The 64,838-nt window shown below is 46.1% G+C and overlaps 1 protein-coding gene across 1 annotated transcript; it reads right to left on the minus strand.

Annotated features, from left to right (window-relative positions):
* Nucleotides 1-28,605: 28,605 nt before the first annotated feature.
* On the minus strand, nt 28,606-38,938 carry LOC143925690 (uncharacterized). The gene is made up of 3 exons (XM_077450152.1): nt 37,365-38,938; nt 34,968-36,290; nt 28,606-28,644 (listed from the first exon to the last, which is right to left on the minus strand). The coding sequence occupies exons 1-3, from the start codon at nt 38,829-38,831 to the stop codon at nt 28,606-28,608; spliced, it is 2,829 nt and encodes a 942-aa protein (XP_077306278.1). The 5' UTR covers nt 38,832-38,938.
* Nucleotides 38,939-64,838: the final 25,900 nt, after the last annotated feature.

The raw sequence follows: 64,838 nt of genomic DNA on the forward strand, positions 1-64,838 counted from the left end.
TGGGGTCATTTGGGGGGGTTTTGTACTGCCCTGCCATTTTAGCACCTCAAGAAATGAGATAGGCAGTCATAAACTAAAAGCTGCGTAAATTCCAGAAAACTTACCTTAAGCCGCCTACACACGGGCGGACTGTCTGGCCAACTTAGTCCGTCGAAACACATTTCAGCGGACAGTCCGCTCGTGTGTGGGCTTCAGCGGACTTTTTCAGCGTGCAGTCTGGCGGACTAAGTATTTCGGAATTTCCGTAATATTGTCCGTCAGACTTTGGTTTCAGCGGACAATCCGCTCGTGAGTAGGCTAGTTTTACGGACTAAGTATGGCGCATGCTCAGAAAGGATTTACACGGCGAAAGGTTGCATTGCTGTGTATTGGACTTCCTATTTCTAGTCCCGTCGTACGTGCTGTACACGTCATCGCGCAAACTTTCGACGGACTGTTTTGCATCCGTGTGTGGTCAAGTCCGTTCGTTCGAAAGTAGGACGGACTGTCCGTCGGATTGTCTGACGGACTAAGTTGGCCATACAGTCCGCCCGGGTGTACGCGGCTTTAGTTTGTAGATGTGACAACTTTTGCACAAACCAATAAATATACAGTTATTGACTTTTTTTTTACCAAAGACATGTGGCTGAATACATTTTGGCCTAAATGTATGACTAAAATTGAGTTTATTGGATTTTTCTAATAACAAAAAGTAGAAAATATCATTTTTTTTTCAAAATTTGCGGTCTTTTTACGTTTATATCGCAAAAATAAAAATCGCAGAGTCAGTCAAATACCTTTAGGCTGCATTCACACCTGAGCGTAGCGTGTTTGAACGTTTTTACCGGCATTTTGTCGCGCGACAACGAGCGTTTTGTCACACTACAACGCGCGACAACGAGCGTTTTGTCACACTACAACGCGCGACAACGAGCGTTTTGTCACACTACAACGCGCGACAACGAGCGGTTTTTTAACTTCGGCGTTTTTTTCAGCCAATAGGAAAAATATTTTTCATCTGCTTATTTTTTCTTGAGCAGATACAGCGTCAAAACGCCCGTAGAAACGCTCGTTGTCGTGCTAAACGCTCGAATCGAGCGTTTCCATTAGTTTCTATGGGAATGAAAACGCCCAAATCAGCCCAATTCGCGCGACAAAAAAGGGTCCGGAACTTGTTTGAGCTTCAGGCGTAGGGCTTCAGGCGACATGGAGTGGAGATGTGAACCATCTCCATTGAGAATAATGGATTTTTTCCCCTCCAGCGTTTTGTAGCTTCAGGCGTAGGGCTACAAAACGTTAAGGTGTGAACGGGCTGTTAAAAGAAAGCTCTATTTGTGGAAAAAAAAGGACGCAAATTTTGTTTGGGTACAACATTGCATGACCGCGCAATTACCAGTTAAAGCAGCGCAGTGCCAAATTGTAAAAAGACCTCTGGTCATTGACCAGCAAAATGGTCCGGTCTGAAAGTGGTTAATCGGTATAGTTTGGATTATGTATAACAGTCTAGGCATCACATTCATCTTAATAATATTGGTTCTCCCAAACCATGTAAAAATCTCTTTATCCCATTTTTGAAGATCATGTTTGATCTGTCTTACCAGTGGGATATAGTTAAGTTCAAACAGCTCATTTAGATTTTTTGAGATTTTTGTTCCTAAGTAACTTATTTTTTTTTTTTTTAAATCATCTTTATTATTTTCTTATATAAATTCAGCAGACAATTACAATTACATTCAGTCCTGAGGCATTGAGGTTTACACAAGTCCCCCAATGTCTTCACATTTACATATGTACTTTCCACTACATATCTATAACAATATTAGGTGGTGGCCCGAGAGGAGGGGATATTTGGAGTGGAGTCAACCCGTGTATAGGAGAGGGAAAAAAAAAAAAAATAATAATAAGAAGTGGGGGGGAAATTTAAATTTCTCCCCAGTGTTATTTCCCTTCTTTATGTGTTTTTTTGTGCCTTTGTGGTTCCTTTTATTTATATATATAAAAAAAAAAAAATAAGAAGAAGTGGGGGGGAAATTTAAATTTCTCCCCAGTGTTATTTCCCTTCTTTATGTGTGTTTTTGTGCCCTTGTGGTTCCTTTTATTTATATATAAAAAAAAAAAAAAATTATTTTATTTTTTTTCTTTCTTTCCTTTATGTTTCCTAAAAATTTGTGTTGTTTATTTTGGTGTCTCCCCTCCTATCCCCCTCCCTCAGGCCCCCCCTCCAATTACATTTCCATCATTTATTCACTTCCCATATACCTTCAACCATACTACAACAACAAAATTTATAAGTTGTGGTTTGGGTTCGTATTACCCCTTTACCCTTTGTACGATGTACCTTTGGAGTGCACGAGTTTGCACAGCAGCTTCTTAATTTTTTATCTTTCCCTTCCTTTCTCCCTCTCCCTGTCAGGGATCTCTGGGAGACTCCGGAGGGATTTTTTAATCTGGTATAACTTACGCTTTCTCTATTTCTCGGGAATAGTGCTTCCAGCCTGCCCATATATTTTTATATTTTTCTTGTTGTTCTTTTATATCGTATATCCATTTTTCAGCTTCCATTATTTTATCTACCTCCCCCTTCCATTCCAATAGAGTGGGACATGTTATCTGCTTCCAATATCTAGGTATTAATATTTTGGCTGCATTCAGCAGATGTGGTATGACTCCTTTTTTATAAGATTTAATGGATCCTTCTGTCCCATGAAACAGAAATTGTAGGGGTGTCATTTCTATTGGTTTTGCTGTTATCCTCCCTATCCATTTAGCCACTCCCTCCCAAAAAATCCTAATTTTTGGGCAGTCCCACCATAGATGAAGGTATGTCCCCTTATCCTTACATCCTCTCCAGCAATGCCCATCCGCTGTTGGATATATCTCTACTATTCTGGCTGGGGTTCGATACCATCTAGCTATAAACTTATATGACATTTCTTGTATTGCTGCGCTTATTGATGTCTCATGCGTCATTTCCATAATTTTTTTTTATTTGTGTTGGTCTAAATGTGCATTTTAGTTCTTTCTCCCACTCTCTTATAAAGTAAGGAATTGTGCTACTTTGTTCACTAAGAACTAATTTATACATCTGGGATAGTAAGTTATTTGGTTTTTCTATTTTCATACACATCTTCTCATATGTCGTAAGGGAGCTCAGAGGTCTCACTTGGGGTTCTAATTTATTAAAAAAATCTCTCATTTGGTAATATCTCCATCTCGACATGTGTATTTCTCCTTGTGATGTTATTAATTCTGTTAAAGGGAGTAAACTTCCCAATGGAGCGTATCTTAGGCACCTTGTATTACCCCCTGAGCCCCAAGAACCTAATGCTCCCTTTTCTTCCCCTGGTGGAAACCATGGATATCCCCCTAATGGGGCCATTGGTGATGTGCGTGGGGCATATTTTCCATTCTTGTTCATTCTATCCCATACTGCTAACGTATTCCGTGTTAGTGGTGATGTCCACTTTGCTAAAGCTCTATTCGTGGCCTGTATCCATGGAGCCCCTGCTAGATTTCTGCCCGCCATACTTTCTTCTACCGAAACCCATGCCTTATTTGAGGAGTCATGACACCAGTTTAGTATTCGTACCATAGACATTGCTTTATAATACATGAAGACATCTGGAAGCCCTATTCCACCTTCCTTCTTATTTCTACGCAGAATATCATATGCTATTCTAGGGTTTTTATCGTTCCATATAAAGGATATAAACATTTTACGTATTCTCTTAAAAAAGACCTGAGGCACTGCTATAGGTACGGTATTTAAGATATATATTATTCTAGGTAATATATTCATTTTCAAAGTGTTTATCCTTCCAAACCATGTCAGTGAATGACCCTTCCACCTATTTAGATCTTTAGTTATTTCTATTATTAGAGTTCCATAATTAAGTTCATATAAAGATTTAATTTCCGCCGTAATATGTACTCCTAAATAATATAATGATTTTTTTTTCCCATTTAAATGGGAGGTTATCCTTCATTACCATTGACATCAATGGGGGTACATGACATGGTAGTATTATAGATTTTTCCATGTTTATTTTAAAATTGGACATTTTTCCGTATCTCTGGACCTCCTCCATTAGTGCCATTATTGATCCCTGTGGTTCTGAAAGATAGAATAATAGGTCATCAGCATATGCTGATACCTTATGCTCCTCAGATCCTATTCTTATCCCTTTTATTCCCTTATTTTCTCTCACCCTGCACAGAAATGGTTCCAGAGTCAAGGCAAACAGTATTGGGGACAGGGGGCACCCCTGTCTTGTGCCATTTCGTATATCAAAGCATCCTGATAGAGTACCATTTACCTTCACTCTTGCCCTGGGTTTTGCGTATAGGGCTTCTATCCATCCCATCATTCGCTCTCCCATACCTATTGCTCTCAGCACTTCTTTCATGAAGTCCCAGTCCACTCTATCAAATGCCTTTTCGGCATCCATTGATAGCATTGTCCTGGGTAATTTATCTGGGCCATTTTGCATCCAATAAAGTATATGTAAGGCTCGAATGGTGTTATCTTTGGTTTCTCTGCCTTTCATGAAACCCGTTTGGTCGCGATGGACCAATTGTGTTACCTCTTCTTGTATTCTAGTAGCTATGATTTTTGCCATTAATTTAGTATCTGAATTAAGCAATGATATGGGTCTGTAATTAGCACATTCCTGTGGGTCCTTCCCTGGTTTCGGTAAAACTGTTATGTATGCTAGCAGTGCTTCTGAGGACATTGGGTTAGAGGCAGTAATATTATTGAAATATCTGCACAGAGGTATTTCTAAAATTTGGGCAAACTTTTTATAGTATGCATTGGTTAACCCATCGGGTCCTGGGCTTTTCCCCCTCGGCAGGTTCTCAATTGCTTTTCTTATTTCATCTTTGGTTATTGGTTCTTCTAATTTTTCTATTATCCTGGAGGGGAACTTTGATATTGTAGAGCTACTAATATAATCTCTCATTTCTTCTATCCTCCCCCTATCTTCTGCCTGCTCCAGAATGGGTTGGATATTATATAGCTTCTTATAATATTGTTGAAATTCCTTTGCTATTAATTTTGTGTCTTTTACTTGTTTATTTTCCACTCTAATTTCATGTACATGGGATAATTCCCTCTTTTTTTTTTAGTTGTCTAGCCAGTAATCGGCCACATTTATTCCCATGCTCATAAAATCTGTGTGTTATAAATCTATATTTATCCCTGACCCTTCTATCCAGACACCTGGAGAGCTCCTCCCTCATAATTCCCAGCTGCCTGGCATCTCCTGGTTCGCAAGTACTCTTGTGTTTGTTCTCTAATTCCTTTATTCTTTCCAACTGATCTTCTATCTCTTTTCTTTTTTCCCTCTTTACTCGCGTTCCATGTGCTATTAATTCTCCTCTAATTACCGCTTTGTGGGCTTCCCACACAGTTTGCTCCGATACTTCTTCTGACGTATTTAAATCAAAATACTCCTCTAATTTATGTTGGAGGTCCTCTAGTATTATTTTATTATCCAGTAATGACTCGTTTAATCTCCACGTTCGTTCCTTGTGACCCGCGTATATAGGGAAGATCACCGCCACCACCGGGGCATGATCCGAGATCGTTATTGGCTTTATACTTACTGCTTTTACATATTCTAAATAATATTGATCTACCAAGATCCAGTCCAACCTGGAATAGGTGTTATGGCTCTTTGAGTAGTAACTGTAGTTTTTTTTTTCTCCGTTTAATGCCCTCCAACTATCTACCAGGTGTGAGGATTGAAATAATTTTTTAACATGTTTAAGTGCTCTAAATGATAGTGGTGTTTTCCCTGTAGTTGTGTCTAGTTTAGTGTCAACAATAACATTAAAATCCCCTCCAAGAATCAGAAACCCTTCCCTAAATTTTTCTAACGCTTTTAGTGTTTTTCCCAGGAAATCAACTGTGTGTGTGTTGGGGGCATATATTGAAGCGAATGTGTACACTTGTCCCTGCAGTGTTCCTTTAATAAAAAGGAACCTCCCTTCTAGGTCTGTGTTCACCACTATGGATGTCAAAGGACACGTGTTCCCAAAGGTTATCGATACTCCTCTAGCTCTCGCAATGGGCGATACTGCATGAAACCACTGGTTGTATGGGAATAACGGTAGCCTTGGTACAGATCCTGACGTGAAATGTGTTTCCTGTAGAAATACTATATCTACAGCTTGATGATTTAATTCTTGCCAAAGGCGGCCCCTTTTTTGAGGTGAGCACAGTCCCCTTACATTATAAGTCATTATTTTTAACGCTTTAGCCATTCTTTTAATCTGAGTAAATATGTACCATTCTTAATCTGTTGCTGCACATCTCGTGTTCCCCGCCTCCATGTACACCTGCGGTAAAAACTTCAAAAAAAATTCCATTCTGACCCCATCCACAACTTAACACTTTACTTTGTAAAATGTACCAGCTAACGGTAGGGTGGGCCCGTTTGGTTGCTCCTTGTTCCTCCCGAGCCCTCCCTCCTTCCTGCATATTGCAGGTTTATCGATCCCTTTCCATGGGACCTGCCTAATTGGAAAAAAGAAAATACAAAAAAAAGAAAAGCAAAAATACAAAAATACAAAGAAAAAAAAAAATAAATAAATAAAATAAAATAAAAAATAAATAAAAAAAAAAAAAAACACCAAAAATTACAGTAAAATTAAGTGACAAGTTTAAGCACCAACCCATACTTCCCCCCCTCCCCCTTTGCTTTACTCATTTCTATTTCTTCCTAAGTCTCTCTTCTCTTCCCTGCTTTCGGTCTTTTATACTAAAGAGTACTATAGTCTTTCCTTAGCCTTTTCCTCCCACTTGGGACCATGGCTCAGGTCGTTGAATTAGTGTCTTAATATTAGCTATTCTCCAATCCTGAAAGTCTACAAATGGGAGTTCTAGTATTTCTAAGAACTCTTTTAAATCATCCCTGGTGCGGAGTACTGCTGTTTTCCCATTCCTTGATGCTATTAAGCGAAAAGGGTACCCCCATCGATACTTAATGTCTGCTGCCTGTAGAGCTTCCAATAACGGTCGGACCATTCTGCGCTGCATTAATGTACGACGGGATATGTCAGGGAACAAAAGGATATGAGCTCCTTCGTATTCAATTGTGGAGGTATCTCGTGCAATCCTGATTATTGTTTCTTTTATTGTATACTTATGCAATTTGCATATCACATCCCTAGGCTTGTCTTTATTTTGAATACGAAAGAGGTGACACGATGGACTCTATCCATTTCAATGAATTCCGGCGCAGCTGTTCCCCTAATTTGGCAGAATAGCTTTTGGACTACCATTGGCAGGTCGCTGCTATGGTATTTTTCCGGTAGTCCTCGTATGCGTATATTCTGTCGCCGATCCCTGTTCTCAAATTCATCCATTTGATCTCTATAATTATTCATTACTTCCTCATGGTATTTAATAGTGTCTTGGTTCTCTGCTACTGCCTGTGCCATATCTTCTTGGGTATTCTCAATTCCTTCCAATCTATTACCTATTGCCACCACTTCCTCCCTTAGTTCTTCTACTGCTAGCTTACATGATTTCTCTACTGTTGCTATTAGCTGTTGAATGTCCGCCTTCATGGGGAGGGCCTTTATATGCTCTCTTAGATCCCATTCTAAATTTATGCTTTCCGTCTCTGTCCCTTCAGAACCTCTTTTATTTTGCTCTGTCATACTAGGGTTTTCCGGTCTCTCTTTTGTCCTTTCTTTCCTTAGTGTGTCAGCATGAGGTCCCTTATGGTCTTTACTCTTCACCCTTTTTTCTGTTTGCTCTTCCTCATGTGTATTACCTCCATTATCAGTTGTATATTGGGTTACCTTATCTTCGCTGATTATTGTTCTTTCCTTGGCAAGGGATCTTTGTAAATCCGCTCCCTGGTCTGTTGGAGTACCTTCCATTATTGAGAGTCTTTTTTTTTTTCCTCCCTTATGCCACCATCCCTCCAATCCTCTTTCAAACCTCCTGGGGTTTGTATTCCTTCTCTTTGCCTTCCCTCCAAGTAATTTCCGCTTACTCTCCGCTCCTCTTTGCCTGCGGTTTGTAACCCCCGGCCATACCCTATTGGCTCATTGTGGTTCAATGTTGATGCTCCTCGTCCCGCCTTTGTATGTCCGCTTGCCATCTCCAGGCTCCCCCGTCTCCCCTCTTGGTTCCGGGTTGCTAGTCGTTCTCCCTTTTGCGGCGTCAGGTAGGCTCGCAATACACTTGCCGAGTTCCTACTTCCGCCTGCTGCTGGTTGTAATGCCGCACGTCTGCGTGTTGTCATTCCTGCTGCTTACTCTTCTCCACTTCCTTTATTCTTTGTTATCTCTTTAATTCTCTTTATATTAAAGTCCGATCTCTTTGCTACCCCATACTATGCATCCGTGCTTCTATCGGGTCTTAAGAAGCCCGGGTGTATGGGGCTCTCCAACTGCTCACCAGCCTCTTTTATAGCCAAGCTATGTCTGCAACCGAAAACGATTTCCAGCATATAAATGTATATAATGATATGTGCTAGGGTTCTCTGCTACCCGGTTCCTATAAATCATATCACAAAAGTCCATGCACCTTTATACACATATTTATATATTTATACAGCCTTATATATGTATTCAGGGTGGGACAGACCTGTATTCAGAGTTACTTCATTCAGAGTTCAAAGTTACTTTCCCATAGAGAATATAATAATAAGTTCTCTCACCCTCTCTTCTGATGTTCTCCGGGCTGTTCTCCAGGCTATTCTCTTGTATATCAGCAATCCAGGCTGGCATGGGGTTCACAGACCTGCTCCACAAGATCCGTTCAAGCATCCAGCCTAACCCCCGCTAGCCGCGCCAGCAACACGATCTGTCAGTCCTTCGTAACTCCACACTGGTGTGTAGGAGGTCCCGGAATCTCGCGAGGTCTTCAGCTCCTCCCGCTGGACTCTCCGCTCTGGTGCTCCGTCACCTGCCCTGTGCCGCTCGACCCCGCCGGTCCACCAGTCCCAGCAGCCGGGCACCGCGTTCTCGGATGTAGGGGATGAAAGGAGCCGCGAGAGGGGAGGAGAGGATAGGAGGATGGAGGCAGCAAGAAAGTAAGGCCTTTCCAGCCTTATGGGGGGTATCCTCGGATTTGCCGCTAGTTGGCCATTCCGTCGCCCCCTTCTGAGGGGTAGGGAAGTCGGTCGTTCATCCCGCTGAGACTTCTTCCTAGCAAGGGAGGGGGGAGCGGCGTCAGTCACTCACTCGCACGCTCCTCTCCACCGGAAGTCCGGCATCTTGTGTCACCCCCTACCATTTTCTCCTAAGTAACTTATATATGAATTCGTCCATCTAAAATCAAATTGCGTGGATATTGCTTGTAGCTGAGGCGAATCTATTTCTACCCCCATTGCTTCTGATTTTCCATAATTTATTCTAAAGTTAGATATTTTCCCATATTCTCGTAGCTCCATTAGTAAAGACGGGAGAGATGTAATTGGGGACGTTACAAAAAAGATCAAATCATCTGCATAAGCTGCCAACTTCTGATCTTCTTCATTTTTTACCTTTACCCCCCTGATATCCACATTGGCACGTATTTTCCTTAAAAAAGGTTATATTGTCAAAATGAATATCAGGGGTGAGAGGGGACATCCCTGGCATGTTCCATTTAAAATGGAGAATGGCTCTGATAATCTGTCATTCACTTTCACCCTAGCACTTGGTTTTGAATATAAGTTAAGGATCCATCTCAGCATCCCCTCCCCCAGGCCTATATGTTGTAATACTGCTTTTAAGAATATCCAATCTACCCGATCAAACGCTTTTTCTGCATCTGCAGATACAATCACCGTTGATTTATGCAGTTTTTGTACCAGGTAAATTGTGTTCACCACTCGTTGCGTGTTTTCTCTTCCTTCTCTCCCTGGGACAAATCCCACTTGATCTGGGTGTATTAATTCCGGTATCAAATTTATCAATCTCATGGCTAATATTTTTGTGAACAATTTAAGGTCCACATTCAACAACAAAATAGGTCGGTAGCTGGGACACTGAGAGGGATCCTTTCCTTCTTTTGGTATTACTGTTATATGTGCCAGTAACGTTTCTGTTGGAATTTGCTTCCCTTCCCGTATAGAGTTATAGGCTTCCACGAATCTTGGAGCCAATTTCTCCACGAACATTCTATAATATGACAAAGTAAATCCATCTGGACCTGGTGACTTACCTAGTTTCAATATTTTTAATGCTTTTGCAACTTCCTCTAGAGTGATTGGTACATCTATTTCTCTGGCCATTTCCTCTGTTATTTTTGGCATTTCTGTCCTTTCAATATATTCTCTGGCGATCTCTCCTTTTTTTTAACTCCTCTGCCAAAGTAAATTTCTTTTCCAGCTGATATAGCTTCTCATAGTATTCTTTGAATACCTGAGCGATTTTCTGCGATGTATTAACCATTTCATCTCTCTGTGTCTTAATTTGTGTAATTGAGTTCCTGGTTGTGCTTTCTCTTAGAGCATTTGCCAGCAGTCTCCCTGGTTTATTCCCAAATTCATAGAATCTCCGTTTCCCTCGAGTTAGCTTTGCTTTCACTTTTTCTATTAATTGGAGATTTAATTTTTCACGCAAACCATCTAATTTCTGTTCTACTGCTTGTGCTTGTGATTTTTTATGTACTGTTTCTAGTTCCCTAATCTCTTTAAGCAAATTATCGATCGTTTCATTCAGTCTGCGTTTTCTATGTGCTCCCAGGGATATAAATATTCCTCTCATAACACATTTATGTGCTTCCCATATACAAAAAGGTGTTGTTTCTCCTACTTTATTTGTTGCGAAAAAACATCCAGTTCTTGTTCTAATTTTACCTTATATTCGTTATCCTTCAGTAATGTTTCATTTAAAGTGGTTGTATGCTCAATTTTTTAACTTTTACCTACAGGAAAGCCTATAATAAGGCTTACCTGTAGGTAAAAAAATATCTCCTAAACCTGTACGGTTTAGGAGATATTCCCCTCGGTATGCGCCGCTGACTGCAGCGGCGTATGCGCACAAGGGGGTTCTCGCCGTGAAAATCCGGCAGCGGCCGACCGGCCGGACTGATATCGCGGCTCCGGCCACTCACAGCGCCGGAGCCGCGATACCCGGAAGAAACGCCGAGGGAGCATGTCAGCTCCCTCGGCGTGGATCGGGCCAGATGTCGGGGCCTCGTTCTAAGGTAAGTATTTCATAATGAGCTAGTATGCGGTTCAGCTTCCCCTAATTCTATCACACAACTCGTCGGGGCGTGATCTGATAGTGTAAATGGGCCAATTGAGGCTTCCACTAGGGATGTAATCACATTCTGGGAGATTAAAATGTAGTCAATTCTAGAGTAAGATTTATATTTTGCCGAGAAGAATGTATAATCTCTGCTCTGTGTGTGAACAGCCCTCCAGCTATCAATCAGCTGCAATTCTTGCATCATTCTCTTTACTTTCCTTAATTTGACATATGATAGATGAGACGAGCCTTTTGATGTGTCTTTTATTGGATCCAAAACCATATTTAGGTTGCCTCCTAACACTAGTATTCCCTCTTCATGTTGTTGAATAGTCTGTAGATAGATTTCTAAAGAGGTTACTTGATCTTCATTTGGCAAATATATATTTACCAATGTCACTTTTTGGCAACCCAATGTACCCTTTACTATCAGGAGGCGACCTTCCTCATCCATGTGTACCCCTTGTTCCTTTCATGGTGTCTGTCTTGCTATTAAAATAGACACCCCACAGGATTTCGAGTTCTGTGAGGTGCTATGGTATACCCAGGGGAAATAGTGACCTTTACTCCAAGGGATCCTATCCTTTTTAAAATGAGTTTCCTGCAAGAAAACTATTTGAGATTTAAATCTTTTCAACTCCATTATTAATTGTGTACGTTTCTCTGGGGTGTTTATTCCCTTAACATTGTATGATGTAAAATTTATTTTAGTCATTTTTATTGCCGGTCGGGGGGGAGGGGAAAAAGAGAGGGGACGAAAAAGAGAAAAATAAATAAATAAATAAATAAATAAAAATAAAACCCAACCCACACCCCAAAACAACCCCTTCTTTCAAATAAATGAGAGACAGATACTATATCCGGAGCTGTCCCCCACAAAAAAAAAAAAATGAAACCCCAACGCCTCCGACTTTTCCTCCACCTGGAGGAGAGGCGTTTAATATGGGGGTGTTAGTGAGCAAAAGAGGAGTAAGTGAACCGTGCCCACAACCAGCGTTCTCCACACTTACAGTAATTATTTTTCTACCACATTCATCTTATTCTTGTTATCATAGACATATTATCATTATCTTTACTTAATCCTTTACTTTTCACATATTATCTCTATTCTTCACCTTTATTTCTTCTTTTCCCTTTCTCTTTCCCATCTTCTCTCCCTTCTCTCCCTCCTCCCCCTCATCATTTCTACTGCTACCCCTTTCTTCCTTTCCTTAAATAAATTACTCTCCCCTCTTCCCCCCCCCCCCCCCCCCCCGCTATCAACGGGAAAGGGAAGACAGGAGGGGAAGATGTGCGAGGGACAAAAAAAAAAACCCCACACTCTCCCCCTCCCCTCTCCCATCCCCTCCCCTTCACCCTCCAAAACCATATATACCTTCACCCCCTCTCTATTCACTCTTTTTTTTTTTTTTTGGCGCTATAAACAAAAAAATGCCTGACAATTTTGAAAAAAACAACAATATTTTTTTACTATATTATGCAATAGAAAAATCGAATTTCTTCATAAATTTAGGCCAATATGTATTTTGCTACATATTTTTGGTAAAAAAAAAACATTAAGCGTATATTGATTGGTTTGTGCAAAAGTTATAGTGTCTACAAACTATGGAATATTTTAACTTTTTTTTTACTAGTAATGTCGGCGATCGGCGACTTATAGTGGGACTGCGATATTGCAGCAGACATTCTACACTAGCTGACACTTTTTGGAGACCAGTGACAATATAATGATTATTGCTACACTGGCTGGGAAGGGGTTAACATCAAGGGCGATCAAAGGGTTAACTGTGTGCCTAGCCTGTGTTTTTGTGTACTGCAGCAGGTGCTTTTACTAGGGGAAGGAATGGATCCATGTCCCTGCGTTTCATGAACACAGGATCCATGCCTTCCCTACTGACAGAACGGCGATCTGCCTTGTTTACATACTGTAGGCAGACTGACGTTCTGCCTGTGTACCGGATGATCGGCAGGGGGGCGGTGGACATCAAGTCTGTGGTACCCACCACTGAGCTCCGGCTGTGTGATTACATTGGGAGCAAGCCACCTATGGCACACATACGTGCCCCCTAGCCGGAAGAGCCGGATCACGTATGTATACAGTGAAAACAAAATATTCCCCATTGGGAACAGGACTTTAAGGGTGACACGTATATATACTAAAACTGCTATGGGGCGGACCTGAACTGGTTAAAGTGAAGCTAAACTGGTACAAAAACAGGGACTCCTCAGCAGAAGTATAGTCCTGAGTGTGCAGAGGAAAAGTTCTCTGAAAGGGGACCAAAAAAAGTCTCTAGGTCTAGATGGCTGTTCCTCACTGTATCCTGAATACTGTGCAGCCAGTTTCTATACTTGGATTGCCTGTGTCCTGGAAACTTAGAAGAGCTCTCTGCAATGTTCAGGGGGCTAGGTCAGAGGTCCCCCAGCCAAATCAGAATCTGCGACCCCAAGAAGATTATTTTAGCTGCATGTGAACTCCCAGATATTCCACACTCCCCCAAGAACAAGAGAACTCTGTTCTGGGTTCTAGCTTATTTATACCCCTTTCAGCCCCGTTGGTCACTTACTCCACTGACCAGCGATAGGCATTCATATTCAGGCAAGGGTCTGTGTTCTTCCACCTACTAAATCCCATAACTCAGTGGGACGCAAGGGAAAGTAACAGAGCCTGCACCATCAGAAACCAGAACAGACACCATTAAACAATTTCTGACCTCCCTGACTACAGGGAGGCCAAAAACTAAATGTAAACACTAATGGCCTACTGGGGCACTACATGTAGTGCAAATGTGTGCATTTCCAACCTTGATTGATTACATTTCACCTGTAGTTCTGTCAGGATGGGGTTATAACCTGCTGACAGAACATCAAAGGGGAAACCGCAACATATGTTTTTTCAAAGGTAACATTCTTCTTGGAATTCCTGGAGGGAGGGACCCCTCCCCGGGCAAACAGGTTCCTTAAAGAGGAAGTAAACCCTGATGAGTTTACTTCCTCTTTCATTCCCCACAAAGTCAAAGAATATTGGACTACTATGCATTGCATAGTAGTCCATTATGTGTCACTTATGTGTCACCGCTGTCCCCTGTAGTCCGGCGCATCCATCTTCTCGGTGGGGTCTCGCTGCTCTGCCGCTGTCATTCGGCAAAGCCGCAATGACGTCACTCCCGCACATGTCGGCTCCTGTGCGCATCTTCGTCGTTGACGGTGCCGCGCTCAGTGCGCCTGCGCGCCGCTAACGCGCATGCGCCGTAGACAGCGGTGCCTGTCTTCGGGCAAATATCTCCTAAACCGTATAGGTTTAGGAGATATTTCTTATACCTACAGGTAAGCCTTAATCTAGGCTTACCTGTAGGTCAAAGTGTGTTGTATGGGTTTACAACCACTTTAAAGAGTTAGTTCCAAGAACAGACCTTAACCTTAGTGTCCTTACAACGGGACACGTCTCGTCTCATCCATTGGGCACCCAGAGTGGCAGGCCAGTCTGTTCCTGCAAAGTCAGGGAGAAGTGAAGGACACACTCACTCTGTGACTCCTTAGCAGTCCATGTGGCACTTTGTAGTGCCTGAACTCCAACAGTCCTTCTCAGGCATAAAAGTGCAGGTCAGGCAATCTCTTCCTCCCTGATGGAGACATAGTGACTCTTTGTAGGCCAGCCCATCCTGGCAACCATCGTTCTGTCCCTGTAGATAGACCTCCCCAGCCTCCTTTTGAATGCCGGGCCCAGGTTTTCTCACACTCTGGCACCCGTAGTGGCATATGGACGTGCAGAAACTCCCAAATCAGGTCATCCCCCCACTCTCCCGGGAGTCCTCAAAGATGGCCATGACTTCGGGATGGACGTAGGCGAAGTCCAGACTCCACTCCAAAGCAACCCTGCTTTGCACCTTTCCGCTGGAACCGGGAAAGCCTGGGCAGCTCTCTAGGTTTTCCTTTCCTGGGCAGGCATCAGAGGACCTCTTCATCCATTGCCTGTAGATGGTCTGGGTGGTGGAGGGTCTTCGGACAAAAAGTTGTCTGCTGCAGATAAGGGTTCCTGTAACTCCTCCAGGCTCCCCAGCTAAATCTGGCTCCTCTCGTCCCTCAGACAGCTCTTCCTGGACCTGGGAACCTCCTGACTTCTACTCCTCCTCTGAGCAGCTCTGAGGAGATGACCACTTTGCTAATTTCTTCAGGGACCCGAACTCCACTATCAATCTGGGTGATCCCCAATCTATGGCTTTGTCCCCACACTCCCCTTCCAGCTCACCTGAAGGCAAACTCCCCTCCAACATTGGCTCCTTCTGGTCAGGGATAGAGATGGACATAGATGCTGCAGGCATTTGAGAGACAAATGGCTCCTTCAGGGCAGTACTCACAGTCACCAGGTCCCCGACTGGGCTGTAAGCCACAGCAGACTGTTCTCCTCCTATGTCGCTTTTCTTCGCAAGGGAGTCACCAGGTTTAGACTCGCCCCCGTCTTTCTTGGATGACTCCAGGCCCACTCCGGGCCTTCCGGGATATCCGCAGCTGCAATGTGCAGAGTCCTGAATGCAAGTCTACTTGGTAGTATCGTGGATCCTGCTGGCTGGATGCAAGTCAAGTGAGCAGTTCACCACAATGACCACACCGGATCCAGGCACTCACCACCGTTGTTGGTATCTGGCACTCTGGGCACAGCAGGCACAGCCGTTCCATCCCCTCGATCATCCCCAGAGTGAATCCCCTGCGATTCTCAAGCCGGACACCAGTGCCAACCAGTGTCCAATCCTGCAGATCAGGCAACCAGGTCAGTGCAGGGCAGCATGCGTCCACTCTCTGCCATCTTGCTCCGCTGCCTCGTGGTGTATGCTGCTAGCAGGGAATGCTGGGTCTCCTCTAGGCTGTGGCGCCGTCCCCTCGCTTCCAGACATGCTGACGTCTGAAGAACTGAACACAGGCTGCATTCCCCCAAGGAAGCCATACAATAAACCGAGGAACAGATGGCCCTCGGCAATCTCTGACTCTCGGAGGCCAGGCACAAGGTTATGATGTCACGTCCGGGCTGGCGGAAGTAAACAAAGCCGGGGACTCGCCGGATTCCCACATCTCTCCATAAAGAGGACCTGTCACACATGTTTACATTCCTTGTAATAGGAATAAAAGTGATCAAAAAAATATTTTTTAAAGGGAAATGGTAAAAATAAAAAAATGTAAATAAAATAAACAATTAAAAAAAAACTTGAAAGCACCCCGTCTCCGCGAGCTTGCACACAGAAGCGAACGCATATGCAGGTCATGCCTGCATGCGAATGTTAGAGTGAGAGCAATAATTCTAGCCCAAGATCTTCTCTGTAACTCCAACAATGTAACCTGTAAAACATTTTAAAGCGTCGCCTACGGAGATTTTTAAGTGCCAAAGTTTGGCGCCATACCACTGTGCACAATTTTAAAGCGTGACATGTAAGGTATCTATTTACTTGGCATAGCATCATCTGTCACATTTTACAAAAACATTGGGCTAACTTTACTGTTTTTTTTTTTTTATTATTCATGAAAGTGTTTTTGCTTCCCAAAAAATTGTGTTTGAAAAATTACTGTGCAAATACCGTGTGACATAAAAAGTTGCAATGACCACCATTTTATTCCCTGTGGTGTCTGCTAAAAAATCTATATACAATGTTTGGGCAGAGGCGTAACTAGAAACCTCAGGGACCCGGTGCAAGAAATCAGGAAGGTTGATTTCAACTTACTGTAACTGTCAAGAGGAAGCTTCTATTAACAACAACTTTATCCGTGCCCAAAAATGCAGCCTGCCCGTGTCCACCAGTGCAGCCTGTGTCCCCAGTGCAGCCTGTGTCCGCAGTGCAGCCTGTGTCCGCAATGCAATATGTGTCACCAATGCAACCTGTGTCCCCAGTGCAACCTGTATGCCCAGTGCAGCCTGTGTCACCAATGCAGCCTGTGTCCCCAGTGCAGTCTGTGTCCCCAGTGCAGCATGTGTCACCAATGCAACCTGTGTCCCCAGTGCAACCTGTGTCCCCAGTGCAGCCTGTGTCACCAGTGCAGCCTGTGTCCCCAGTGTAGCCTGTGTCACCAGTGCAACCTGTGTCCCCAGTGCAACCGATGTAACCAATGCAGCCTGTGTCCCCAGTGCAGCCTGTGCCACCAATGCAACCTGTGTCACCAGTGTAGGCTTTGTACCCAGTGCAACCGGTGTCGCCAATGCAACCGGTGTCACCAATGCAGCCTGTGTCCCTAGTGTAACCTGTGTCCCTAGTGTAACCTGTGTCCCCAGTGCAACCTGTGTCACCAATGCAACCTGTGTCCCAAGTGCAGCCTGTGCCCCCAGTGCAGCCTGTGTCACCAGTGCAGCCTTTGTACCCAGTGCAACCGGTGTCACCAATGAAGCCTGTGTCACCAATGCAGCCTGTGTCCCCAGTGCAGCCTGTGTCCTCAGTGCGGCCTTTGTCCCCAATGCAGCCTGTTTCCCCAGTGCGGCCTGTGTCACCAGTTCGGCCTGTGTCACCAGTGCGGCCTGTGTCACCAGTGCGGCCTGTGTCCCCAGTGCAACCAGAGTGCCCAGTGCAGCCTGTGTCCCCAGTACAGCCGGTGTCACCAATGCAGCCTATGTCCTCAATGCAGTGGTGGTACTGGAGGGGGTGGCGGTGGTACTGGAGGGCGGTGGCAGGGTGTTGGCACTGGAGGGGGGGGGTGGTACTGGAGAGGGGGGTGGTGGTGGTACTGGAGGGAGAGGATAGTGGAACTGGAGGGGGACATCTTACTGATCCTATCCCCCCACCACCACCACTGATCTCATCCCTATCCCCCCCCATCACCTCTGTTGTAGCAGGTGAAAGCCCCCTCCCCATGGCATGAACCCGACAGTGACAGTCAATCACAGACACACACCCCGGACAGTCAGGTGGTCACCTCACGTGGCGGGCGGGCAGCCGGTGGGCCCCCTGAAGTGGCGGAGAACTACAGTGCCCAGTCGCCCTTGCAACTGTTGCGACCCTGATAATTACGCCACTGTGTTGGGGGGTTCTGAGTATTTTCAAGCAAAAAAATTATGGTTTTTACATGTAGGGGAGGAGTGATGGAATTTGCACGGTATGGAAGTGGTTAAGGAGGCCTCCCCCCAGTCAATCCAAGTTGGGGATTGGTCAAGGCTCCTTAAGATACCCCAGGCAGCCCCACCTCTCTTCCCCTCCTCTCCCTCTAGCACTATTTAAGAAGGAAGAGGGAGGTGACAGTGAAGTGATGCGACCTGTGAGTCACCAGCTGCTACCCTAAACCACTCCCAACCCAGAACGAAAACAAACAGGCCTAGCAACCAGCTAGGCTTGCCTAAATTTACCTACTCTGCCAACAAAAAATCCTCACTCTAGCACCTACCTTACTAGAGGGTGCTATATACTTTTACAGAATGGTACAGCACTTAAGATGGCCAAATAACCTAGTCATGAATATAGTTTGTTTGGGCCCCCTTGTCTCAAACTATTTAAAGTGACGGGAAACCTGGAATTCAGCTTTTATAAAAAAGCACAGGTTGTAGTTTCCCATTTTGGCCACAAGATGTCACCGGCACCAATATGTGAGCCTCAGCTTTAAAGTATAACTAAAGGCAAAGCTTTTTCTTTCGTTTTAGAGTGAAGAGGGATTAGAACACGTTTTTTATTGCTGCCTGTGTCTCCGTTAGGGAGATTCAACCTCTATTTCCAAATTTAGGGTTGTCCCCTGAAAAGTAATACACTAGATCAGTGGCGGCTGGTGTTCCATCGGTCGGGGGGTGGCAGACAGACCTGACTTTTGGACCCCCCCGCCACCCGTAGCTCCAGCCCACCACCGCGCACCATACCCACAACCCCCCTCATTTCTCCATGCCACCAGCGCGCAACCTTGGCCTTGTGCTGTTTACATGCACCCACCCAAGAAAAAAAAATCAAACTCTCTAGCAATACACACCAAACTGAGCATGTGCAGAGTTACTCCAAAGGCTCTAGCTTATCAGGAGATGGATTGGGGAAGGTGGAAGAAAGGGAGGTTCAGAGAAAATAGGATCAAACAGCCTTTTTAAACAGTGCAGAGGATTAACCCCTTAGGTTCCACAGTGAGACTAACAAGCATGCTTTACTGCAAAAAATAGAAGAAATAGTGGTGTGCAGCCATGTTGATCCAAAATCTTTTATTATGACATGCTTTACTGCATATACACATTGATTTTACTGCTGTTGGTTTAGTCACACTTTAACTAGCAATATCAGAAACCATTCTTGCCATAAAGAAATGTGATGTAGTATCATAATGTTAAAATGAACACGCGGATGTATGGATTTTTCCTAAAACCAACCCCTTAGGTACTGGTTTATTATGGCATTTCTCATGCAGGAGGTGAACTTTTCATCAATAGTGTTCTTTCATCATAAGCCTCTCTGTGCCCATATGACATTTTCTTATCGGTAAGAGAAGTTAGTCTGGTCATGAAATGATCTAGAATTGACAGAACATACATTGTTTTACTGCTTATTTTTTATTTTTTTTGCGGTACATAATCTTGTGATTCAGGCTAATTTTGATATACTTTCGTTTAACCAGCAAATGTAAAATAAACTAAAACAAAATAAGCTGCAACCTTTCCTAGTGGAGAAGGTAAAATGTATTTGTCTTCTTTATCCAGCAGGATCAAACAGGAGGCATCCGAGCCAGACTCTCTCCAGATGGCTGCTTTCATGGGATTTCACGGTCTGGGTCAGCATCAATACTGAGCTGCAGCAGTTCACAAATTATCCAGTAGGCCGCACCCAAGTCTACAACAGTAGAGAGGATTCTGTTTTTGACGTTTTCATGATGGGAACCTTATTGCTGTATACTTGTTAAATTTAAATTATAGGAAAAAGTAAACATAAGGATTATTATGCTGCTCCCCATATTAATGCCTGTGGTTTGTCCATTCCTCCAAAGGTTTCATGTTGGCTGTACTATAAAGATTCTTTTGACTCCTCTGAACACTCCCTTTTCTCCTACAGGTCTTTTGCTGAATTTATCCTCAGATTTTCAAGGAACAAAAGGGTGAACTACATTAGAAAACAATTATTTTGTGTGCTTTCTAGAGCTTTGAATATATACGCTTGTGTATAGTGGTTCCCCCTATTTTTTTCCTTCCTCCCCATCTGTACCTTTAGTCTGTTCTTGCTCTTTCCCTCCTTCTTCAGTGAACCATTTTTGGATCCCTCTTCTGGGTTAGCAGGTGTTCTGTCACATAGTCCCCCACCCATCCAAAAGTGCCTCCAATGGGTCTGCGCATGCGCAGTACAGAGCGTCACTCCACCTGATACATTGGTTAGCTGGCAGGACCTGAACATAGCACATGCACAGATCGTCCGCGGCATTATCTGATGCTATGCAAATAGCAGAGGGAGAACGTAATTGTCAGATTATGTCTCGCTGCTGTGAGGCATGTTTTGTGTGTGTTGCAGGGCGGTTTCAGTGTGTTGAGCAGCGGGTTTTGCCTGTGTCTAAGGTCGTATTGTAACACACACAAAATCCGCCATTGAACACACTGAAGACGCCCTGCAACACACACAAAACATGCCCCGCAGGGAGACATAATCTGACAATTACGTTCTCCCTCTGCTATGTTCAGGTCCGGCCAGCTGTTCAACATATCAGCTGGAGTGATGTTCCGTACTGCGCACGCTCAGACCCATCGGAGGTATTTTTCGACGGGGGGCACTATTCGATAGAACACCGGCCTTCCTTTGTCCCTTTTATCCCATGGTGACTACCAACTGGTAGTTAATTATCCCCATTTTTTATTTTTACACATTACAGGTTAGGATTGCAACTGGCTTTGTTTTCACTAGCTATTATACCCATAACCCTTCTTATGATACTTTCTTGGCTATACAATGCGACTAAACTGGCCTTCAGTTTGTTCACACGTAAGCGCGTCAGGACCTCATGGGGTAAAAGGACCGCGCTATACCGCAGGTGGACACTGGCGGCAAAAAGCGGCCTGAGTCAATTCCATTCACATAGGTAGCAACATACAAGTCATTCATTCATTCACACGTTACTTTTTGGTACTCAAGGGGTTTTTTACTTGAAGTTATCTGCCCTATATACCTTTGCTGGCTGTTCCGGCCAGTGGAGTCCTCTGTGTTGGTAAATTACCTACTTCTCTGCTAGCTGGACAATCATTTATTTGGGCTGTATTGCATTTACAAATGTAACAACTGTTGGTTGTCTGTTTACTCTATTTTATTCTTTTAAAGAGGTTGTAAACCTCCATTTTCAAGTTGTAATTATAGGTACAGTATCTCCTAAACGTGCGCCTTTTAGGAGATATTTATTATTATTGTTATTTTAGATACTTATATAGCGCTGTCAATTTACGCAATGCTTTACATATACATTGTACATTCACAACAGTCCCTATACTAAAGGAGCTTACAATCTGGTCCCTAACACACATTCATATACTAGGGCCAATTTAAACAGAAGCCAATTAACCTACCAGCATGTCTTTGGAGTGTGGGAGGAAACCGGAGTACCCGGAGGAAACCCACGCAGACACAGGGAGAACATGCAAACTCCAGACAGGTAGTGTAGTGGTTGAGTATTTACTTTGTACTGTGCAGTGAAGAGACGGCACATTTCTTCATTAGCGACTGCCGTACCTGGCGTCTCCCTCGCGGTAGTGACGTCACGTTACTCTGGTCAGTCCAAAGTTGCATGACAAGTAGCACAAGAGTGAATGAAGCCTAACTGCTCAGGGACTGGCACTCTGTTCTCCTTCATCTATAGTGCCTTGCTCATTCAGTAGTGGCTGTGTGCACAACTAGGACATGCAAACCCATCACATCAGTGATATTCTCTACCAGAAACCCTGCACAGGAAGCAAAACAAAAATGCACCTTTTCACTGTCTTTTCCTGCTAAAAGCACAGGGGACATAGACCTTGCTTATAAAAGTATCTAATAAAATAACTGCATTTCTTGTCCCCTAGTCCAAAATGTATTTTAAAGCCTAAATGTAAAAAATATATACAGAATAAACATTTAAACCCAATTTCCTGTGAGGCTACATTGCCAGCTTTGATTTTTTGCACATTAGTAGGGATCAGCCGAACACCCCCCGATTCGGTTTGCACCAGAACCTGCGAACGGACCGAAAATTTGTGCAAACATTAGAACCCTGTTAAAGTCTAAGAGACTCGAACGTTCGAAATCAAAAGTGCTAATTTTCAAAGGTAATATGCAAGTTATTGTCCTAAAAAGGGTTTGGAGATCCGGCTCCTGCCCCAGGAGACATGTATCAATGCAAAAAAAAAAAGTTTTAAAAACTGCAGTTTTTTTGGTAATACTGAATTTAACCACCTCAATACAGTGCAGTTACACCCCCTTCCTGACCAGACCAATTTTCAGCTTTCAGCGCTCTCAGAGTTTGGATGACAATTACTCAGTCATCCAACACTGTACCCATATGAAACTTGCGTCCTTTTTTCCACACAAATAGAGCTTTCTTTTAGTGGTATTTAATCACTAGGGGTTTTTTTATTTTTTGTGCTATAAATAAAATAAAACGTAAATTTTGTGGGAAAAAAATGCCTTTTTCTATGTTTCTGTCATAAATATTTGCTAATTAGTAATTTTTCTTCATAAATTTTGGCCAAAATTTATACTGCTACCTATCTTTGGTAAAAATAACCCACATTAGTATATATTATTTGGTCTTTGTGAAAGTTATAGAGTCTACAAACTATGGTGCCAATCGCTGAAAATTGATCACATCTGATCAGGCCTTCAGTACATCTGGTGTATCTAATTTCTTGAGACACTAACAAGTCAGGAAAGTACAAATACCCCCCAAATGACCCCTTTTTACAAAGTAGACATTCCAAGGTATTAAGTAAGTAGCATGGTGAGTTTTTTTAAGTTGTAATTTTTTCCCACAATTCTTTGCAAAATGAAGATTTTTTTTTTATTATTATTTTTATTTTTTTACAAAATTGTCATATTATCAGGTTATTTCTCACACACAGCATATGCATACAACAAATTACACCCCAAAATACATTCTGCTACTCTTCCCGAGTATGGTGATACCACATGTGTGAGACTTTTACACAGCCTGGCCACATACACAGCACCAACATTGATGTAGTACCTTCAGACGTTCTACGAGCAAAAATGACGCATCTCATTTCTCAACCACCTATTACACTTTTGAAAGCCCTGGAGTACCAGGACAATGGAATTTCCCATAAAATGACCCCATTTTGGAAAGCAAACACCCCAACGTATAATCTGTGAGGCATAATGAGTCTTTTGAACAGTTAATTTTTTTTCCAGAAGTTTTTGGAATATGTGGAAAAAAATTAAAACGCATTTTTTTTTACACAAAATTGTCAATTTATAACGGAAAATTTATATCAAAAACTTACCGTAATTTTCCTTTCCTGATGGACTCCATGGCAGCCTACGTATGGGTTAATCCCGCCTCTCCTACCTCATAGGACCCCAATTCCATAAATCTTTGCTTCTAGTCAGAGACCACGTTCCGTAACTTAGCCTAATCCAGCAAATGGTAGGGAACTCCTGCTGCCATGGAGTCCATCAGGAAAGGAAAATTACGGTAAGTATTTGATATCAATTTTCAGTTTTCCTGACAGACTCCATGGCAGCCTACGTATGGGAAATGACTAGCCATACACACCCGGGTGGGCAATTGCTGGTTAAAGAAAAGAAGGTTTAATTGGCACCGTCAACAGATAAGACATTCAAACCAAAATTAACCGAAGACAAGGAAGCCGGTTCTACACAATAGTGTGTCATAAAAGTATTAATCGACGACCATGAGGCCGCTTTACAGATCACTTCCGGGGAAACATGACGGGAAGCTGCCCACGATGTATAAAAGGTCCTGGTAGAATGAGCAGTAACCGCTTCTGGGGGAGCCAGACCCTTAGCCTTATACTCCCTTTGGATGGCTGGGACAATCCAAGATGCTATAGTTCTTGAAGAAGCACGTAAACCTCTATTGTTCCCATAAAAGTAGATGAATAAGTGGTCAGAATTCCGGAAAGGAGCTATGGCTTCTAGGTATTGCCTTAAGACTTCCCCAACATCTAGAGGATGAACATTGGAGTCTTCATTTGCCTGGAAAATTGGAAGGACAATTCCCTGATTTTTGTGGAAAACAGTTGTTACTTTCGGATTTGATCCTAACATAGGAATCAAGACTGCCAGATCTGGGAAAAAAGTGAGAAATGGCTCCTTGCAGCCTAGAGAACTAATCTCAGAGACCCTTTTGGCCGATGTTATGGCCACTAGAAAAGCAGTTTTGACAGAGAGATCCTTAATAGATGCTTGTCCCATATGCATTTCTGAGAAAAAAATCCAAAACAAAAGGAAGATCCCATTTTGGAAACCTCGGCTTTCTCTGAGGTCTGAGTCTTCTTGCCCCTTTGAAGAACTGCCTAGTGAGAGGATGCTTGGCCCATGAGACACCTGAAAATGCAGAGATCGCAGAGACCTGAACCCGCAAGGAACTTACAGATAGGGACAAGTCTAGACCCGTTTGTAGAAAACCAAAAACATCCCGTATCTTCGGATCTCTACACGAGCCGTTGGATGTAGACACATAGTCCGCAAATTTTGCCCAAATCCTCTGATAAACTTTGTTGGTACCTGGTCTTCTGGCATTTAGTAGAGTAGAAATGGCTGTGTCAGGACAGCCTAATGCTTCCAGCCTTTCCCTTTCAAAAACCAGGCCATCAGATGGAGCTGAGATGGGCAAGGGTGATAGGTTGTTCCCTGTGACAAGAGGTCCGGTCTGAGAGGGAGCGTAACTGGATCCTGGTAGCTGAGTTGTAACAAGAGAGGGAACCATGGCCTGTTGGGCCAGTATGGAACAACCGCTACTACTTCGACTTCTTCCCACCTGAGCCTGGACAGAAATCGGAGAATGACTGGAACCGGAGGAAAGGCATAAGCCTTGTGGAACCTCCACTGGTCCGTCAGTGCATCCACTCCGAAGGCCTGTGGACAACGACACCTCGTGTAATACTTCTCCAGCTTGAAATTGCACGGGGAGGCAAACAGGTCCACCTCTGGTAGAACTCCCAGGGACAGAATCCAGTTGAACACCTCGATGTGGAGAGACCATTCGTTGTTGTCCAGGGAAAACCTTGATAGAAAGTCCGCCTGGACATTTTGAATTCCTGGAAGATAAACTGCCGTTAGATTCGACAGATTCAACTGGGCCCAAGCCATGATTGGCCTTACTTCCCTCAACAAGGAAAGACTGCAGGTGCCCCCGTCTTTTGATGTAAGAAACAGCCGTCGTATTGTCCATCCTTAGAAGGACTGAGGATCCTGATGTCAGGTGGAGAAAGGCCTGTAAAGCACGGAAGGCGGCCCGGAGTTCCAACACATTTGAGACTACCTTCTGGGATGGGAAATCCTACATGCCTTGGGCTACTTCAACAAGCATAGAGCACCCCAACCTCTGCTGCTGGCGTCCGTTGTCACTGTTACCCAGGAGACCGGGGCTATTGAATGGCAATTCAGAAGATTCTTCTGCTGTAACCACCAAGGAAGACTCTCCCTCATTGAAGGGGTTATCCGAACTGGATGATCTCGAGAGTCCAGATCCCACTGTTGGAGAAAGCCCTTCTGAAAAGGTCGCATTTTCCATTGCGCCCATTTCACCATTGGAGCTGTGGCCACCATGGTACCTATTATCATCAGACACTGAGAGGCTCTGAGAAGGGGAGATGACATTGCGAGATAGATTCTGTCACGAATCACCCGAATCTTCTCTAGAGGTGAGGAGATTGTACTCTTTATTGTGTTGAATCAGGCTCCGAGAAAAGTTAAGGACTGAGTTGGGATTAGATGACTTTTCTCCCTGTTCAATAGCCAACCGAATTCCGTCAGGGTGGAAATGACCTGATCTCGATGTGACAAGAGATGGTCTCTGTTTTGAGAGAGTAATAACAGATCGTCCAAGTAATGGTGCAATCGAATCCCTTTGACCCGGATTAGAGCCACGATAGCCAGTAAGAGCTTGGAAAACACTTGAGGCGATGTTGTAAGCCCGAATGGGAAACATGTAAACTGAAGGTGAGTTTGACCCACTGCAAAACGGAGATACTTCTGAAACTCCCTTGCGATAGGAACATGAAAGTAAGCATCTTTCAGGTCTATGGAAATAAGCCAATCGCCTGGTTGGATCGTCTGGCGTATTGTTAGCAATGTCTCCATCTTGAACCTTTCTTTCTTTATAAATGTGTTCAGGTGTGTCAGATCGATGACCGGCCTCCAGGAACCACTCTTTTTGAGGACCATAAAAAGAGGTGTCACGTACCTTACAGCGGAGTCAGACTGTTGAAGGTGGCCTCTCGCACGGTTCCGGTCTCCACACCCCTGGAGGTGGTAACAGGGAGCGTGAAGACAACGAAAGGGTGCAGGTGCCTGCAGGTGGAAGTTGAAGACCTGGAGACGCTGGGTCCTCACGGAGGAACAGAGGTGTAGATAGATCACGGAGGTAGGCAGCGGAAGCTCAGCAGGTATACAGGAAACACTGCACGTCTAGAACAGGCAAGGTCGGCAACTGGCAGGCAATGCGGTACAGAAATGAGAGGCAGGTGCATAGTCAAGGACGAGCAAGGGTCTGGTAACGTGCTAGCAATGAGGTACAAAATCAGGAAGCAAGCCAAAGTCGAAAGTCCAAGCCGAGGTCAGTGGTAGTCCAGGAAGTCGTAACAAGGAGTATCCAAGGAATGGGTATCAGGAACAAGGTATCAGGAACAAGGTCACAGGAACAAGGTCACAGGAACAACGATCAGGTGTCTCATGAGTAGCTGAAGACGATCCAGCACTGGTGTCAGGCCAGGATCCCGTTTATATAGAGAGAGGTGAGCCAGGATTGGTGGAAGTGGCCGTCCGTGCGTGAGTACGTACATATGTTCAGTTTGCGCGGATGCCTCCGCGTGTTCGGATTGGTGTACGTCCACATGTTCGGATTAGCATGTGTCCGTTCGTCCCGGAACTCGTACACCTCTGACAGGGACACCACGCATGGCGCCTAGAACGAAGATGAACTGCTGCTATACGGGGACGGGCATCCACAGGGTGAGTTCCCTGACAATGCCCCCCCCTTAAGGGCAGCCTCCGGGTGCCCCTTTGAACCAACCTTTGAGAGTGATGAAAAGCCCGTATAAGCCTCTGGGCATGAAGATTCGCTTCGGGTTCCCAGGAATTTTCTTCAGGACCAAAGCCTTTCCACTTAATCAAGTATTGGTTTTGTCCTTGACGTTTCCTGAAATCCAGAATGGCTTCGATCTCGAACTCCTCCTCCCCATCAATCAATACAGCTTCTGGAGGGCCTAACTCCCGGTCTGGAAAGGAATTAGGTACATCAGGCTTAAGTAGAGAAGTATGGAATACAGGATGGATTTTGAATGAGCCGGGAAGTTCAAGTTCATAGGCCACTGAATTAATTTTCTTTTTAATTGGAAATGGTCCCAAATATCTGGGTCCCAACTTTTTAGAGGGACATGCCAGTTTCAGGTTTGCGGTTGAAAGCCATACACGATCACCGACCTTTAAGTCCAATTCCCCTCTTCTTCTCTTGTCAAAAAATCTTTTATCGTCCTCCTGTGCCTTGGAAATGGTTTCTTTAAGTACCTGATTGTTGGTAACAAAGAAATTTAGCCTATCCTGGACGGCTGGTACAGGAGATTCCAGTATAGATGTTGGCAGGAAAGAGGGATGAAAACCATAATTAGAATAGTATGGTGACTGGTTTGTGGTAGAGTGAGTAGAGTTATTGAATGCAAATTCTGCCAAGGGTAATAATGAAGCCCAATCCTCCTGGGAAAAGGAAGTAAAACAACGTAAGTACTGCTCCAACGTCTGATTAGTACGTTCGGTCTGCCCGTTTGTTTGGGGATGGTAGGCTGAAGAAAAATTTAATTTGATACCCAGAGCTTCACACAATGACTTCCAGAATTTTGACATGAACTGGACTCCACGATCAGAGACAATATCACTGGGAATTCCATGGAGCCTAACAATTTCTTTAATGAATATTCTGGCTGTCTCAGTTGCAGATGGAGTTCCCTTCATGGGAATGAAGTGTGCCATTTTGGAAAAGCTCAACAATAAAGTCCATTGCGATCTTATCCCATGGTCTTTCAGGGATGGGTAATGGTCTCAACAATCCCCAGGCTTTGTTTTTGCTACTTTTATTCCGGAGACAGGTTGAACAAGAGCTGACATATTTTCTACAGTCTTTTGCAAGGTTTGGCCACCAGAAGTGTCTTTGAACTAAATTCATAGTCTTGTGACCCCCAAAGTGACCTGGGGATAGTCATGACAAGCCTGTAGAACAGAGGTGCGGAGATTTTGAGGGATGAACAGCTTATTCCCTTGCCAGAGGAGACCATCTTTCTCTTGGAGGTTAGTGTCTGGAGGGTTCTCCTCGAGATGACTGCCGAACCTGTGATAGAAAACTGGTTTGTGTTAGTAAAAAGTTTCCAGCTTGCAAAATAGTGTCCGGAGGGGATGAGGCTTCAGTTTCTGAGAACATACGGGATAATGCGTCAGGTTTACTGTTCTTGGACCCTGGTCTGTAGGTTATATGGAAACTAAAGCAGGAGAAGAAAAGAGCCCGTCTTGCTTGCCGGGGCCTGAGGCGTTTAGCTGTTCTGAGGTATTCCAAATTTTTATGATCTGTGTAGATCAATATTGGATGTGTTGCCCCCTCCAGGAGATACCGCCATTCTTCTAAGGCCAATTTGATTGCCAGAAGTTCCCGATCTCCCACATCATAGTTCCTTTCCGATGCACCTAGTTTTTTGGAAAAGAATGCTAAGGGGTGCATTAATGACTTAGGCCCTTGGCGTTGGGACAGAATGGCACCTACAGCATTCTCTGAAGCGTCCACTTCCAGAGTGTAAGGTAGAGCAGGGTCAGGATGTTTAAGTATTGGGGCGGATGTGAATAGTCCTTTCAGTTTATCGAATGCAGCTTGGGCTGCAACAGTCCATTGAAACCGGTTTTGTTTGCTGGTGAGTTGTGTGATAGGCGCTATAACACTGGAAAAGTTTCTGATAAATTTCCTGTAGAAATTGGAGAATCCAATGAAGCGTTGTACCCCTTTCTTGTCAGTTGGAGGTGGCCAGGATAAAATGGCCGAAACCTTTTGAGGATCCATTTCTACTCCCTCCGTTGATATCACCAGACCGAGGAAGTGAATGGTCTGACGTTCGAACTCACACTTCTCGGCTTTAGCATAGAGCCCATTTTGCCTTAGTCTCAGAAGAACCTGTTTTACATGGTCACGATGGTTTTCTAGAGAGTTTGAGAATACTAAAATGTCATCCAAATAAACAATTACAAACAAATCCAAAAATTCCCTGAAAATATCATTAACAAAATGCTGAAAAGTAGCTGGTGCGTTGCAGAGTCCGAATGGCATGACCAGATACTCAAAGTGGCCAAAGCGTGTCCGAAAAGCCATTTTCCATTCGTCCCCCTTACGGATTCTGATCAAATTATAGGCCCCTCGTAAATCCAGCTTTGTAAATATTTTTGCTGATCGAAGTCTCTGGAATAATTCTGGAATCAATGGAAGGGGATAGCGATTCTTAATCACCTTATTCAAATCCCTGTAATCGACACATGGGCGGAGCGAATGGTCCTTCTTTTCTACGAAAAATATTCCAGCACCGGCTGGAGAAGAGGAATGTCGGATAAATCCTTTCTTGAGAGTCTCATCGATATATTCTTTGAGGACCAGAATTTCAGGTTCCGATAAGGGAAATATCCTTCCGAACGGAATTTCAGCTCCTGGCAATAATTCGATTGGGCAATCGTAGACTCGGTGAGGAGGGAGCGTATCCGCCTTTCATTTGTCAAAAACGTCTAGGAAACTATGATATGTAGTTGGGACCAGTCTCTGGGCCTCAGATGTAGGGCCTGAACAGGCAATGACTGGGACCAGGTGGTGCGAGATCTTGAAGCAATTCTGGAGGCAGTAAGTGGACCGAAAAACTACCTCACCAGTCACCCAGTTTATTTGGGGATTATGGGCTTGTAACCAGGGCATTCCCAAAATGATTGGGAATAGTGGTGAAGAAATGACATCCAGGCGGAGTAATTCTTGGTGATCGGATAGGATGTTGGCGGACAGTGGTTGAGTCTCATGGGTAATGGGGCCCGATCTGATGTTGGATCCATCCGCTAACCGTATGGAGAGTTGGCGTCGCTTGGGTATCAATGGAATGTTGTGTTGCAGAACGAGAGCATGATCAATGAAGCAGCTACAGGCGCCAGAATCAACTATAGCTTGAACCTGGAGTGTTCCTTCTGGAAGCTGTAAGGAAAGGGGAACAGCAATATGAATTGATTTTGTCAGAGGTAATGTATTGGGTTCAAGAAATGAGTTTTTGAACTTACAGATCTTATTTGGACATGTATTTGCATAATGACCAGCTTCCCCACAATAAAGACAGAGATTGTTCTGGCGTCGGCGAAGCTTTTCCTCGGGAGATAACGGTGAACGAAGCAATCCTATTTCCATTGGCTCTGGAGCTTCGGAAGTGGTAGCCGGTGTGGAAATGGGAGGATGATTCGGGACCTTGGGTAACATCCATGTGGGATGAATCTGGCCAATTCTCCATTGAGTATCAGAACTCCACCGCCTGAAGTCCGTTACATAATCCTCTATGGGTCTGCGACCCTGTTGCAGAGCATGGAGACTGGCCTCAGCAGTTGTGGCACGCTGAGGGTCATCATATAATTTAGCCATCTCGTTCAAGAAAGAGTCCATTGTATCAAGCAGGGGGCTGGCCTGTTCCAATAGGCGGTGGGCCCAGGTCTGAGGTTCCCCCTGAAGCAAGGAGACGATGAATCCCACCTTTGTGCTTTCCAAGGAGAAGGTACGAGGCTGTAGCAAAAAATATAATTGGCATGCATTACGAAAGGCACGGAATTTGCTGCGATCTCCGGAAAACCGCTCTGGAGTAGGAACTCGAGGCTCGGGGTATGGCACCACTACTGCAGGTATAGATGCTGAAGTTGCCGGACTGGCGGAACAGGATGCTGTGGCCCCTTGGGAAGCAGCAGTGCTTGGCGTTAATGACTCCACTCTCTGCTCAAGTTGGTGATAACCATCTTGCAGGCCCTGAACTGCCTGGGTAAGGGCAGAGATCTGTTGGCACAAGGCTTCCAAAGGTGAGGCCTCCCTGTCAGACTCCATTTTTCTGGCTGGATCGTACTGTCACGTACCTTACAGCCGAGTCAGACTGTTGAGGGTGGCCTCTTGCACGGTTCCGGTCTCCACACCCCTGGAGGTGGTAACAGGGAGCGTGAAGACAACGAAAGGGTGCAGGTGCCTTCAGGTGGAAGTTGAAGACCTGGAGACGCTGGGTCCTCACGGAGGAAGAGGTGTAGATAGATCACGGAGGTAAGCAGCGGAAGCTCAGCAGGTATACAGGAAACACTGCACGTCTAGGACAGGCAAGGTCGGCAACTGGCAGGCAATGCGGTACAGAAACGAGAGTCAGGTGCGTAGTCAAGGACGAGCAAGGGTCTGGTAACGTGCTAGCAATGAGGTACAAAATCAGGAAGCAAGCCAAAGTCGAAAGTCCAAGCCGAGGTCAGTGGTAGTCCAGGAAGTCGTAACAAGGAGTATCCAAGTAATGGGTATCAGGAACAAGGTATCAGGAACAAGGTCACAGGAACAAGATCACAGGAACAACGATCAGGTGTCTCAGGAGTAGGGATGAGCTTCGTGTTCGAGTCGAACATACGTTCGACTCGAACATTGGCTGTTCGGGCGTTCGGCGAAATCCGAACTCTTGGTCCGTTCGCGTCAAAATTTGTATGGCGCGCGCGGACCACAATGCACTGCGATGGCGCAGTGCATTGCTGGCTCATGATTGGCCAAGCATGCACTGTGACCCCGCATGCTTGGCCAATCGCAGCGCCAGCAGCGAGGAGAGCCATGATTGGCCACAGGCATCCTGCCTGTGGCCAATCATAGCTCATGCTGTGTAGTGCACGCCCCACACTATATAAGGCCGCCTTTGAGGCGGCCTCGTGTAGTGTGTTGGCATCTGAAGCAGTGGGTGTTCTGTGTACCTTCAACACAGTTACACACCAATAGTTTTTGGCTGATTTCCTATCTTGCTCTTGTGTAGTGGTTATTGTCTGTGCCCTGACCGCAGTATACACCACTATATTCACCTCACCTATATAGCTAGTGATCTAGCTTTAATAATAGAGCTTGCAGTCAGTAGTGTTAGGAGATAGTGTGTGCTGTCTGCGTGCTCTGTACCCAGTACATACCGCTATAATCCACCTACATAGCTGTTCTCTATTTGGGCCCAATTGCCATCTGCAGGAGTTATTGGAAGTTGTGTGTGCTTCCAGCACAGCACAGTATACATCTGTATATACCCGTTTAACTCTGCTGTTTTCTGGTTATTGTCTGCGTGCCCTGACCGCAGTATACACCGTGATATTCACCTCACCTATATAGCTAGTGATCTAGCTTTAATAATAGAGCTTGCAGTCAGTAGTGTCAGGAGATAGTGCGTGCTGTCTGCATGCTCTGTACCCAGTACATACCGCTATAATCCACCTACATAGCTGTTCTCTATTTGGGCCCAATTGTCATCTGCAGGAGTTATTGGAAGTTGTGTGTGTGACGAACGCTGGTGTCAGATCCCTGCCCTCCTCGCTAACTGGCGACAAAGGACCGGCCAACCTAACACCACGCTGTCACTTACGTAACAATGCCACACTCAGCTGCACCCAGCACAAAGATTTTCCAGCTTGCGGGACCACAATCTAGGTGCAGGCAGCCTGAGAGCGATTGTCACTGGGCTAATTACACAATTAACCCTTTAACTGCCACCACCCCCGTTTAAAAGACAGAGCCGGGGGGACTCGTAATTTAAGCAATACCCATTATAAGTTTAGAATAAGCGCCTGCAACACACACTGCCACCACAGACAGGTCTGCTCAGTGCCTTACTCTACCACAGTAGCGCCCTTTTAAGAGACAGGTTCGTTTATAGTTTGCATCAAGAGCTTTAAAGACAAGGTTAACACTTTTCAACATAAGGATTTATTATGAAAAGGTCAAGGTTGGTGCGAATAAAACATTTACAGAAAAAGGATGTTTCAAAAAATAAAGACAATATACAGCCACCAAGAAATAAGGTAGAATTGAGAAGGTAGAATACTTGCAATTAATGTCCGAGAGTTGATCAGAGTTCAATCGATGAGCAAAGGTAATCGGTTCTCAAACTTGGCAGATGTTCCTGCTTGGATGGTAAAAGGAGAACTGCCTATTGCCTTGGCCTCTCCTCTTTTCTGTCAAATCAAAGGGGGTGTTGACAGCGACCAGTGACCAATCGTCTGGTCATCTTGTTTAGGGGTTGGTTGCTGGGAGGTGTCTACACTCATGACCCTGTCCCAGGTACACTTTGTTATACATATTCATATCTCTGCCTCTCTATGGTTTATAGACTGCAGATATCCATTTTAGTGATCAGCATGATATTTGCTTCAAAACGAGTCCACACATGACAGGTTTCCCATTTCAGGGTTACCTTGGAGGAGTAAGGGGTCCCAGTGGCTTCCCATATGACCTGGCATAGGGGTGTTTGGACTTGAAATGTTAGAAATTATCCAAGGAAACTAAATATATCCATATTATGGCTGTGCTATGATGGCTTTGAAAGTTATAAAAAATTTTAACGTTTCAACACTTTACTAATCTGTTTGCACGCTATCTGGTTGGAAGTATTTACGACGGGTATCTGTTGGTTGTCTGCATGGAGAAAGTGACAGTTTTACGACAGGCCGGAATATCTGCCAGGCAACTTGAGCCTTGTTTTCTCTGCTAAGATAACCTTTCTTCCCTTTGAAGATTTTAAGAGCTTTTGGAATTCCTAAGACAAGGGAGGGGGGAGTTTAGATTATTCTGTAAGTTTATTCTAAGGTCAGCCAAACTGTCATGGCTGCTTTCCACACAAAATGGCAACTAGTTACAATATATCCTGGCTCAGACGTGATATCGTTACACCTCCCTCCTTAGGTGGTTGCATGGGAGGGAACTACAATTTCCCTCCTGACGCAACCGACTCTTGCAGGCTCGGCTTGTCGCGACAGCCCATCAGCATTGCCATGGGTGCTGCCTTTCTTATGCTGGATGGTGAAATCGTATTGCTGAAGAATTAAGCTCCACCGAAGTAGTTTGCCATTCTCCCCAGCCACACGATTTAGCCAGCTCAAGGGATTGTGATCTGTGATCACAGTGAAGTGCCGTCCATAAAGGTACGTTTGTAACTTCTGGAGAGCCCACACGATCGCAAGACACTCCTTTTCAATCGTGGCGTATGCTACTTCCCTGGGAAGCAGCTTTCGGCTCAGGTAGAGGATGGGATGCTCCTCTCCGGCATCATCCACCTGGCTCAGGACTGCACCCAATCCATAGGCAGAGGCATCAGTCTGCACTAGGAAACGGCGGGTGAAGTCTGGAGCCTGTAGCACAGGAGCACGGGCCAGCGCCTCCTTCAAGGCCTGAAATGCCTGCTCACATTCTGGTGTCCAAGACACCACCTTGGGCAGTTTCTTTTTGGTTAGGTCAGTCAGAGGTTTAGCCAGGCTACTATAGTTACATACAAACTTCCTATAGTAGCCAGCGGTCCCCAAGAAAGACATAACCTGCTTTTTGGTTTGGGGGGTAGGCCATGCCAGGATGGCATCAACCTTCCCGGTCTCGGGTTTCAGGGTGCCCCCTCCTACCCGGTGTCCCAAGTACTGCACATTGGTCATGGCAATCTGACACTTACTGGGTTTGACGGTCAGATTGGCAGCTGTCAGTTGGTCCAGGACCTGTGACAGGTGCACCAGGTGTTCTTCCCAGGTAGGGCTAAACACGGCGATGTCATCCAGGTAGGCTACTGCAAAGGTTTCCAGCCCCTCCAGTAAGTCATTCATGACTCTCTGGAAGGTAGCTGGGGCGTTCTTCATCCCAAACGGCATGACGGTAAATTCGAACAAGCCGAATGGGGTGATAAAAGCCGACTTTTCTCGAGCCTCAGGGGCCAAAGGAATTTGCCAGTACCCCCTGCTCAGATCCATGATTGTGATATAGTGGGCAGCCGCCAGCCTGTCTAACAACTCATCAATCCGAGGCATGGGGTAGGCATCTGCAGTGGTGATGGCATTCAGTTTCCGGTAGTCCACACAGAACCTGGTCGTCTGGTCCTTTTTGGGGACCAAGACTACTGGGGACGCCCAGGCACTGTGGGACTTCTGAATCACCCCCAGCTGTAGCATTTCCTCCACCTCCCTTTTCATGTCAGCCAGCACCTCCAGGGAGACGCGATAGGCTGACTGTTTAATGGGAGGATGTACCCCAGTGTCCACCTGGTGGACAGCGAGATGCGTCCTCCCAGGTTTTCCCGTAAACCTGCTACCATGCACTGCAAGCACTTGCTTCAGTCCAGGTACCTGGTTGGGGGTAAGATTGGAGTTTATCAGGAGTTCTGAGTCTACCTCCCTGGTGTCAGCTAGCAGGTCTAGAAGTGGATCAGCCTCCTCAGGCTCTGGCCTGCTGCAGACGGGCATGACATAGGCCGTGCGTTCATGATGGGCTTTGATCATGTTCACATGAATGGCCTTCTGCCGTCTACTCCCTTCTCCCAACCTGACCAAGTAGGTGACATCATTCAGACGCTGGGTGATGGTGTACGGGCCTTCCCATGCTGCTTGGAGTTTGTTCTGCCGCAGGGGAAGCAGAACATACACCTTCTGACCAATGTCATAGGTCCGCTCCCTAGCATTACGGTCATACCACTCTTTCTGCCTGGTCTGGGCCTGGGTCATATTTTCCCGCACAATTTCCACCAGCGTCTCCATTTTATCCCTGAATTTTAGGACGTAATCCACAACAGAGACCTCTGGGTCGGCAATCTTGCCCTCCCAGGTCTCACGGATTAGGTCCAGGGGCCCTCTTACCCTCCTTCCATACAGAAGTTCAAATGGCGAAAAGCCTGTGGACTCCTGAGGCACCTCTCTGTAAGCAAACAGCAGATGAGGCAGATACCGTTCCCAGTCCTTGCCCTGGGAGTGCACAAAGGTTAGCAACATTTGTTTCAAGGTGCCATTGAAGCGCTCGCACAAGCCGTTTGTTTGTGGGTGATAAGGACTGGCCATGATATGCGTCATCTGTATTTGCTGACAGAGAGCTTGCATCAAGTCAGACACAAACTGAGGGCCTTGATCGCTAATGAGCTCGGCTGGGAATCCCACTCTTGTGAAGATTCCCAGGAGAGCATCAGCGACCTTGTCTGTCCGGAGGCAGGAGAGAGCCACCGCCTCTGGATAACGTGTGGCATAGTCGACAACTGTAAGGATATAACGTTTGCCTGAACTGCTAGGGATGGCCAAAGGCCCAACGATATCCACTGCCACCCTCTTAAAAGGTTCATCAATCACAGGCAAAGGTTTTAGTGGAGCCTTGTGGACATCCCCTACCTTGCCAACTCGCTGGCAGGTAACACAGGACCGACAGTAGTCAGCTATGTCAGCAAGCATCCTGGGCCAATAAAAGTTATGTACCAACCGCCCTCGGGTCTTAGTGATCCCCAAGTGCCCTGCGAGGGGAATCTCATGGGCTACTTTTAGCAGTGGTCCCCTAAATTGACTGGGTACCACCAGCTGTCTGTCACCTATGTCAGCCTCATTCCCCTCTGCAGGCAAATTTTCTCTATACAGTTTCCCTTTGTCCCAGTAGACCTTTTGTTTGTCATTCTCTGCAGGGGGGCGATCAGCTAGACTTCTGAGCTGTGCTAGTGTTTGGTCTGTCTGCAGTGCTGTTTCAAAGGCGGGACCACAACTCTCAGCCAGCAGTCCTGTGGCAAACGAGGACGGCTGCTGAGGCTCAACAGAGGTGGAGTCCACTGGGTCAGAACAGGGAGAGGGCCCCGAGACCTCCTCCTGCTGTTCTGCGATCAGTGCCTGCACCTCGGCTGCCTTTGCAGCACTGCGAGTGACCACCAAGACTGGCAATACATCATCATCATCATCATCATCATCATTATCGTCATCATTGTCATCATCATCATCATCATTGTCATCATCATCATCACATTTAACCTTTATCAGTTCAGCAACATTGGAACATACATCAGGTACCTTCACTAGCAAGGGGATCTCCTCTCCTGTCTCTGAAGGAGGACCTTGCACTTCAACTTCACCCTCCCCCTCCCTCTGTCCATCCACAGGTTGCCCAGATATTACCCCAACATCTGTAAACAGTACCTTGGTAGGTCCAGAAGGTTCCGTGGGAGCATCCTGGGTGCTCTTAGCAGGGGCATAGTAAGAAACAAGGGTACCTAAATCAGAACCCAACAACACAGCAGTGGGGATCTCCTCAGAGACACCCACCTCTCTCATCCCACTTCCGGCACCCCAATCCAGGAAAACATAGGCACGAGGTACATGGGAACAGGTTCCCCCAACTCCAGTCAGGGAAAGGTACTTCTCTGGGATGATGTCTGTTTCTTCTATCACCTCTGGTCTGACCAAAGTGACTTCGGCTCCAGTGTCACGAAAGCCTGTTACAGTTCGTTGGCCTACAATGACTGGCTGCAAGTTGGCATTGGTTCCTGGAGGTTTTCCACCGACGAGCAGCACAGCAGAAGGGTTGCTGGCCGGATGGCCAGGGATTGTCGTCTTCTTCTGCTCAGGGCACTGTGTCCGGAGATGTCCGCCTTTCCCACAGTTATAGCATTTGCGGTTGTCAATCACAAAGGCTTTGGCTCCAGGAGCTGCAGGTTCCGGCCGCTGAGGAACTTGGTTGGTAGGTAGAGGAGGGGTTGCCAGGTGTGATTTCCCTCCTTTCCAGCCATTTGGAGGAGCCTTGCGATGGTCAGATACCCGAGAGTGGATATAGGTATCTGCCAGTTCTGCTGCTGCTTTGGCAGAGGTTGGCTTTCGCTCCAGCACAAACTGTCTGACGTCTGTAGGACAGATATGCAAAAGTTGATCTTCAATCATAAGATCTTCCAAGGACTCAAAAGAATCGGCTTTCAAGCCTTTAGTCCACTGCCGGAATGTGGTGCGTAAGCGACTTACCACATCCAGGTATGAGTCCCCAGGCCCCTTTTGCAAGGACCTAAAACGCTTCCGGTACACTTCCAGGGTTAGCTGAAACTTTTGGATGATTGCAGCCTTTAGGGCCTCATAATCACCTCCTTGCTCTTCTGACAGTTCTACATAAGCATCCAGGGCCTTGCCTCGTAGCCCTGGCGTCAGGTACCGGGCCCATTGTGCTGAGGGCAGATGGTACTGACGGCAAGTTTTTTCAAACGACAGTAGATACACGTCAATGTCACTGTCCTTTTCCATAACTGGAAATTTGGCTGCCGGGGTCACTGGCAGAGAGTCATCCCTGTGCTCTAGGGATCCGAGGTTCTGAACCTGTCGCTGCTGCTGGAGCCTAGCCATCTCCAGTTCGTGCCGACGATCAGCCTCTCTCTCAGACCGGCGTTCCGCAGCCTCTCTCTCAGCCCTGCGTTCCTCTCTCTCAGCCTGGCGCTCGAGAAACTGCAGGTACGCCACAGGATCCGTCTCCCTGAGGTGTTGTAGTGTTTCCTGCATTTGAGGACAGTCTATTCTGGTTCCAGGCAATCTGATGCTGGCCTGCTCTGGCGATGACTTGGAGGTAACAATCCGTGGTAGTCCAGTGTCAGTCTCTGCATGCCCATCTGGTGAGGCCGCCTCTGAACCACTGGGATCTGGAGTAGCGGAAACCCTTTCTGGTCCAGTTTCCCCCAGGTTCTGTTCTGCACGGATATCAAACTCATGTAGGGCATGTATCAAGCCATCACGGTTTTTGCCACCGACATCAATTCCTCTTTCTGTGCACTCAGCAGTCAGTTCATTTTTGCTCATCTTTTTATATGCTGATACCCCAGACATGTTGCAAGCAGAAAAGATAGAACAGAAAGCAGAGATAGGAAGAAGGTGTAGAAAGGAGCTGTTGCTGTATATCTCTTTTTAAAAAAAAAAGTAAACAAAAAAAATAATGTGCACCAGCTTGTCTCTAAGGACTGCTTCCACAAAGGTTACAATCCTTCAGTGCAGAGCTAATTCCTAACAATGCACTGAATGCTCTTAATGCGAAACTATCCCGCTACGCTGCCAGCCAATATGTGACGAACGCTGGTGTCAGATCCCTGCCCTCCTCGCTAACTGGCGACAAAGGACCGGCCAACCTAACACCACGCTGTCACTTACGTAACAATGCCACACTCAGCTGCACCCAGCACAAAGATTTTCCAGCTTGCGGGACCACAATCTAGGTGCAGGCAGCCTGAGAGCGATTGTCACTGGGCTAATTACACAATTAACCCTTTAACTGCCACCACCCCCGTTTAAAAGACAGAGCCGGGGGGACTCGTAATTTAAGCAATACCCATTATAAGTTTAGAATAAGCGCCTGCAACACACACTGCCACCACAGACAGGTCTGCTCAGTGCCTTACTCTACCACAGTAGCGCCCTTTTAAGAGACAGGTTCGTTTATAGTTTGCATCAAGAGCTTTAAAGACAAGGTTAACACTTTTCAACATAAGGATTTATTATGAAAAGGTCAAGGTTGGTGCGAATAAAACATTTACAGAAAAAGGATGTTTCAAAAAATAAAGACAATATACAGCCACCAAGAAATAAGGTAGAATTGAGAAGGTAGAATACTTGCAATTAATGTCCGAGAGTTGATCAGAGTTCAATCGATGAGCAAAGGTAATCGGTTCTCAAACTTGGCAGATGTTCCTGCTTGGATGGTAAAAGGAGAACTGCCTATTGCCTTGGCCTCTCCTCTTTTCTGTCAAATCAAAGGGGGTGTTGACAGCGACCAGTGACCAATCGTCTGGTCATCTTGTTTAGGGGTTGGTTGCTGGGAGGTGTCTACACTCATGACCCTGTCCCAGGTACACTTTGTTATACATATTCATATCTCTGCCTCTCTATGGTTTATAGACTGCAGATATCCATTTTAGTGATCAGCATGATATTTGCTTCAAAACGAGTCCACACATGACAGGTTTCCCATTTCAGGGTTACCTTGGAGGAGTAAGGGGTCCCAGTGGCTTCCCATATGACCTGGCATAGGGGTGTTTGGACTTGAAATGTTAGAAATTATCCAAGGAAACTAAATATATCCATATTATGGCTGTGCTATGATGGCTTTGAAAGTTATAAAAAATGTTAACGTTTCAACACTTTACTAATCTGTTTGCACGCTATCTGGTTGGAAGTATTTACGACGGGTATCTGTTGGTTGTCTGCATGGAGAAAGTGACAGTTTTACGACAGGCCGGAATATCTGCCAGGCAACTTGAGCCTTGTTTTCTCTGCTAAGATAACCTTTCTTCCCTTTGAAGATTTTAAGAGCTTTTGGAATTCCTAAGACAAGGGAGGGGGGAGTTTAGATTATTCTGTAAGTTTATTCTAAGGTCAGCCAAACTGTCATGGCTGCTTTCCACACAAAATGGCAACTAGTTACAATATATCCTGGCTCAGACGTGATATCGTTACAGTGTGTGCTTCCAGCACAGCACAGTATACATCTGTATATACCCGTTTATCTCTGCTGTTCTATAAAAAAGGCATCTGCAGGAGTTAGTGGGCGTTGTATGCCTCCAGCACAATATAAACTACCCAACTACTGTTTTACCCAACTCCCTTCAGGCCATTACCATGTCTGGAAGGCCAGCAAGGAGAGGCAGACAGGCGCGAGCCGATAAAAGAGGGCAAGCAGGCTCTGTGTCTAGAGACAACAGTGCTGGTCGTGGACGCGGTGCATTGTCATCAGCACGTGGCCATGGGACATGCTTGTCCTTCTTTTCTGCAGCTGGACATGTTGAACCGCAACATGCCAACGACTTGGTAGAGTGGATGACCAAGCCCTCTTCATCCTCCTCATCCTCTCTCACCCAGTCTCAGGGTAGTAGCAAAGCAGCTGCCAACACATCGTCTTCCCTCCTCTCAATGTCATCATCAGTGACTCCTTCCCTAGACCCACCACGTCCTCCTGAGGAGTCTCCTGAACTCTTTGAGCACAGTGTTGGGTACATGCTCCAGGAGGATGCCCAGTGTTTGGTGGGCTCTGATGATGACACTCAGCTAGAGGAAGGCAGTAGCGTGAGCGCAGAGAGAGGGGATGCTCAAGAAGGACAGCAATCTGGCAGTCATGTTCCACAAGCTGCAGCATACTGCCAGGTTTGCTACAGCGATGAAGAGGGAGGGGATGATGAGGGCACTGACTCCACGTGGGTGCCTGGAAGGAGGGAGGAGGAGGAGGAGGAGGAGGAGGCACATGTCCAACGAGGCAGGATGCCCTCCGGGGGCCAGCTTAGGGGCAGCACACCGACTGAATCACACCGCAGAGCTCCGCCTGCGCAGAGCGCTTCCTCTGCGCGTTATTCTAAAAGTTCTTTGGTGTGGGCCTTTTTTGAGACGAGTGCATCAGATCGCACCGCTGCTATTTGCAACATATGTCTCAAGCGTATCTCACGTGGCCAAAACATCAGCCGCTTGGGCACCACATGCTTGACCAGACATATGTTGACCTGCCATGCAGCTCGTTGGCAAGCGTACCTCAAAGACCCACACCAAAGAACAAAGCGGACCTCTCCTTGCCCCTCATCAGCTGGCATCTCCAACCCCACTAGACCTTCAGTCCTCTCTGAAACCTGCTCTGAGAGGAATGAAGGTGTAGAATTAGGTGTGTCACAGCCAAGTGCTTCCGGGAACTCTGCTAGTGGTACATCCACATCCGATTATAGCAGGCAAATGTCCCTGCCCCAGCTGCTGGACCGGCGGAAGAAGTTTACTCCCAGCCATCCACATGCCCAGCGGTTGAATGCTAGCTTGGCTAAATTGCTAGCACTTCAACTGCTGCCTTTTCAGTTGGTAGACTCGGCCCCCTTCCGTGAGTTTGTACAATGTGCGGTTCCTCAGTGGCAGGTCCCCAAACGCCACTTTTTCTCACGGAAGGCGATTCCGGCTCTCTACCGGCATGTGGAAGGCAATGTCCTTGCCTCGCTGGACAGGGCGGTCAGCGGTAAGGTGCATATTACCGCTGACTCATGGTCCAGCAGGCATGGACAGGGATGTTACCTGTCTTTCACGGCCCATTGGGTCACTCTTCTGGCTGCTGGGAAGGATGCAGGACAAGGTGCAGTAGTGTTGGAGGTTGTTCCGCCACCACGCCTCCAAAATGCTACTATTGGTTGTGACACACCTCTCTCCTCCACCCCCTCCTCTTCTTCTTCCTCCATGGCCTCTTCCAGTGCTCTGTCCTCAGAACCAGCGGTGCTCCGTAGGCGTTGCAGGGGCTACGCAAGTACGCAGGCAAAACGATGCCATGCCGTGCTTGCGCTGGTTTGTTTGGGGGACAGGAGCCACACTGGGGCGGATGTTTTGTCAGCTCTGCAGGGGCAGGCCGAGAGGTGGTTGACGCCACGCCAGCTTAAGCCAGGAATGGTGGTTTGCGACAATGGCACCAACCTCCTCTCCGCCCTCCGACAGGGACAACTGACCCATGTGCCCTGTGTAGCTCACGTCCTTAACCTGGTGGTGCAGCGGTTCTTGGGCAGGTACCCCGGCTTACATGATGTCCTGAAGCAGGCCAGGAAAGTCTGTGTGCATTTCCGCCGATCATTTAATGCCTGTGCTCGGCTGGCTGAGCTCCAAAAGGAGTTGAACCTGCCCAAGAACCGCCTTATATGTGACATGCCCACCAGATGGAACTCAACATTGGCCATGCTGCAGCGGCTGCACACGCAGCAGAGGGCCATCAATGAGTACCTGTGCGACTACGGCACCAGGACAGGGTCAGGGGAGCTTGGTTTTTTCTCACCACGCCAGTGGGGCATGATCAGGGATGCATGCACTGTCCTGTCACCGTTTGAGGAGGCCACAAGGATGGTGAGCAGTGACAGTGCATGCATCAGTGACACTGTACCTCTTGTCCACCTCTTGGAGCATACGCTGCGTGGAATAATGGACAGGGCACTTGAGGCAGAACAGAGGCAGGAAGAGGAGGACTTCCTTGCCTCTCAAGGCCCCCTTTATCCAGACAGTGTTCCTGCTGTGCCACCCATCACACAGGAAGAGGGTGAGGAGGAGGAAGAGGAGGAGGAGGATGATTGTGTCAGCATGGAGGTGGAGGCTGGCACTCAGCATCAGCAGCAGCAGTCTTATAGGGATGATTTACAGTCCCAAGAAACACGTGGACTTGTACGTGGCTGGGAGGAGGTAGCTGCGGATCATGTTGTCCTTAGTGACCCAGAGGACTCCGGACCGAATGCCTCAGCTAACCTACGCTGCATGGCCTCCCTGATCCTGCAAAGCCTGCGGAAGGATCCTCGTATTCTTCGGATCAAGGAGAGGGACCATTACTGGTTGGCCACTCTCCTTGATCCACGGTACAAGGGTAAGGTTGCCGACCTTATCTTGCCATCGCAGAGGGAGCAGAGGATGAGACATCTCCGGGAGGCCTTGCAGAAAGCTCTGTGCAACGCGTTCCCAGAGACTGGGAGGTCACAAACTCCTGGTCCTGGACAAGGTGTTGCTGAGGCATCAGTCAGAAGGAGCGGTGGAGAAGGTGGCCGTCTGACTGATGCTTTCAGACAATTTTTTAGTCCGCAGCCCCAAGGTATGATTGGTTCCAGCACCCATCGCCAGCGTCTAATTTACATGGTGCAGGAATACCTAGGGGCAAGGTCAGACTTGGACACCTTTCCCACCGAAAATCCTCTGGCTTACTGGGTCTTGAGGATGGATCACTGGCCAGACCTTGCACAGTATGCAATTGAGCTACTGGCCTGTCCTGCATCCAGCGTTCTTTCGGAACGCACCTTCAGTGCTGCTGGTGGCTTTGTTACCGATCACAGGGTGCGCCTGTCCACCGAATCAGTTGATCGACTGACCTTCATCAAGATGAATCAGTCTTGGATCACCCACAGCTACCAAGCACCTGAAGCTGATGTAACCGAATAATTTTTTTTTGAAATATCACATCCCTTCAAGACTGCCTATGCTGATGCTGAGTGACTGTCCTGTTATGTTGATTGTCTATCCTCTTCCTCCTCCGCTGATATGTTGGAAGAACATTTTTGGTTCTGGGTGATGCCAGCAGCCCAATTTTTCTGCCCCTGTTTAACAGGGGCGTTTAAGTTCAATTTTTGATGCAATGCTTTGCAGCAGGGCTAATTCCTGCAATAAAACTAGAGTATATGGCAGAGGTTGCAGTGTGATGGCACCAGTGCCTAAGGCCCAATTTTTCTGCCCCTGTTTAACAGGGACATGTAATTACAATTCTTGATATAATATTTCACAGGAGGGCCCCTTCCTGTGCCCACCCAGAGTAACGGTGAGGACTTATAGTGTTGTGGCACCAGCACCACAACCACCAAAGGTAAATTTTTCTACCACTGTTCAACAATGGCATGTAATTACAATTCTTGATATAATCGTTCACAGCAGGGCGCTCCAGCGCCCACCAAGAGTCACTATGAGGGCTTACAATGTTGTGGCAAAACCAACACCTTGTTCCGCCATTTCTGCAGAGCATATAGCCCCTACTTTCAAACATCCAACTTACAAACATCTCCTACTTGCAAACGCAAGGAGACAGCAGAAAGTGAGATGAAAAAAGATGGACGACAAAACAAATTATACAGGGGTGATAACCCTTCCCTATGTTTTCCAAAAAGCTTAAAAATAGTTTTTTTGACTGGAGCTACACTTTAAAAATGTACCAGTTGAAAATTACAAACAGATTCAACTTAACACAACAAACCTACACAGTCCCTGTCTTGTTTGCACCGCCTGTATACTGCTGTTCTGAGTATATAGGGCCTGGGGGCCACACGCATTTCCTTTTTTTAATATGGGTACAGGGTTCCCCTTAATATGCGTACAAGACCCAAATAGGCTGGTAATGGGCAGGGAGGGCTACCCATGCCATTTTTCTCAATGATTTTCAACCATATTGCAGGAACCAGATATAACATTAAAACCGCAAGCAGTTTTAAATGGTGTTATTTCTGTTTAATGTCATTTTGTGCAGGGACTGTTCTAAACACGGGAAACACGTGGCACTTCACAGGCATACTACAGACACCCCCCAGGCACCATATTTAAAGGAATATTTCACTTTTTTTTTCACTTTAATCGTCATTAAAATCAGTGCTCCCGCCAAAACGGCCGTTTTTAAAACTTTATTTTGCATTGACCCATGTCCCCTGAGGCAGGAGTCAGATCCCCAAACCCTTTTTTAGGACAATATCTTGCATATTAGCCGTTAAAATTAGCACTTTCCATTTCGAACGTTCGAGTCCCATAGACTTTAATGGGGTTCTAACGTTCGTAACGAACGTGGGGTCCGTTCGAAAGTTCTGGTGCGAACCGAACCGGGGGGTGTTCGGCTCATCCCTACTCAGGAGTAGCTGAAGACGATCCAGCACTGGAGTCAGGCCAGGATCCCGTTTAAATAGAGAGAGGTGAGCCAGGATTGGTGGAAGTGGCCGTCCTTGCGTGAGTACGTACATACGTTCAGTTTGCGCGGGTGCCTCCGCGTGTTCGGATTGGTGTACGTCCACACGTTCGGATTAGCGTGCGTCCGTTCGTCCCGGAACTCGTACGCCTCTGACGGGGACACCGCGCATGGCGCCTAGAACGAAGATGAACTGCTGCTATACGGGGACGGGCATCCACGCGGTGAGTTCCCTGACAAGGGGAGAGTAAATCCCTTTGAACCTTTCCTCGGATGGAACCCGAATGGCGGCTCCTTGGGCCAACAGGGATTCTGTATAAGACAGGAGAATTTGTCTTTTCTCCTCTGAGTGTGGCAGAACTGTCGGAACAAACCGGTGTATGGGCGGGCTGCTGAAGACCCAGGAATGGCCCTCTGACACTGTTTTGATTGTCCAATAGTCTTTGACCGAGGCTGCCCAGACGTGCTGGAAAAGGAGTAACCGGGCCTCAACCCGCTCCGCCTGGACAGGCTCTATATCAAAAAGACTTGGAGGGCTCCCGTCCCCCAGATATAGCTGACTTTGAGGACTTCTGTCCAGAGGGCTGATTTCTCCTCCAATTTTTTTCTAAATTCGCGACCAGGCCTTTAGCGACGGGCATCTCTAGCGCGTTCTGGATCTGACCTATGTTGAGATCTTCTCTGGCCCAGGAGACGGCGATCCTGGGGTAAGAACCCCGACTTACCACCTGTAGCGCGTGTAATGGCTGAATCCAATTTATTCCCAAAAAGGGAAGATCCCTCAAAGGGAATTCTGCACCATGCCTGTTTGGAGGCAGGATCAGCAACCCAGGGACGAAGCCACAAGGCACGCTTGGCCGTAACAGAGGAAAGCATAACACGTGCTACTAGGCGAATAATATCAAGGGACGCCTCCCCCAGGAAAACCGAAGCAAGTCTCAGTTCATGTATTGGTGATCTCCTGACCAAATCTTCGGACATACTGCCCAGGGTTGCACCAATCTCATCCGTCCAGGCCTCCATAGCTTTTGATAACGCTGCCAGGGCTAAGGCTGGTTTACAAGCCATACCTGCTGTTATATAAATACGTTTCAAGTCCGTATCAATCTTTCTTTCTAGGCCATCCCTGAAGGACACAGTATCTTCCAGAGGGAGTGTAACATGTCTCACTAGCCTCATCAAGGCTGCATCAATGAGAGGGGCCGACTCCAGATGTTTCACCTCATTGATCTTAAATGGGTACATTTTTGAAATATTTGAAATCAAAGAGTTTTTCCTCTCAACTTTACCCCATTCGTCCATGATAATTTCGCCAAGTTCACCCAAGAAGGGGAAGTTTGGGCGCTCCTTCTTGAGATGTTTGAAGTATTTCCTCTGTTAGGAGGGAGCTTCAACAGGATCTTCCCATCTCAATGTCTCCTTGACCGCTCTGACCAGCTGCGGAACTAAGGAAAAGTCAAAACCGGCACCAGGTTCCAAACCTTCAGTCTCACTGTCAGAAGAACCCGAAAATTAGGGACTATGACGAGAGGGACCAGGGACCTCTGTATCTGAAATATCAGTGGCTAGAGCCGTACCGGAGGGAGGGATAAACGGTTGATCAGAATCTGCTTTATTCAGTGACTCCTGAACCACTCTCCTGACCAGAGCTTCCACTTGCTGGTCCCCAGCTCCTCTTTCCTTCATGGCTCTCCCATAACATAGCTCGCAGAGGGATTTACCCTCCGGGACCTGAGCATTACATCCCCAGCAGGCTCTTTTCTCTGAGCGGCTGGCATGGCGGTGAGAATGGCGACCAGACTCAGACTTAGACCTTTCTTTACGGTGTCTGGATGGTGACCTAATATGTCTAGAACTTGACGTGGAATGGTGATGTTGCGACCTAGACTGGTCCGAATCTTTATGTGCTGATAACTGAGGTTCAGACCTAGAAGGGCTGGAAAGAGAACATGCAAATCAAAGGTCACCCTGATCCTAACCCAAGCAATACAGGCAGAATGAAAGGAAAAGATTCATTCCTACCTGCGGCATAAGGGTTGGCCACTGGGGGCGGCAATAACATCCATAGCGGCAGATTCAAACAGCTAAGTAGTAAAAACAAAACACATTGCTTGCAGAGTATATAATACAAGGTAGACACAACTGACCATAGGAAAAAAGAGACATACCTTGAGAAACAGAGAAGCAGACACCGGGATCAACAGCCTGAGTTCAAAAGCATCCCAATCAAATAGCTGTCTCTGACAGCTATTTGAATCTGCCGCCGAGTGATGACGTCATCGCGCCCACAGCGTACCTGCGCCGACACTGACGCCGCCGTACAACGCCCGCGTGCATGTGCGGCCGCCGCCATCTTGCCCGACCGTGACTGTGCAACCAAGCCTCGATCTCAATCGAGACTCGGCAGCTGCGCAGATCGAAGCAGGAAGCCGCGAGTTGGAACGCAGGAGTATCCCAGCGCCATAACCAGGAAGACCACCAGACAAAAAAGACAGTACAAAACACACAAAAACTGCTGCCATAGAGATAAAATGTGTATACATTACCAGTCACTGCACACATGATCCAACCTGGTACTGGGAGCTTGAAGTACTCATAGTGCACCCGGGGCATCATAAATGGGGGCCTCCTGCTAATAGCAAGGACGTTTGGCCAAATTGCCGCTTGCCAGCCAATGGCTGGATAGTAAGCTCTTCATGGCATTGCAAATAAAATCACCCATGCCCACCCTGCTAATAGCTGGGAACTTGGGCTTCCAGAAAGAACTGCCATCCTGAAATTCGTGCACAAACCAGCCGGCCTGGATCCAAACTTCATAAGGTAAAACACCTTGGTCCTAGGAGGAGGACAAAAAAGGAACGTGGTCTCTGACTAGAAGCAAAGATTTATGGGAGTGGGGTCCTATGAGGTAGAAGAGGCGGGATTAACCCATACGTAGGCTGCCATGGAGTCTGTCAGGAAAAGATATTTCTAACACATAGCATGTATATAGCAAACATTACACCCCAAAATACATTCTGCTACTCTTCCCGAGTATGGCGATACCACATGTGTAGGACTTTTATACAGCGTGGTCACATAGAGAGGCCGGACATTGAAGTAGTACGTTCAGGCGTTCTAGGAGCATAAATGACACATCTCATTTCATTCCTACCCATCACACTTTTGAAGGTCCTGGACCACCAGGACAGTGAAATTACCCACAAAATTACCCCATTTTGGAAAGCAAACACCCCAACGTATATTCTATGAGACATGGGCTGCAAATAGGTACTCGAGTACTCTGATGGGCTGGATATAGGTACTCTGATGGCCTGGTGACAGGTACTTGGGTACTCTGATGGCCTGGTGACAGGTACTCGGGTACTCTGATGGCCTGGTGACAGGTACTCAGGTACTCTGATGGCCTGGTGACTGGTATTTGGGTACTCTGAGGCCGCGTACACACGCGCGGACTGTTTGCCCAACCTTGTTCGTCAAACAGTTTCGGCAAACAGTCCGCTCAAAATTTGCATGAGCGGACTTGCCCACACACGAGCGGACTGTTTCAGCAAACTGTTTGCCAAACAGTTCGCTCAACTTTTGAAATGAACGGACTCGCCCACGTAAGGAGGAGGCAAATCCGCCCATTTCGAGCGCGTGTACAGGTAGGCGGGGCCCGCGAAGGAGACGTCGCGGGCTCCGCCGCCTGGAATGGGCTTAAAGGGGAACCCCAACGCCGAAAAAAATCGGCGTGGGGGTTCCCCCAAAGTCCACACCAGACCCTTGTCCGAGCACGCTACCCGGCCGGCCAGGAAAGGGGGGCGAGCGAGCGCGCCCCCCCTCCTGAGCCGTACCAGGCCGCGTGCCCTCAACATGGGGGGTGCCTTGGGGAAGGGGGGGCCGCGCGGCCCCCCCACCCCAAAGCACCTTGTCCCCATGTTGATGAGGACAAGGGCCTCTTCCCGACAACCCTGGCCGTTGGTTGTCGGGGTCTGCGGGCGGGGGGCTTATCGGAATCCGGGAGCCCCCTTTAAGAAGGGGGCCCCCGGATACCGGCCCCCCACCCTATGTGAATGAGTATGGGGTACAATGTACCCCTACCCATTCACCTGTGAAATAAAGTACAAAAAAAAACACAACACAGGGAAAAAATATTTTATTGCACAGCTCCGGGGGTCTTCCGTCTTCGGGGGTCTTCTCGCCGGACTCCTCCGCTATCTGTGTGTAGCTCTTTTACTAGCGGAGGAGTCCGGCTTTCTTCCTCCCCGCCGCCGGCCTCTTCTCCCGACTTCGGGGGTCTTGTCCCCCTCTTCGGTTCTTCTGCCGGGCCACCGCGCCTTCTTGTAGCTCTTTTGCAGGCGGTGGCCCGGTCTTCTGTCGCCGCTGCCTTCCGTTCTTCTGTCGCCGCCTTCGGTTCTTCTGCCGGGCCACCGCGCCTTCTTGTAGCTCTTTTACAGGCGGTGGCCCGGTCTTCTGTCGCCGCTGTCGTCGCCGCCGCCCCCGCCGCCGCCTTCCGTTCTTGTTCTTCTTCTTGTTCTTCTTCTTCTTCTTCTCCTGGAGATGTTGACTCGACGAGCTCTCCGGCCGGAATGCCAGAGCCGCGCTGTGCGGTCACTTATATAGTGACAATGGGGCGGTGTCACATGGTATATGTCACATGGGTTGGTCACATGGGTTGATGTCACATGGGGACTATGACATCGTAAGGGGGCGGGGTCACCATGTGACCAACCCATGTGACATATACCATGTGACACCGCCCCATTGTCACTATATAAGTGGCAGCGGAGCGCGGCTCTGGCATTCCGGCCGGAGAGCTCGTCGAGTCAACATCTCCAGGAGAAGAAGAAGAAGAACAAGAAGAAGAACAAGAACGGAAGGCGGCGGCGGCGACGACAGCGGCGACAGAAGACCGGGCCACCGCCTGTAAAAGAGCTACAAGAAGGCGCGGTGGCCCGGCAGAAGAACGGAAGGCAGCGGCGACAGAAGAACGGAAGGCAGCGGCGACAGAAGACCGGGCCACCGCCTGCAAAAGAGCTACAAGAAGGCGCGGTGGCCCGGCAGAAGAACCGAAGAGGGGGACAAGACCCCCGAAGTCGGGAGAAGAGGCCGGCAGCGGGGAGGAAGAAAGCCGGACTCCTCCGCTAGTAAAAGAGCTACACACAGATAGCGGAGGAGTCCGGCGAGAAGACCCCCGAAGACGGAAGACCCCCGGAGCTGTGCAATAAAATATTTTTTCCCTGTGTTGTGTTTTTTTTTGTACTTTATTTCACAGGTGAATGGGTAGGGGTACATTGTACCCCATACTCATTCACATAGGGTGGGGGGCCGGTATCCGGGGGCCCCCTTCTTAAAGGGGGCTCCCGGATTCCGATAAGCCCCCCGCCCGCAGACCCCGACAACCAACGGCCAGGGTTGTCGGGAAGAGGCCCTTGTCCTCATCAACATGGGGACAAGGTGCTTTGGGGTGGGGGGGGCCGCGCGGCCCCCCCTTCCCCAAGGCACCCCCCATGTTGAGGGCACGCGGCCTGGTACGGCTCAGGAGGGGGGGCGCGCTCGCTCGCCCCCCTTTCCTGGCCGGCCGGGTAGCGTGCTCGGACAAGGGTCTGGTGTGGACTTTGGGGGAACCCCCACGCCGATTTTTTTCGGCGTTGGGGTTCCCCTTTAAGCCCATTCCAGGCGGCGGAGCCCGCGACGTCTCCTTCGCGGGCCCCGCCTACCTGTACACGCGCTCGAAATGGGCGGACTTTCCGAGCGGGAACAGTCCGCTCATTTCGAAAGTACAGCGGACAGGCCCACACACGGGCGGACTGTTCGCTCAAACACAGTTTCAGCTGACAGTTTTTCGGAATTTCCGAAAGACTTTGTCCGTCCAACTGTCCGCTGAAACTGTCCGCTGAAAGCCCACACACGAGCGGACTGTCCGCCCAAACACTGTTCAGCGGACAAGGTTGGGCGAACAGTCCGCCCGTGTGTACGCGGCCTGAAGGGTGGTGACAGGTACTCATATGGACCGTGACAGGTACTCGGGTACTCAGATGGACTGTGACAGGTACTCGGGTACTCAGATGGACTGTGACAGGTACTCGGGTACTCAGATGAACTGTGACAGGTACTCGGGTACTCAGATGGACTGGCACAGGTACTCAGATGGGCTGTGACAGGTACTCGGGTACTCAGATGGGCTGTGACAGGTACTCGGATGAACCGTGACAGGTACTCGGATGAACCGTGACAGCTACTCGGGTACTTTGATGGGCTGTGACAGCTACTCGTGTACTCGGATGAACTGTGACAGGTATTCGGGTACTTTGATGGGCTGTGACAGGTACTCGGGTACTTTGATGGGCTGTGACAGGTACTCGGGTACTTTGATGGGCTGTGACAGGTACTCAGGTACCCTGATGGACCGTGACAGGTACTCGGGTACCCTGATAGACTGTGACAGGTACTCGGGTACCCTGATAGACTGTGACAGGTACTCGGGTACCCTGATAGACTGTGACAGGTACTCGGGTACTTTGATGGACCGTGACAGGTACTCAGGTACCCTGATGGACCGTGACAGGTACTCGGGTACTCTGATGGACTGTGACAGGTACTCCGCTCTTATGAGCTGATGTATCAGATTGTTCATACATGCTAAGAGCTGGAGATATTCTCTTACATCCAACAATCTCATTTGGAAACTTCAGAGTTGGTCTGAATCCGAAAATTGGCTCACAGTAAAAAAAGGCCTATTCCACCTCTCTGATCATGTTTCATGTTACACCCATATCTAGGGTGTGAGATGGACACATTCCACAGCTCCCATTACCTTAGCTGAATTGTGGAGGTTCTTCTCCTCAAAGCATCCTGTATTTATTTATTTTTTCAATTTGGTGAGGGTGGGCTTGCACAGCCATGTCTTCCACCCACATATCCATTTCGATATAGACTACAAGACCCATCTTCTACGGCGGCTTAGGGACCAATAGAGCACAACTGTGATAGCGTCGCCCCATTCATATTTCATTGATTCTTTCCATGATACGAACCTGGGTCTGAAGGACTATCCTGGAGGAGCTTGTGCATTGCACCCATGATGGACTCATCAGTTAGAATGCAAAAAATTACTACATGCACTTTTTTTTTTCCTTTTTTCAATATATGTGCATTTATTATATGCGTTTTACAAAAGATGGAATATGCCTTTAACCACTTGAGATTCGCGCTATAGTCAAATAACGGCTACAGCGCGGATCTGTGATCGGCGAGTCTATGAGACTCGCCTGATCACCGATCCGTGCAAGGGGTCGATACCGACCCCTTATCACGTGATCAGCTGTCAGCCAATGACAGCTGATCATGTGATATAACGGAGCCGGTAATCGGTTAGTATTCCTCCTCACGCTGTCAGCGCGAGGAGAAAAAAAAAAGCCAATCACCGGCGGCCGTGATCGGGACATCAGTCCCGATCATGGCCAGCCCTGCTAGTGCCCACCTGCCCCCTGCCAGTGCCACATTAAAAAAAAAAAGTAAGTGCCCCCCATCAGTGCCCATAGTGCCACCCAGAAGTGCCCACAGTGCCACCCAGCAGCGCCCACAATCTGCCTCAAAGGTGCTGCACCCCAGTGCCACATATCCGTGCCCATTAGTGTCATCTACCAGTGCCCAGCAGTGCCGCCCATCAGTGCCACCTATCAGAGCCCATCAGTCCCATCTATCAGTGCCCATCCATGCCACCTTATCTGTGCCCATCAGTGCCGCCTTATCTGTGCCCATCGGTGCCGCCTTATCTGTGCCTATTAGTGCCGCCTTAACTATGCCTATCAGTGCCCACCAATGCAGCCCATCAGTGCCCACCAATGCAGCCCATCAGTGCCCACCAATGCAGCCCATCAGTGCCCACCAATGCAGCCCATCAGTGCCCACCAATGCAGCCCATCAGTGCCGCCTCATCAGCGCACTTCAATGAAGGAGAAAAATGACCCGTTTGCAAAATTTTATAACAAACTATTAAACATGATTTTTTTTTTTTTGCATCTTTTTTTTGTTTAGCAAAAAATAAAACTCCGAGCTGTAATTAAATTCCACCAAAAGAAAGCTCTATTCGTGGGAAAAAAATGATAAAAATTTAATTTGGGTACAGTGTTGTATGCCCGCGCAATTGTCATTCAAAGTGCATCAGCGCTGAAAGCTGAAAATTGGTCTGGGACTGAGGGGGGTTTAAGTGCCCAGTACGCAAGTGATTAAGGAACACTTATACCGTGTTGACATACAGTATCAGGTACTCAGTATTTTATGTTCCTTTAAGGGAAACAACAGATACATGGAACTTGCAAAGAGATATCTGATATAGTTTAAAAAGAAAAAAAGCTTTTTTTTTTTCCATTTACTCCTCAACAACAATGCAGGGTTCTTACACATAATACGTTTTAAAGGCTAACTCCACCTTTCTTAACATGTACTCTACAGTGCCTTGCAAAAGTATTCACGCCCTTGGCTTTTTACCTATTTTGTTACATTACAGCCTTTGGTTCAATTTTTATTTTACTTTTTATCTGAATTATATGTGATGGATCAGGACACAATAGTCTAAGTTGGTGAAGTAAAATTTGAAAAATATATACATAAAACTATTTTTCAGAAATAAAAAAAAAAATAGATAATTGGCATGTGCCAGTTGTGGGCATGTTCTGTAAATTAAATTATGCAATCCAATAATCCTCAAACAATCCATGTTAATTCCAGGTTGTGAGGCAACAAAACACGAAAAATGCCAAGGGGGTGGATACTTTTACAAGGTACTGTATATGTTCAGGACAGTTTTTAATATTGATTAGACCCTGGGCAAACATTTTCTTGGGCCCTCCCAAATCCACTTATCAACTAGTTGCAGGCTCAAGGGTCAGCTTCTTTGGGCCCCCACAACAATAACTGGGCAAGGGGCAGCTGTCCCTTTTGCCCTGCGTTAAAGACAGCGTTGTATATGTTACACCCATATTTAGGGTTTAACATGTAACATGACGCCTGTGGTTGCAGCTGTCCATGACTGTTCGCACAGCCAGCCTGCAGTTAGGGACCGATGACTCTGGCTGGATGCAGTCTGTCTACATCCAGGCAAGAGCACCGCAACTAATGGCCATCAGCCGGTCACTGAATTACAGTACATAGGCTGAGCGGCCGCAGCTCTTCACACAATTGTCAATCCAGCCGTAGGAGTTTGACAATACTTTCTTCTGCAATCTGCAGGATGTGCTAATAGCCAAAATGAACACAACTGATTGGAATTATTTGTGACAGCTGTGCAAATGCTTAAAAAATTCACACAGCAAAATTAAAATAGACGCCTAAATTCAGACTTGCCAATGAACTCCTGCTACAAAAAGGGTTTTGTTTTTTTAATTAACTATAGTGCTATAATACGGATTAGTGCTTAGTGAGGTTTTTCTTTTATATATAGCATACCCTCTATAGCTCTGGGTTACTGTGCCGCTTACACATTAATTTAAATGTATGCCACCCAACGCTTAATGTATATAGGAAATAGGATCTGGCTTAATCGATGTTATAAGCACGTACTGCATATATATGTTCTATTTGATGTTCTCTTGCATTAGAAGAGAGCTTGTTGCGTGGGTTCAACTAATTTAAATGCCCTTTGGCTAATTATATAATCTTTCCAGTCAAGACTAATTAGAACTATTTAATTAAACACATTAAACAAATTAAGACTGAACCAAAGTAATTTCCAATTCTAAACATCAATGATGTGAATGTAAAAATGAAAGTCAAGCATACATATTTATGTAAGTAGACACCCACCTTGTCCTGTGAGAATAGCAAATATCAGCTGGGAAAATCCAACCAAGAAAACTGCATCGTACCTCGTCTCTTTATCCATTGGCATTGGATTGTTCCTTGATCTGGCTCTAATTGGTTGACAATCTCTAGGCACTCTAAAGGACAACTATAATGTATTTACACTAAACAGGTTTAAAGAAGATGTCCAAAGGTGCAAAGAGAATGCATTTTGTTCCCTACTGTTCAGCTTTAATCAGGGAAACCACGTGGTTAGGTTCATAACCCTGTGTAAGGCAGGCCCATACACGGTGCAAATTTGGTTGCAGGAAATAAATTTGCATGATTCACCCATCAACACGGACAGTGCTGACAGGGCAATTCCTCCTGAGCGATTGTCTGCTCCCGGAAGGCAAAGACAGTGATTATCACTAGCTGCTATAGCAGCCACTAGCTATAATTGGAAGGGAATCTGGCATGCTGGTTATACACAAGTTGATTGATCAACTTGGAACATTCAGCATGCACATTAATGGCTTGAAGCTCGGCCGGTTCCTGCTTAACTGTCTGAGATTCGAACCATGTGTACCGGCCGGCGCTTTGAATCTGCATGGGTATCCCGATGAAAGTAAGAGATCCTTCTTGGTTTCCTTTTGCCTGGGTAAGAATATATTTAAAGCAAAAAATGTTTACAATTATAGAAAAACAGTGATATAGAGGCCTAGAACCCCAAAAAGATGAGTGGTGAATGGGGTGTCACCCTGGGAATTCACAACTCTGACATTCTGTCCAATTAAAATCATTAAAAATAAAAAACACATCTTGTGTGCAAGAACTCATTCAACCTAGCAGGCCTCTTGCATTCCATTACAACAGACAATCCATTTCAATTGAGTAAACATTTATTAGAGGGTCTGGAATCTTCAAGAACTTCTATTGAGCCTCATAAATTGCCATTGACAATTCTGCAGTAACATTACTTAGCAGACCACTGATAACCAGAGATCTGCCAATGAAGTCCATCATACATCCCATCACAGGCCTAGTTTATAAAACGTATTAAGTCAGATATTTCTTAACAGTTCACGTGGAATAAACACATTTTTCCAGAGTTTACAAAGCCTCAAAGATCTCGAATTAAACATTGTAAAGTTAACATGTTAGGTCTAACTTCCATTAGGCTCGGTTCACACAGGGGCGGCACGACTTGCAGCGCGACTCACAGACGCGACCTGCAAACGACTTCAGCGGCGACTTGCAAAACGACTTCTGTATAGAAGTCAATGCAAGTCGTCTGAAGTCGCCCCAGAAGTAGTACAGGAACCTTTTTTCTAAGTCGGAGCGACTTGAGTCGCTCCTATTAGAACGGTTCCATAGTACAGAACGGAGCGCGACTTGTCAGGCGGCTAAGTCGCCTGGACAAGTCGCCCCTGTGTGAACCGAGCCTTAGCAGGGCTGGCTTATGGCATTAGTAAATAGCTTAGCACCCAATTAAGGGAATCTACTGTGTATTTAGACTGTAAAATATAAAATACAATAACACTCAGTAACAGCTGCAGAAATACTGTATATGAATGTTGGTATTATGTTAATATTTACATTTACTTATATTTTCACTTGATAGTAGTACAGAATTTTGATTACACATTCAGTATTTGATCCACTTCAAGGTGAGAGGTTTTCTTTCATATTTAAAGTGTATATAAAGAAATTTTTTTTGTCTTGGATTGAGTAGAGAATGGTTGTAACCCCCTGATTGTGTTGCGCAACTTAATCTTTCATGCGTTGGTCACAAAGAACCTACAGTGGGCTAGCTACCTTAGCAACTGCAGTCTTCGGAATACCAGAAATAGGGAGATTTTAAAGCGGAGCGCCACCCGATTTTAACATAATATCTCAAGCTGATTAAATACATATCATCCTTCAAAAACTGAACGTTTTTTTTTTTTTTTTCAGCATTACCTTTTTTTTTTTTGTTATCTTGTCCATTTCCTGTCTATGGTGATTGCGGATATGGGCGGGGATAGTGTGGATAGTTCGTAATATCCTCAATCCGCACTGTCTCCTGGGAGCTTGTGTCAGTTCCCAGGAGTTAGTGCGGCGGCCCGCTGACGCCAGTTATCGCGTGATTTCTTACTTGCTCAGCTCCGGTGCCATCACAACTGGGCGGGACTTCCGACGACGACGCCCGTTGCGATGGCAACCTTAGCTGTTGACGGCGCTCCTCTTTACAGTTACTGCGCATGCCTGAAATCGGGAATACAAGGCGCAGTGCCTCCTGGTCGAGAAGGGGGCACTGTATCCTAGAAGAGGATGCCTGTGGGCTTCTCATGCCCACAGGTAAGAGGAGACCCGGCTACAAGAATTATTAAAAGTTGATATTGCTATAGAAAACGGACATCTTTAAGACTGAAAACATGCAAAAAGTGAGTTATAAATGTAATGGACATAATCTTTGTGCTTGTACGTTTAGGGCACTGGAGCCCCGCTTTAATGTAAACCTGAGACATATGAAGCCTGTCATTGCTGATCTCTGCCTGCAAGTTCCAGCTGCTTCAATATATTCTATGTAAATATGTTAAAAGCATGCAGATCGGTAGAGTCCTAACTCATTATTCCCATACATGTTCCAGGTCAGCGACCCAAAACATTGAAGCTAGAGTGTCTGTATTTTATTATAGAGTGTCTGTATGGCAGCTTCCATGTTTCTTTTATGACAATCAACGCTCACTTAAAAAAAAACGGTGCTGGTAAGTATAAAGTGCGGGCACTGATAGCTGCACCACATACCTGCAATAGCTCTGGTAGTGATGGAGTATGCCTGAAGCCCTCCATGCATTCCTGTTTGCCACTGCATCATTATAGTTCAAGGGAATGTGTGAAAAGGGGGGCAGGCAAACTTGTTCATTACTAGAAAATTATGTTAGCATTCCCCTTTCAGAACAACCTGACATTCAGGCAAAAGAAAAAGCTGCTTCAGGTATGTGGAGGCAGCTCTAGGCCTAGAAAACTAGCTATGCTTTAATATATGCTCCAATTAGAGTTGTGCATCTTCAGTGGTCTTACGATTCGATTACGATTATCATTCCGCGATGCATCACGATTACTGTCGATAGTTTTCATCAACAAATTCAAGCAGTTGGGAGAACTGAAGGATAGCAGGATGGAGGAGTCTGGGGATAGGGAAGGAGAAATCCATGAATAGGAAAAGGAAGGAAGGAGGAATTCATGAAAAGGAAAGGAAGGAAGGAGGAATCCATGAAAAGGAAAGGATGGAAGGAGGAGTCTGGGGATAGGGAAGGAGAAATCCATGAATAGGAAAGGAAGGAGGTATCCATGAAAAGGGAAGGAAGGAGGAGTCTGGGGATAGGTAAGGAGGAATCCATGAATAGGAAAGGATAGATGGTGGAGTCTGGAGCTAGGGAAGGAGGAATCCATGAATAGGAAAGGAAGGATGGAGGAGTCTGGAGATAGGAACTAAAGGATGGAAGAGTCCAGGGATAGAAGAACTGAAGGCTGCAGGGATAAGAATGGAAAGATGGTGAAATCCATAAAGGAAGGATAGAGGAAGAGTCTGGGGATAGGGAAGGCGGAACCCATGAATAAGAAAGGATTGAAGAATTTTATGAATATGAATTGAAGGCTGGAAGAGTTCAGAAATATTATTCAAGAGGAGTCGGGGGGGGGAATAGATAGGACCTCAGATTGTTCAGGGTTGCATGGGGTGAGGTTGGAGACTGGAGGTGGGTGGGTGAGGGTGGTGGGCATTGGTTTGAATAGGGAGGTGGAAGAGGAATGAGTCAGGAGCCATGTCCATCTGATGTGGAGTTTCGGTGATCTAGGATTAGTGACCAGGAGCATTTTGAGACATATAGGGCGATTGGGCGAGAGACCGTGGGAATTGAGGGAGGAGGGTTGTGGAGGACATCAGGCAGTTGAAAGCCAGCTGGAGAACATGCTGTCATATCTGCATTAAAAAAGTGGGCACTGTATGATTAGTTAGCAGCTAGCACACAGTGAATATACAACCAATTAACCAGGGCCCTCTCCTCCTCCCCCAACACCCATGTGCCCTCTCCCACAGCCACCCAGGAGCCCTCTCCTTCTCCAGATGGCCACCCAGGGGCCTTCTCCTTTAGCCACCATCCATCCTGGGGCCCCTCAACCCCTTTACTCAGTAGACACCACAAATATGTGTCCAGGCTGCAGAGTGGGCCAGGTCGGGGCTTTGTCTCTGAATGGATACACAGAGCTATGACCCGGCTTGGGTGACAACCTGTAGCAAGCTGCTGGCTGAGGGCCACGCAAAGGAGGGAGGGGGCAGGAGCATCAAAGAGGGACCTGAGACGAGGAGGATCCGGGCAGCTCTGTGCAAAACCAACTGCACAAAGGAAATATAACATTTTTTTCTTTTAAAGCAAGCCTTTACAATGGTGTTAATGCACTCTGCATCAAGTTAAAAAACCTTGTGTCCACCAGGATCCACCCCAGCCCCTACTTACTTGAACCTGATCTTGATCCAGCGCTGTGCCCAAGAACAGAGACTCTCTCCCTCCTCACAGGATAGATTGGGTTCTGAGAGCATGCACCCTGCACACTCTTGGCAGTTAACGGAAAGCTTCTAATCGATTCTTACAATCAGGGGCTTTCCAATCATGCAATCACCGTGGCAACCAATCATGGCGGTCACATGATCATAAACCCCATCCCACCTTCGGGCATCTGAAACATCTTAAATGGCCAGGAGGCGCCGCTGCAAAGAGGTTAACAAACTTTGTTGCAGAGTCCTATCTTTTGTTATTCTGAAGAAAAAAGCTGTTTGTGTCCATGTGAATCTGTATGGTAGCAGTTTTAGAATTATAAATCAGCTGCTGCACCTGCACAGCTATGAGAAAAGTGGTAGAGTCTGCATCCCTTTAGACATGATTTCCCTTTGGTAGTATCTCAACAAAAATGTAATTTTTGTAGGAGGGGGGTGCTCAAAATCAATATCTTAGTGCAGACATCTGGGAAAATCAGTAAGCCAATCAAGCAGGAAATTACATTTTCTGGGGACGTTCTGTACACCATCTGTATACAGAACACCTCCAGGTAGCCATATTGCATTTTACGGAAAAATACAAATCTACAGATTGAAAAGAAAAGTAATTTTTAATAACATGTAATTACAATATGACTTGAGTCGCAATTGTATAGGATATATATTAAAAAAATAATAATAAAAAAAATAGAGAAAGATATACATATACAGTTTTCTTTATTATTATTTTTCTTCAACAAAAGTGGTGTTATACTTTAACCTGTCAGTTATGACTGATCGGTGTTCATAGCTCTGGACATGCAAGTTGCGCATGAAGCAGACCCCCATCCCCATTTGAAAATGCCACTTATTGTAATTGTTGTCGAACAATCACATTCAATTATAATGACTTGCCTAATCAGTTTCTTTTCCCACATGCCAATGCACCTCATATCCTGCTCCTATAATCCCGCCCCACCTTTTGACTTGTAGATCTGTATAGAAACAAAGAATGAATGGGCTATTTCCCAGTCCTGAGAGATTCCACAGTTTGCCTAGCAGTTTCCCGACAGTTACTGGAGACATAGGGGTAGCTTTACTAAAACTTGAAACTTCAAAATCAGGTGCAGCTGTGCATGGTGGCCAATCATCTTCTAACTTCAGCTTGTTCAATTAAGCTGCCAAAAAATAATATTATATGGAAGCTGGTTTCTATGCAGAGCTACACAAGATATTTACACTCTCCAGTTTTAGTAAGTCAACCCCATAGCCTTCCTTGGGGGCCACTGTGAGGCCAGTGCCTCAACCAACCAGGAAGTGGTTTTAAAGTATAAAATCAACCCTGAGAACCTGTAGCATGTTCCGAATGCTGCAGCCCATACCTGATCCCCCCCCCATCCGTGACAGTGCAGGGAGAAGTTCCCTGTACTAGCTGTCTGTTTTTTAAATGAACGTCGCCATGTGGGGCTCCACCCACAAGGCTGTGTCACAGCTCTGTGTGAATGAACTATAAGCCCCAACATCCTTTGCGCTCCACAGTGACGTGGTAGTTCATTGATTTTTCCTGTCTGTATCTGCTTGCCTGTATGTGCACACAGATGCACTGACAGGTTTGCAAGAGACCTGCATTGCACCAATCTGCTGATTGCTAGTGCATCACTTTACAGTGAACTTCTTTAAATGTTAATTACAGCAAAAAATATTTTAACAAAATTACGGAGATATTTTGCCATCAGCGTGTAGAGATATCAGCACCAGGGGTTTTTAGTGTTTTGAGGGAAAGGGTAATCTATAACAGCTCATTCAAACCAGCACCTGCATTAGAAAGCAGCAGCGGGTATGCACTGTCGGGATTGGTGCCGATATGCTGTAAACTCCACATCAAAACTTTATTTTTAAACATCGGCATGCTACATTTCATTCAGTTTATTCACTACTCCATGCTTTTAGACACACCTAACCTTAATGCTGTTAGGCAGCTTTCACTTGGGCATTGTCCAAAAAAAACACACAACAGGGAATCAAGCATTTTTAAACAGGCTTCTGCTGCCTAGAAAAAAAAAAAAAAAAAAACTTTGCAATAGTTGCTGGACAACAAAATTGTTGCATATTGGCCAAAAAGTAGGGCATGCTGTGCTTGGCGGTCAATACCGCATGCCAACATGTCCAAGTGATTGGGCATGCGCTGACAGCACCTCTGGATGCGGTTGCAGTGTGGTGAGGAGGAAACGCAGGGTGAAATCCCTCTTTAACTAGACATGCAGGAGGTAGCTCATCTCATGACCATAAGCTAGCTGCTGTGAAATACACCAGCAGTCCATCATAGATAGCGAGTCACTAGCACTGTCCAAACGAAAGGGGTCACAAATTAGAGCGGATGTCTGATGTTGAAGGGTGTCACACTACAGATTTTTAAATTTCTTCCTTTATCGTCTAAAAGTTAGTATGTATTGGAAAGTGCACACCCTGCTTGATGAATAAAAGTATCATATCACTGCTATACTTGAAAAGTGGAGTGAATTGACAGCCTAGAGAGGGTGTACAACAGCAGTTAGCTGAAAATTCATGTAAACAGTATTGCGACTCTCTGGCTGCACAGCCTCAAACATACACAATGAAGACTAAGTGAAGACTTACAAGAAGTCCTCATGTGCAACTTAGAACTACAACCTGTTACAGTCCAAGGTAAACAATTTACTAAGCGGTGCAACAATGCATGGTAACCGATAATAAAAAAATTTATGAATGGACATAAAAAAAATAAAAAATAAAAAGTGTATAACCTAAAATATAAAAGCAATGAAAACAAGTTTATGAATTAAAGTAAGCAGTGCAAAGAGGAATATGGAGGGGGCCATTGCTGACCTTGTTAAAATGCTAATTTAATGGCCGTCTCAGGGCTTCAATACCCAGATCAAGATATTTATTTATTTTTTTAAACTCAAACCCCCCCCCATTCGAACCCTCAGCTTTATCTGCCATCTATGTTCCCCACTAGGGAGATCAACTATCTGTCACCAGGACTATCACCAAATTTTTGCGTTGTCATTGGGGCAGAGAAGAAAATTTACAATGGGGGCACTTGTTCTGGTGAAACTGTACAAGACAGGACTCCCTTCGCTTTGGGCAGGAAGTAAAAGAAAATCTCAATTTGCAGATGGCAAAAACGGATAGGGTTTTACATTTTTCCCACTCTATTCAAGATAAAAACAAAATAGCTTTTGCCATGTTAAAAGAAAAAAAAAAAAAAGGATGCTTTAAGTATGTATTCTTAAAGTGATACTATAGGCGAAACGTTTTTCTTAATTTTGGATAGAGAAAAGGAAGGCTTATAACCCCAGTCAGATTTTTTTTTCTTCTACATTTATATACTATTTGGGAGATGTGCCTTCACTTACTGTCCCACAGCCGAACAGGAAGTGAGAAGAAATCCCTGCAAATTATGGAACCCCAGATCACTAGAACTAATGTGCCCATTGGAAGAAATACTCACTATTACTTTTCCAGGGACAACCCAAAATGTGTGATTTTTATTCCATTTCACTGTCAATGAACAGTAAACAGAACAAAAAAAGAAGGTGAATCTTCCTAATGGGGACATAGGCAGCAATAAAAACCTGATAGGTGTTCTAATCCCGCTACATTCTACCCAAAACGTTAAAGTTTTGCCTTTAGTTATACTTTAACTTGAAAAAGGACCTTCTGCTTTACTGCTCAGCCTCCTCCAAATTCCTTTTTGTTTGGTGCTGAGATCCGACTTCCTGTTAGCAGGTGGCTACTGGATTGTTCCCCATGTATAACAAGGACACCCTCTCTTGTCTGCTCCTGAGATGATCTATTGTATATGGACTATGATAAATCACATGACGCCAACTGATTTTTACTACTTGCTCTAAGTGAGCGGGAAAAGGAGAAGTTTGCGAGTTTGCGGAGGACATTACAAGGAGGCCAGAAAACACAGAAAGAAAAAGAAAAGAGAAAAGAGTGATTTAGACATTTACCCCAAGTCAAAATTTCGGAAAGCATTTTCAAAAGGCGACAGGCTCGGTTCACATATGTCTGGACGCTTTTTAGTGTGATTTTTAAAAAGGAGTCTGGTGCGGTTTTGTTCACTGGTTCAGGTGCAAATTTTTACTTAAAATCGAAACCTGAAGATATGTGAACCGGCTTCATAGAAAGCCAATTCGGCTCATATGTCATGCAAATCAGATGCAGTCCAAAACACATCCAATTTGTGAACTGAGCCTAACAGCAGCCCCCCACATTTTTCCTCAATACAATGTACAATGTTCTCCTGTACAGCAAACTTATATTAAATAACACCCAAAGTTTAGAAGAAAAAAATAAAAATAAAAAGACAGCAACAGGGACTTTACTAACAATATATAATGTGTTTTTGTGCTGCTGCCTTCAGATCAAGTTAAAATCTTTCCAGTGCTGGATAGATAAATATAGATGAAGGACCCATCATATGAACTCATTAAGAGTGCCAACTATGTCCATCCTTTCCGCTCCCCCCTCCTCCATTCATAGTATCTGTACCATAGCTTCCATTAAAGCGGTAGTAAACCCGCTATTTATTTTTATTTTTTTACACCTGCAAAGCAAAAGGCATAATGAGCTAGTATGCACCGCATACTAGCTCATTATGAAATACTTACCTTAGAACGAGGCCCCGACATCTGGCACGATCCACGCCGAGGGAGCTGACATGCTCCCCCTGCGTTTCTTCCGGGTATCGCGGTTCCGGCGCTGTAAGTGGCCGGAGCCGCGATATCGTCAATCCCGCGCATGCGCGTGGGAGATTTATTTCCGC

The sequence above is a fragment of the Lithobates pipiens genome, unplaced genomic scaffold (assembly GCF_037356315.1).
Source record: "Lithobates pipiens isolate NorthernLeopardFrog02 unplaced genomic scaffold, aLitPip1_a1.2 Scaffold_22, whole genome shotgun sequence".
Taxonomy (NCBI): Eukaryota; Metazoa; Chordata; class Amphibia; order Anura; family Ranidae; genus Lithobates; species Lithobates pipiens.

Coding starts and splice junctions, on each gene's coding strand:
- LOC143925690 (XM_077450152.1), bottom strand. CDS start 38,831: ATGCAGGAAACACTACAACACCTCAGGGAGACGGATCCTGTGGCGTAC. Junction 36,291..37,364: donor AGATCCCCTTGCTAGTGAAG/GTACCTGATGTA, acceptor GTGCACTCCCAG/GGCAAGGACTGGGAACGGTA. Junction 28,645..34,967: donor TGCAGTACTTGGGACACCGG/GTAGGAGGGGGC, acceptor TTTCTATCACAG/GTTCGGCAGTCATCTCGAGG.